General features: G+C 36.2%; 1 protein-coding gene and 1 pseudogene across 1 annotated transcript; one reads left to right on the top strand and one right to left on the bottom strand.

Moving 5' to 3' along the window:
* Positions 1-26,059: 26,059 nt before the first annotated feature.
* On the top strand, positions 26,060-26,882 carry LOC126762821 (cytochrome c oxidase assembly protein COX18, mitochondrial-like; annotated as a pseudogene).
* An 18,854-nt stretch (positions 26,883-45,736) lies between these two features.
* On the bottom strand, positions 45,737-54,740 carry LOC126761661 (uncharacterized). Its single transcript, XM_050478013.1, has 3 exons — positions 54,238-54,740; positions 50,101-51,355; positions 45,737-49,984 (listed from the first exon to the last, which is right to left on the bottom strand). The coding sequence occupies exons 1-3, from the start codon at positions 54,311-54,313 to the stop codon at positions 47,557-47,559; spliced, it is 3,759 nt and encodes a 1,252-aa protein (XP_050333970.1). The 5' UTR covers positions 54,314-54,740; the 3' UTR covers positions 45,737-47,556.
* Between the last annotated feature and the right edge of the window lie 17,349 nt (positions 54,741-72,089).

Genomic DNA, 72,089 nt, shown 5'->3' with positions numbered 1-72,089 from the left:
TAAGCCCATTTAAGCGACAGGAAATGACCAAAATTAAAATTTTTTAGTTGAAACGAATTGGGTGTGGGTGAGTCAATGACTGTTGGGTGGTGTGACGTTTTTTAATTTTTTCGCTTTAGTGATTCGAGTTGCAAAGAATTTGCTCTTGCGCAAACGTCTTTTGATAGCGTAGTAACAAAATGTAACCCCTTTTAATGCAATATGCTGACAATGTCCCTAAAATCACCGAAAATGGAGTTAGTGCGGTAGCAAGTGGGTGAACCCACAATCTTCGCCAAACGACGTAGGTTAGATTTCCTCAATACCGCATACAAGGACCCACCAACCGTAATATGTAAAAGCTTAAAGCCCGCTGTCAACAAACTGATTGGACTTTATCAGTGTCGCTTTCAACCTGGTGAATCAACCAATGACCAAATAGTCACCATGCTTGGAAAATGTCTGTGAAAAGATGAAGTACACCTACCACATCTTGGTCTACTCAAAGCTGCCTACGACAGCACAAAAAGGAGCTGCCACTATGCCAACATAAAACTCGGAAACGATCTGGAAAGATTTCTTGTGTCCACTTGATACTATCGTGGGACTTTTCAATATTTCGTATTTCTGTAGAGAATAACACGAGCTACAGGTCAAAATAGAAGATGTATAGGTGCATCGGCTGACACACGCCGAACTTATATCACTAGCTTCAACAATCGAGCGTTTAGTTATGCATAAGTAACCGTAGCATGAGTGTCTGGTTGTGCACAAAGAAAGACGAAATACCTGCTGTCATCAAACATACAACCATCGCATTAACGACTCGGCTCCCACGTCATTATCGGCAGAAATAAGTTGGAAGTTGTAGATAATTTTGTTTGGAACAAACACCAACAACAACAACATTGTCAGCTTTGAAGTCCAAGACGCAATCAATGTTGCCAACAGGTGCTACTTTGAACTGAGTAGGCAATTGAATAGTAAAGTCCACTCTCGCCGAAAAAAGACCAAGCTCTACAAGTTCCTCATCATTCTTATCCTGTTATATGGTACGGAGTCATGAATACACAAAACATCTGAAGAGCCGGTTTTAGGAGCTTTTGAAAGAAAAATGTTGAAGATATAAAGTTCTTTAAGCATTGGATGAATAAGAATACTCCAGCTTTAAAAATATTCGACTCAGCTTTCGCCGGTGGAAACATGCAATGAGGAGGACCTCCACTCTATTTGAAAGATCTAGTGTATAAGGCCTGTCTGCACTTGGTATCTCCAGTTGTGGCCAAACAGTTAAAAGAGAAACAACTGGACAACTATTCTTAACTCGACTATAAGGGTGTCTGCACAAGTAAATAGAAGAATGTAAAAGAAATTATGGGTGAATACAACTATATAAAAACCATTTTTCAAACTATGAGTAAATGTTTTGTAACCTAGATCTTAATCGTTAACGGATATGTTTATCTTGATAATGAAGTTAAATTTTGTCCTGTAACAATTACTTTAACAAACTCTGCCTTTCTATTATAACAGAATAATTACAGAGCATCCAGATAGCGTTCCAGATATCAAAACTAATTTTTACTCCCACAAATATTGCCAAAAAAAAGTCCGAAAATATATTGAGATAGAATTTGAGGTATTTTAAGCTTGCTAAGTTTTCTTAGAGTAATCGACCAAACGCCCGCTACTCAATGAGGCAGGTGGTAGTGTGGGTACGAGAGTACAAGAGTTCCAAGTCTTCCATAAAACAACGCTGTGCAAACTTCGCTGCTGAATTCTCTAACAATTATTCTATAGTATTCTTGGCAATTATGAATGAGTGCTTGCCTTGTGCGATAATATATGAGTATAGAAAGTATGGGGAATTTATAAATAAAACGAAAATTTTTCAATCATCATCCAAATTTATTTTATCGCCATCAAAGCAACCACCATTTGAAGCGATGCACATGTGCCAAAGCTTCTACCAATCGTCAAAACATTTTTTATAGGCACTTTCCTGGATGGTCTTCAGCTCTCGCGTCGAATTTGTTTTGATGCCTTCAATTGAGTCAAAACGGTGTCCTCGGAGTGGCCATGTGAGTTTGCTGAATAGCCAGAAGTTACACGAAGGTAAATCAGGTGAATACGGTGCTTGCTCAATGATATTTTGTGTGTTTGGCCAAAATTTAGCACAAATACGTTAAAAAATTTTATAAAATTCGACAAACACTACTGAGGTCGACTGACATAAATTGCTGCTGTAAACACACTGCTTGACAGATCGCCCTAATTTTTGGCATAATAATTAAGACACCAAACTAGGAAAAAAATTTACCTCTCTCCCTTATACGCGGGAGATGAGAGGTGGAAATGAAGAATTCCTGATACTTTCTTGACAGGGTGTATAGTCTTCAAATATATATTACTGTGATATATGACTAAGGCATTCTTATATTAATAGGTTTTTGCCCCAAACACATTATATATTGGTAAGTATGTAGATATGTCAGGAATAAACGCGCCTAATACATATTTATGTATTTTAAAACTAGACAAAACAAAAAAAAAATTGTTAAAAATTGAAAAAACCTTAAAATATTGAAAAATTTGTACAACAAACTCTAGAAATGGGGGATGGAGATTTCCATTCCATATTACATAACACGGTCTTCAAATGTTGTACAAATGATAAATTTTATGCTCTTGCAACATGTTGCTATAGAGTAGAATAGTTTTGTTCACCTAACGGTTGTACGTACCACCTAAAACTAATCGAGATAGATATAGGGTTATACCACTGACGGCAGAAAGTAGTAAGACTTTTTAGTTTAAATTCCGCACGAAAATTCATTCGACGAAATATTTTTTTTTCTAGTTCGGTATGACTGCCAGTGACAGCTGTGCCAAATGTCACATCAAAATAACGATTAATGTTCGGTATACGCTTGTCTTTCTGAAGTACGACGCGTGAAATTATTCAACAAAGAAGTTCCTTTAAACTATTAGTGTGGAATCAAATTTCTGATGCCAAAACGATCAGAATGTCGGAAGAGGCCTTCAATGATAATTGCTAATCGCGAGCAAGTATTTTTGATTTTTATAAATTATTTAAAGAGGCTCGAGAACGCGTTGAAAACGAACCATGTCCAGAACGGCCGACAACATCAACATGAACCAGACGTCAATAAAATAGAGAAAGTGGTGCTTGCGAATCGACAATTAACAGCCCGATTTCTTACAGGCATCGTTGGAAAGTCGGAAGAATTAGTAAAAACCATTTTGAAAGGAAAGAAAAGTTAAAGCTCAATTGGTTTCAAAATCGCTCGAGTTTATCGAGAAAGAGTGACGCTTTAACGTCTGTGAAATAATGCTTTCCGACTACCTGGACGTCAGGAAACGTATTATTACTGGCCATGAGTCTTCGATCTATGCTAACGACCAGAAAACAGTCGATCAGTAGGCCGAATATAGTGGAAAAGGTGAGCCAAGTCGAAAATAACACGTCAAAGCAGTTGAAGATTTTCTTCAATTATCGAGTTCTGGTGCACTCCGAATTTCGACCTGCCAATCTCTCAAAAAGGAGTACTATTTGGGTTATGCGTCGTTTGCGCGAAGCAATTCGTAAAAAGCGGCCATCATAATTGGTCAACAATTCTTGGTTTTTTCACCACGATTATGCATAGTCACATACTGAAATGATTATTCGTGAGTTTTTCGCCAAATTTTCAATCAATATCGTGCCGCAACCAACGTATTCGCCTGATTTAGCTCCGTGTGACTTCTAGCTATTCAGCAAACTCAAACGTTCGCTCCAGGGAAATCTCTTTGAGTCAATTGAAGAAATTTAACGTGAAGAAGTTGACATTAATAACTGTTTCGAGAGTGGAAGAGAACGTTGGTACAAGTATATTGGAGCCAAGACGCATCACTTTGAGAGGGACGATAGCCAATTTTGAAGAATGAACTAGAAATTTATAATTATGAACAAAATCTTACTACTTTTTGCTCACAGTAGTATACATATAGTAATATAATATATGTATTTATAAATTGCTTGCATTATTAACCTCTGGTTGACGTTTAACACCATAAGGTATTTCCCAGGCTTTGATTCCTGCAATTTGAAAGAGTATAAAATATTCTGTTGCACCCGAATTTAGCCATTCCTTGTTTATTCAACAAACTATTCTTGCGTATGTGTGATTATGCTTACATAATACAGCGAAACGTATGAGTTATGCTTGACACATTTCAAGATTGTAACCGCTGATTTCATTTGATTTGATTTGATTTGATTTTTGAATTAACAAACAACAATTGTAGCAGACGTTGATCCGAGCAGTCAACAGGTGAGCGAGATTTATATCAAAGCGGACAAAGTAATAAAACTAAAGGCAAAAGCGTAAAAAAGCAAATAAAATTATGTTAAGCATTAAGTGGCTTAGTATGACAACAACAGCAACACCAACAAATACGTAAACAACAATAACAACATTATCACAAACGTCATACGAGGGCACTGACTGACTGACTGCACTCATTTTAAAATTCCACTCACTGCTGCGGCATGCCATATAAAATACGCGCAACGTATAGCAACAACACGAACAACAAATACACATCTATGTACATAAATGACAACTGCCAAGCAATGAAGCATAAATGTTATAGAAGTAAGGGCGCTGTTGTTGTTGCGTAAATATAAATTATATTAGTAGTACGCACATAGACATGCGAGTATGTTTTGTTTGTTTGTGTAAATTTTTGTTTTTTTTATCTTCTTATTTTTTACTTTACTGCTCGACTGTCTGCCACATTTCCTTTGGGCTGTCGCAGCAAAAGGATTTTTTATGCTGCTTTTCATCGCATTTTTTATTGTCCACTCCAAAAAATTTAAATTTAAAAGCGTCAAAAAACTGCTTAACCGCCTTGAATGAGCAATAAATAAAATGAAATAAAATAATTCCACACGAAACTAAAGTAAATCATTTTTTAATTTATTGCCGCAGGCGAAGTAAAGAGTTGGCGTGGAGCGCTGTTGCTTGCCACATGGCTTAAATAGCATAGCAATTGAGTGCGCGCTCACATCTATGCATGTGTTTGTACGCGCTTCGGTATCTACCTTTATTATGTATGCAGAGCGCATTTAATTTTTAAGATCCATAATTGGTTCTACTGCGCTTACGCACTTTGCGCGCCCGAGAAAGGAAGCAGAGCGCGCGTTTGTTGGTTTAAAAACTTTTTTAGATTTTTCCTGATATATTTCTATGTAAAGTAAATTCTTAAACAGTTTTCTACCTACATAGATGTATATCTATTTTTTTTTAATTTTGATATATATCTATATTTTATTTTTTTTTGGAAAACTTGTTTGGTTATATTTTATTTTTAAATACTTTTCTTAGCTTTATAACTTTTTATAACTTATAACTTATGAAGTTTTATATTATTCTATTTGTGATGAATTTTATTTTTAAATAGTTTCCAATTCTGCGCCATTTGATTGCGAGGCACCAACGGCGGAGCACCAAAGGCTGGCGGCTACTTCCAGCAGAAGGAAGCAGGCGTTGATGCTAACGTCCATCATACAATTTGCGGCAGCCCCGACAAGAATCACCAAGGTGAGTTCCTACTCAATTATATTTTACAAAGTAGTCTAGTGGTAGCTATTCGAGGTGAGGAACATACCTATATAGGACCCACTTCCAGAAACGTTCTAGACATAACACTATACACAAGTAGAGATACATTGATGGAAAACTGGAGCACTAAGCACACCGTCGTTCTCCGACCATCTGCTATATCTAGCATATCTACTTCGCTATTAGATCCGAAGCAAAGACAAAAAAAGAGATTATGAGAATTTCCAGGAATACAAACTGGAATCTATATAGGCAGATACTATTAGGCAAGTGACTTAGACCATGCGTGTAGTATAACTGTCTCGAAGAGCTTGAAAAAGCGTGACTGTATTTACCCACGCTGCGACTCAGGCACAAATGAAGCCTCTTGATGGAGCAAGGAGCATTGGTCTTGCAGACGTAAACTATGGGAATGCTTCAACTGGGCCAAGCTGGCAGAAAACGATCACTGTTGGAACGAATATAAAGATATTCTAAGGGAAATTGGTGTGCAGGACAAAGAGAGAATCCGGGAACAACTTGTATAGCGGATTTGGCGAGACTTAGGAAACTATCATCTAAAAGCTTCGCCTCATGCGGTCTAATTCGCAAAAGTAGCAAAGAGTGGACTAATAACTGCCAAGACTCATTCAAAGACATAGTCACTGTGCACTTTCCAAGCAGTAAGGACGCGAAAGTCTTAGCTACGAAAGGAGTAGTGCAGTAAATGTTTCCGAACACATCTTTACGGAGAATAAAATATAAATTGCCAATTCGACCCATACAAATCTCCCGGTAAGTACGGAATCATTCCAGCAAAACTACAGAGTGCACCTACCTGACTCAAAAGAGTTTAGACCTATGGGCTTAACTTCCTTCTTGCTAAGAACGCTAGAGAAAATCTTGGACGTTGGGCCTTTTGACTACTAGATGGATAAGAGCAGAATAAAACGACTCTAAAATGACCAAAGAAATCTGTAGAGGAACTCCGCAAGAAGGAATGCTGTCTCCGTTTCTATACACACTAGTGGTGAGTAATTTTAATTATAAATAATTTACTTTAATTAACTTTAAGTTAATATCTTTTTTCATATAATTTTTTTTTATTTTTTCCAAAAAATTTGAATTTTTATACATATTTTCAGATGTGTTTAATTAAATTCTTGTTTTAAATATAGTTGAGCCTCCATAACTCGAACTCTTGAACTGGCAATAGAAGTCAAATTTCACGCAAATTTCCCTCGATAACTCGAAGTCTCTCTAACTTGAAGTTTTTTGGCGGATTATGATGATTCGAGTTAGTTCAACTGTATTTATAATTTTTTTTTTATTTCATAAATAAAATTAATTTATAAAATATTTATAAAATGAAAAGAAATTATAAAAAATACGGGAAAGATTGTTAAATAAAATATAGTCAAAATGAAAAAAAAAACATATTATTTAGTTTGTAAATTTTTTCAAATTTATTTTACTTACATTTCTTTATATATATAACATTAGTTATGTTCATTATTTTCATCTATCTAATTTTTTTTTTATTTAGTTAGAAATTGTTAATATTTTTTTAGTTATTAATTTTATAAGTTTTTTTACTTTATACTAGAATAGTGTACCTCGAGTTGCTTAGCAATTCTAGTGCTGGCAATAATCAGTCACCGTACAAAACTTCGAATTGCTCCGACAACCATTCGAAGACCATTATGGCTAACACTTTAAAGTATGGGCAGCAGACGGACAGGTAGGCTAAGCAGTCAGGTTGTCGCTGCATATTGAGGCAATGACCTGTTACACATCCAAATTTGTCTGCCACAATAAACTGTGCTTTATTGTTATTGCCACAACGACACACTTTAGCACCTCAGCGGCAAAGCAAATTGGCTGCTGCTACGCGCTCAGACATACACAAGCACTGCCATCACATTTAACACGCACCACACTTTACTTTGTGATTGAATTTGCTATTTTTCCTTTCTGTTTATTAATTTCTTGCGTTTAATTAAATTTATTTATTTCGTTCGCGCCCCATTTGTGCGCACACGTACTCCATTCACGCGGCATAAAAGTCTTGCGCACGCGCAAATTCCCACCAAAAATGGCGATTTGATTGACTCGAACGCGAAAACAAATATGCATATATTGCTATTAGTATTTCGTTTTTGTAGTTTAAAACTATTATAAATTATGATATTTACAAATCATTGTTTTCTGCCAGCCGCTACGTGCAGCGCTTACCGATTGGCCTAGTGCTGCGTTTTGGCTCGAATTAGCTATTGTAACTGATGTCCCTGACGTGGCGAAGCGTACTCATTTTAGACAATATATTTTTGCCCAATATCCATATGCTGTCAAATTCCCGGCAGCTGAGTTCATTTGCTTTAATTTAAAGTAAATCACGTCATATTTTGTAAGGAATGTTTGCGTTGAAATAGTTTGGGAATGTAGCACGGCGAGAGACGGTGGCCGCACAAAAACGGACAATGAGGTTACACTGGCATTATATTGGGTAGTCGAAAAAGTCGTTTTCATATTTCTAATCAAATTTTAACTATTTTTTTTTTGCTTTTATAATTATAATAATAAATAAATAAACAAATATGTACTATTTTGGGCAACCACTTTTTGCCATTTTCCGCTAGGGGCATTATTCCATCAGTAAAGCTTTCATCAGTGTAAATCGAAATTTCCAGAACAGTAGCGAGCGAACAATTGTTGAGCTACACGAACATATACACCATCGTCTCCGTAAACTTCACAAATTTCGTAGCTAGCTTGCGCGGCATTCTTCCCTTTTCTATACAAAATTTTCAAAATATTCATTATTTTCACTCCTTTTTGAACATTTTGTAAATTTTTTCAACTTTCCCGAATATAATTTCTTTTTGGTTAAATGAAGCTTTAAATCTCCCCTTCGCAGCACTATATGCTATGACACAATGTGATTGGTAGTGCTGGAGATATATAGTATGACTGGAACGACTTTTTCAACTACCGATATTTTCGATAAATATTTAAAAACAAGAAAAAATCGATAAAGTTTTAAATTACTTTGGTAAATTTTTGTAAAGCAATTCAATTAAAACTTTTATGTATGAAAATAAATTCTCTAATAATTAAAACTTAAATGTATAAAAATATAATTTCTGTAATCAATACTGTAATAATTTCCTAAAAGTATACTTCACACAACAACAACATCAAGTTTCCAATAATTTTTTAATATTTTCGATTTCCGATCGACTTTATGGTTAATAAAATAAATAAAATTTTTAACCTAATTTGTTTTAAAATTATATTTTAATTATAATCTCGAAATTAAGGAATTTTAAAATTTTTTTCGGAATTATTTATATAGATTTCGAATTTTTGTTAAAAAATCATACACATACACATATTCTTCATGGCATATGATGTCTGCAGTGTAATAATAAAATCGTACTAATTCCAAAGCAGTTTTACCTTAATTTTCGGGATTCGAAAATATAATTTTAAAGATACCGAAATTTTTGTTAAAAATGCATTTTTTAATTAATATGCAACAAGAACTGTTTCAAGTGTAATCCCGAAATTTCGGGATTCGAAAACATAAACTTTAGGATACCGAAATTTTTGTTAAAAGTGCGTATTTTAATTAATATGCAACAAAAACTGTTTCAAGTGTAATCCCGAAATTTCGGGATTTTAACAATATCTGAATTTTAGAACCTCATACATATGCATTGTTGGTCTAAAAATGCGTATTTTAATGGGAAAAGCGTTAAAAAACTGTCAGTTTCTCGTTAATTGTTAGAACCTCATAGACCAGGTCATATATGTAGGTAGTTTGCATACATTTAATATCCTTTCCTTCAACATAAGTGCACTAATTTATTAACACAAAATCCGAACATGTTTTAATTGTTTGAGTTCGGGATTTAAAAGTAGTAACGGTTTCAATAAATTATACTTAAAATTTGGTGTTTTTGAATTAATTTGCAACAAAAACGAGATCAAATGAAATCCCGAAAATTCGGGATCCGTAAAAAATGTATTTCGGGACAAATTAATATAAACATAAAATTTCAACACTCGTAAGAATGAACGGATTTGAACTCCAAAATCAATTTCAAAATTTAGCGTTTTCGGGATTTTAAAACAGTAACTCAAATATGCAATTATTTTTATTTTAAATTGAATATTGAAATGTTTTTTAATTGATTTGCGCCTAAAATCATTATAACCGAATACTGAAACTTCGGGATCAGTATAAATTTAAAATGTGGATTAAACAGTATAGACCTGGGAAAGTATAACAAATCTTACACTCGCATATGCTTAGACTTTTCAACTGAGTTAATAGTGTTTACAAAGGAATGCTCTAAGCAAGCAAAAGACTTAAGTTACAAACTTGAAAATGCAGGTCGCTTATATGAGTTAATTTCATCAAAAGAAATCGGTAAAACCAGTAAATCAATAGTGCAACCCATGATATTGAAGGTTTTTAGTTTAAAAAAAAAAGGAAAATACAAAGGTGATATGCATTTCGATAATTCTACTAAATCTTCTTCCATCATTTGTATAATATTTTTCACTTTGGCGTCCCAAATATTAAAAATTTTGGTATTCGAAGTAAATTTTTATTGCATGAACAAGCGAGATATGTTACCTAACCGTTGTATTGCCTACCTAACACATCAATTGTGTTAAAATCTTCTTCTTCTTTTCTCAGCGTGCCACTTTGGTTATACAGTAGCCGCACAAATTCAGGTTAATCACGACTTTATTGTAGCAAATTTTGTAAAATCCAAATCTGTGGGCTTTTCTTGAATGAACATACTTAAGCACTGGAAAAGCTATAGCCCAAAAGGTAAAAAAAGTTACAACAACATGTCCGAAAATTTAAAGTATGCAAAAATTATGCAAAGACAACTCAAAAATAGCAACATCAATCGCAGTGACGACAACTGTTGCTTTTGCTGCTGTCTTAAGGTCTCGCATTGTCGAGATTTTTTGCTGCAGCTTTCGTTGCTGCTTTGCTACCACTTTAAATGAGTCGCCAACAATAAAGCAGCAACAAAGCATTGATGGCACAAAAGCAGCGCATCCGTTTATGGGTGATGAGTGTTCAGCACTTGCAGGCGCACATACCAACAAACACACTCGAAGTATCAACAGCGAGTTGAGCTGGGTCAGAACGGGTTGCAGGGAGGTAGGATGCCGTTTTATGAAAAATCAGCGCGCTTTATGCAGCTACTGAAGACGACGACAGACAACTGTCTTCAAGAAACAGCAAATATATATTGGTGTATGTGTGTGTGTGTAATTTGTGCGGGTGCTCTCTAAGAGTCAACACAAAAGGCGTCGCGCACTTGCGCTGCAAACCGGCAAACAAAGACATTGAAGTGCTGCTCATTGCTGTATTTCTGAATTTTTTGTAGTTCTTTTTTATTTTTTTATACCCCTGTGCGCAATAATGTTGGCGAGTCATTGAGCAAATTTAACAATGATTAAGTTTATTGAATGGCATTGCTTATGAATTTCTGCGTCTGCGTCTGCTGCTATAAGTCATCTTTTATCGCCGTCGTGTTGGTTGTTACAATGTGGCAGCCTCATTTCTGTGTTGTAATTTAATTTCCATTTCATGCGATTACCGATTCATATTTGTTGTGCTGAGCTTTATTTTTTTCAGTGTTTATTTTCGAAAACATCTGCTTTTTATCTGCAGCTTTTTCTGTTGTTATTGGCTTTGATTGAAAATGTGTGCCATTGTGGAGGCGTGGGAACTTAGCAGCTAATGGTGCTTAGCGCGCACTTTTCGAGGACATCGCAAAGAGCTAAAAAAACGCAGTGGTGCTGAGAGTCTTCTGAACAAAACTAAAACAAAAAATTAAAAACAAATTTTAATAAAGGAAATAATTTAGCTAATTAAAAACACATGTAATGCATAATGAATTGGCAATTGTAAGAATTGAAATTATTGGTTTAAGCTAAAGAGATATAATGATAGTGGTTAGGTTAGGTTTTTTAAATTTTTTTATAAATAAGAAGGTTAAAATGTAAAAAATTAATTAATTTATTTTGACTATAAAAAATGTCAGATCACATCATCAAGTAATCTCATCACAGTTATGAACTGAATTGAAAATATGACAGTAGTCGGCTTTAAATTTGCAAACGGTACATCTACCCCGTTATCGTACGTATCGACGGTTTTTTTATATTTACATACATATATACTAATATCATATAGTACTATGATATGCATTAATCAACTTACAAGTATGACTCACAACTTCAACATCAAGCCATCACATCAAAAGTATGAGACTAACCGAAAATATGAAGTCAACGCTTTTCAAAACACAAATACTCAACATTAAAAAAAATGTTAGAATATATCACATTAACACATCTCAACATCATGTCATCATCTCTCATCTATCAGTTTACTGATGCAAATATGTAATTAATTAGTGTTTTTATATAACAAAGTCTCAAAACATAAAAAAATATTTAAGGTACATCACATCAATACATTATAACATCAAATCGGCATGTCACAGTTACGAACTCTTAAAATAAAAAAACTGCGAAAAAAATGAATTAACGTAATTCACCCAGAATACTAGAGATAGTCATGGATATTTAAGTCATATGTTAAATAATTGTTTATTTATGAACAACTTCACATAGGGAGGGGATTACCTTGAACAAGATGAAATGGACAAAATTGACCTTTCAATTTGATCACAGTAGAATAAATAAAAATCGGGCCTTGCCATAACAATAAAACGAAAATTGATCTAATACAAGTATACAAAATATATGACATCAGAACATCACATCACTTTACAACCACCAAATAAACTAGTTTTTAAAGTATGAAATCTTATGATATATCATAAGCACGATATCACATCACCACGTTGCAGCAAGACATTTCATCACAACATCCACAAAATTTATATAATACAAAATTTGCGTATCTCAATGAGAGTTACTAGGCTAGCCTGTCAATATTTCGTATCAACAAATCACATCATAAACTGAGCATCATATCAGCGCACATGGCAACATCATTACCTCAACAAAAATTGCATATTATTGTTATATGGCGAACAAAATGCAAGTTTTTAAGGGTTTGTGATGAAAGAACTGTTGACAGTGTTAACTTCGAAATTGTAGATAATTTCGACTATTTTAGAACCAGTATTAACACCAACAACAACATCAGTCTCGAAATCCAACCCAGAATAACTCTTGCCTACTTACCTCTTGCTACTTCGGACTAAGTAGGCAATAGAGAAGTCCTCGAGAGTCCTCTCTCGACCAACAAAACCAAAACTCTATAAGTCACTTATTATTCCCGTCCTACTATATGGCAGAGGCATGAACGATGAACACATCTGATGAGTCGACATTACGAGTTTTCGAAAGAAAGATTCTGCGAAAGATTTATGATCCTTTGCACATTGGCCACCGCGAATATGGCATTCGATGGAAGGATGAGATGATATACGGTAGTAGTTTCATCGATATCTGTCAAATAATTAAATTCTAACCCAAAATTTTATACATATGTGATTATTGCAACATCACATCAACTCATTAATTTAACTATTATGCAATGTCGATATTTGAAAATATGCAGCAGCAACCTAAATATGCATTTCATATGGAAAAACCGTCGAAACATTATTCCCGAAACATGATCGGATATTCTGTGCCAAGCGACAAAACTGTAGAGCCCCCCTTGTTAGTTATGGAAGAAGAGCTATTAGCCATAGCAAAGAAAATCAGAAACACCAAAGCTCCTGAATTAGATGTCAAACCAAACAGAGCTTTGGAAGGATGCTATAAGCACAAAATCTCAACTGTTCGCTAAAATGTAGAACACTTGGATAAGGGAAGAGCTGTTCTACGACTCATGGAAAGAACAGTGTTTGGTTCCCCTCCCAAAACCAAAGATACCACCTTAAGAACATCCATCGTATCGATGCCTTAGTGTGCTGGACACAATAGGTAAAATGTACAAAGATAGAGGAGAGACAATACGGCTTTATAATTAAGAGATCCGCTGCTGAACTATTAGCCATTATGACATCCAGGGAGATGAACTCGAGTGATTATATGAGCTTTCAGAGAAGAGAAACAAGAGCTGAACATGTATTATTATTTTACTGCCCTCCCTTTTCAAGTACAAGGGAAAAACTAAAAGCCACACTCGGTGATAGTTTTAAAGTCGATAACACTGGTAAACACTGTTTTAGTTACATGAACTTTGTTATGATTTTTATTTATGTTGGTGTATCCTCATTAAAAATATATAACAGTTTTGCTTCTATCACATCCAGTTTTCTTGTGACAGCTAAAAAGCTTGGCCTGATAAAAAATTTTGCAAAAGCTATGCCTAAAGATTGAGATGGATTTTTATTTCTAAAAGAGAAATTCCCTAAACTCAGCGAGGCGAAAATCAAAGAGGGAATATTTGTAGGCCCACAAATACGGCAATTGATGAAGGATAAGAGCTTTGAAGAAAAACTGAATAATCAGGAAGAACTCGCCTGGAAATATTTTGTGAAAGTTGTTCAAAATTTTCTAGGTAACCATAAAGCGGAAAATTACAAAGATGTAATAAATGAACTTATGATATAATTTAAAGCTTTGGGGTGTAATATGTCCTTGAAAATACATATGCTGGGCTCTCATCTGAACTTCTTTCCGGCAAATTTGGGTGCTGTGAGTGACGACCAAGGTGAGAGGTTCCAACAATACATTTCCTTAATGGGGAAGCGTTATCAAGGGAAATGGAGTCCAAGAATGCTAGCAGACTATTGTTGGAGACTTAAAAGTACCTACCGGAAACCAAATATTCAATAAAATCATGAGTATCTATTAAATATTAGGAAATAATTCCGTAAGTGTGGCTGAATTTTGTACTTTTTAAGAAAATATATGTTATTATGTCACAAGAAAACAAGGCGTGTACATTTTTTTTCATTGATACATTATTATTTGGTGGCCCTAGTATATTCAAAATTTGATATAAATTTTCATGTGACAAAAAAAAATTACAAATTTGTTGACCAGTGTAATTAAAAGACAATCTTGTATCAGTGGACTGACAAATGGAAAGCTGTTAGCGAAACGTTAGCATTCATAATGACAAAAGTAAAACTTTTTTTCGACATATTGGGCGTCATTCAGTCCGCGCAATAGAAGAGACTTAAATGTCCTGTCCATCCCACGAAGTAATACTTAACCTGTGGTTCCGTGAAAGTAGGAGTAGGTTATATGCCTGACGTATTTTCAAGTCTTCGTTTTCCAAACATATCCCGTTTGCGCTAAGTCACATCAAGAAGTGGTTTGTAGCTTAGAAGTTATTATTATAGAAAATTATAAAAATAGATCAAATATTATTAAAATTTAAACTTTTGTTAATAAGCTATTGAAATATATTATGCAACCATAAAAATTTTCTTCATAAAGTATAAAAAAATCAAAATTTTTTAGTTAAAAAATTGTCAAAAATAACATTATTTATAAAAAAGTTAAATTATAATAAAATTATCACAAATATTAAAAAAAAAAAACAAATTTCATAAAATCAATTTAACAATACTTTTGTTAATCACCATCACAAACACCGAAATTATGATGTCAATAAAGCACATTTCTGTGCAACTTAATAAACATAAGTTATACAAAAACTCAGAGCAAAAAATTCTTGCATTAATTTCTAATCAATTTTCTCCACAGCTTAACGCCTTAACACTTGCCATTGTCTGCCTTAATGCTGTAGCTGGTTTTCTATGTTTTTTTGGATTTCTTTCTTTTGTCTTTTTTTCTAACAAATAACTTATCAAATAGCTCATCGAACGAGAAAATTATAAAAGTCACCAACGTTTTTGATAAAAGACACAAAAATAAAGCGTAAATGTTGCTCAGTTCGGTTAGTCACTTAGCTGCTAGGTTATTGTTAAGCATTTCTAGTTTATTTATGGCTGAACAAAGGTAACTCGCTGCATTATAGGATTGTGTGTTACTGGTTTATTGAATATCACTTTGTATTTGCTTTGAATGCTTTATTTTTTAAGCGCGAAGATTTATGCCCACCGTTGAGCTCATTTATCATGCTTAATTAAAATTGAAATGTCGCGTTAGTTGTTGTTGATCGGCTAGCTGTATGATTTCATCTCTCCAGCTCCCTATTCGTATTATTGAACTACTATTTTTTCTTTGCTTACCTATTCAACTATGTGGGCTCACAATTTTTGTCACCTCGTTTGCTGTCGCTGCTCTGAATCTGCCTTTCAAATAGCTTTACAACTTGTTAGTCTGAGCATCTGTGGCTTGCTTTGCTCCAATGGCAATCTCAATGCTTCCATTGTCATTTACGGTCGCTTGTTGAAAGCGTTACCGTATTGTTGAGTATTTCAGTTTACACTTTTGGTTGCATTTTTAATTAGGTAATCTGAAAGAGTGAAAGAATTTCACCACTTAACTGCGCTTGGTGTGACTTACAATGCTCCTTTAAGACCATTACTTCCATGTGTTTGTATGTGTGCTTCGTTTGCTTATAAATGTTGCCAGCGCGTTTTATTCCGCCATAAATCAAGTTGGGTATCTTTGATTATATTATTAGATGTTTAAATTAACAAAACGACCGCATAAATCTTTAAGCAGTAGCCTAGATGATGTTGTTGTTTGCATTATTATATGTCCGCATGTCTGTGTATGTATATTTATACACCTATATACGCATCTTAGAACAAACTAGATTACATCTCTTTTATTATAAGCAGCATACACTATGTCTTAAAAGATACTCTGCATCTTAAAAATTGTTATATATGCCACCTTATATACACACAGAGCTGCATTCATTCATCTGTATTCAAATTGTCCACAATCTGATTTCTTTTAATCACAATTTATTACTTTTTTAAATCACATTTAACAACTCAATCGCTTAGTTGAGATAGTCTAACTGGATTAAGTGGCTACCTGTCCGGAATTTCTGCCTACTGAACCAATAACTGTTTTTTTTGTATAGAAATGAAAGAGTTTAGATATACTATTACACAGACAACATGTTCAGAGCCCGTATTTTTGTAAGAAAACTTTTGCTTTACAAAATTCTATTTTCGGAATGATCCATTTTGACTTATTTTAAATGGAAAGCTTGCTCAAGATATTCTAGTTAATCAGTTATTCCAATAAAGCTCTAAACCTGTATATAATCTTCCACTTTCTAGGAATTTTCTATTGAATTCTATGAATTTTGTAGGCAGAAATGCAATACTCGTTGCAAAAACAACAGTTCAACTAGCTCTTGCAGCTACTTGTGATTCCCAGAGAAAATAAGAGTGAAATAAAATTTTTATAGTTACACCGGGTGCACACTTATACGGTAGAAATCCAATAAATATTATAGCAAACAAATATCTATTTCTTAGTTTTAATAATAGTTTGGCTGGAGGTTTTAAATTTTATGATTATAAGTGGCTGGAGGTAAAACATACTTAGTAATAAAAAAATACAACACAAAGTTACATAAAGTTGTAAAAAGCTCTTTTAATTTCGAAATATTTTATCCTTGATATTTTTTTTTTGATCCTACTTTTAAATCGAGTTTAGCGCTAAAGCTTCGACTCTTCGAAGACTTCGACTTCGACTCTTTGATAAGTCGGCCTTACGAGTTTTAATCAGAAAGGTTCTGTGGAAGATTTATGGTCCTTTGCGCATTGGTAACGGCGAATATTTCTTCGATAGAATGATGAGTTGTACGAGTTGTACGAAATAAATTAACTTTGATACGCAGGATTCATGGAAGACATATGTATATTAAAAAGTAAGTGAGAAAAAGCAGACCCCTAATTTGCTGATTTTTATACCCTGAACAGGATATATTTTGGTATAGATTATTTTCTAAGGCAACAATGTAATCTCCGAAGAAATTATTCGGATCGGCTTACTATAGCATATAGCTTCCATACAAACTGAATGATCGGAATCAAATGCTTGTATGGAAAACTTTGGCATTTGACATGGATTACTGCTTAAGGTAATAATATAATCTCCGAAAAAATTGTTCAGATCGAGGATTACTAAAGCTTCCATATAAACTGTAATAAATGCACCTGTGAGGGGTATATTAGTTTCAGTGCAGCCGAAGTTAACGTTTTTTCTTGTTTAGAACTACTATTAGCACAAAAAGCTGGGTATTTTAATTTTTTTTTGATAACTTCATTGATTCAAAACAATCCAAGATTATTCCGATATCTGTGTTGCTCAGCTCACTCCTCCTAAATTTTGTTTACCTGCGTACTGCCGGCGAATGTGTGAATATGGCAGAATCGCAGAAGAATGGAAAACGTGCTTATTGCAGTTTGAATAGAAATATTGGCATGAATTTCAATCTGTTAAATTCTAGCTTAGAGGTCACTGTAGTAGTTACGAAGCAGATGTGTCATTAAGGAAACGGTAATTATAACATTTTTATGTTATGTTGACATTAAATCCTTAAGCAGATCAGTTTTGTTGATATTGAGCTCACAAATCATATTCTCAAAACTAGTTAGCGCTTTTCTGTTTCACTTCGTAATGTCATACAATATTTCTTAAAAAGCTCTTATCTGGGTATTTTGAAGACTTGAGGTTAAAAACTTCTGCGGAAAGCTGCGTCAAACTAATCTCATTCCTTGAGAAATCTGATAATGTATTTGATGTCAATATATGATTAGAATTAAACCTAAATGTTCAGAAACCTTGGCTGCATCTGATTTAAATCGAATAAGAATTCCTTACATAAGGCAATTGTATCTCATCAATATCTTGCTCTTAACTATCGCTATACTTTTTGACACTGTATATATAAGCAAAATAGTCTCTCTATATTCCTAAGGAGGTTCTCATTTCTCGGAACCATCTAAAGCATATTGTTGCCATACAAGTTGGTTGATCAAACTCAAGTCGCTGTGTGAAAAACGTCTTCTGTGACAAGGTATCTCCACGAAATGTGGCAAAAATTAAAAAAAATAAAACAATTTAATTTCGGAATATATTGTTGAAATCGGGCCTCTTTAACAAATAGTTTCCATTGAAACTAAACGATCAAACTGGAGCTCTAGTAAAGTCAAGTAAAGTAAAACTAGTAAAGGAGAACTTCAACATCTAAAGAGTATTACAACTTAGTTGCATCTACATGAAGTTAACTTGTTTTCATGCTTTTTTATTGTTCACTCTATTCCACCAACCAGATTTCCTGGCCGTCCGACGCCTACTGGTGAAACACTGCGACGTTTAGCCGCTCGTCTCGAAGATACTGGCATAACACGAGATGCTGCCAGGCGTGGCAGCAGATAATATTGCTGCTGTTGTCGAGGGTGACATGGAAGCGCCGTCGACATCGACCAGACGACGTGCCACGCAAATGGGTATCAGTCGACGGTGTTTACAGCGAATTTTGGTACAAGATGTGAAGATGTTTCCGTACAAAGTCCAGACTGTGCATCTGTTACTTGCTGACACACCAATCGCATCTAACATACGCTCAAGTCATCCTTAATCACCACCAAGGGGAAGATGATTTTTCATCAAAAATAATCATGAGTGATGAGGCCCATTTCCATCTTAGCGGGTACGTAAATAAACAAAATTTACACTTCTGGGGTACTGAAAATCCGCGTGTAACTCACGAAGAGCCATTACACCCGCTCAAAGTCACTGTATGGTGTGCTGTTTTCGTTGCAGGAGTCATCGGATTTTTTTTCTTCGAAGACGTCGCTGGCCAAACGGTTACTGTGAGTGGTGAGCGCTACAGAGCAATGATGAACGAGTTATTTTTGCCACAACTTAATGAATTGGGATTGGAAAACATGTGGTTCCAACAGGACGGTGCAACGGCACACACTGCACGAGCCACAACCGACATGCGGAAGAATGCATTTCCCGGGCGCCTAATCTCCCGTGTTGGCGTTTTGCACTGTCCAGGAAGATCGCCTGTTTTGACCGCTCCAGACTTCTTTTTGTGGGTTTTTTGAAGTTGCGGGGCTTATGTCAAGAATGTGAGGACCTATCGCCGGAAGTTCTGGCCAAAGTGATGGAAAATGCCTTTAAAAGAGCTTAAATGACAATCAACTGTTGCGGCGGCCAGTTACATATCATATTTTCGACTTGATGTAAAAAAATTTAAAAGACCAAATAAAAATAATCCACAAGCAGAATCAAAGTTTTTCATTTTTTTTTAAGTTACAGCCAAAAAACATCGGAATGTTATTTCTATATTTGTACAATAAACGAGGTGGGTAAAAAATTAGTTACTCTAATCGTGTTCTAGGGAATGTGGTCACAACAGCTCATTATATCTCTGCAACAATGATTAAACCATATGTTTTTGAAGGTTTGAAATTGTGCGCCTTTTAAATTCATTACTTAGCCTACTACATACATGAACACATTTCTACATAAAAAAATATTTATAAACAAAATTTCCCTTGGCACATATTAAAGGCAAACTACACATATAAAATTAAAGACCAGTCTATTATCTATTCTAGTAAAAAGCACTTAAGTCTACTTAACTGAAATCAATACAAAAATTCTAATAAAGTTTTTTAAATAACAAAACGATTTCCTTTGAATCACGCTATAATTTAATTCGCGCAACTCAATCATAATTAAATTGCTATTGTTTCGACCGCCTGTGGTGCCAGCTAGAGTGCATTTGCGGTTACTTATTTTGCAAAACAAATGATTCTCCATAGCAATGAAAAATAAAGTATCGATTTCTAACTAATGATGTGGAAATTTTATAAAAAATACAAATTCTAAACGCTTAAGTCTCTTGTCTGAGTGACATACGAAAGAAGAAGGCACAAATAATAAGATCTGAACGTTCAATTGCAATGATAAATGCTAAATTCTTATCGCGCTCATTTGAAATGTGCTAAATGCCAATAATGATGCCACCGACAGAAAAATAAACACAACAACAACAACCGCAATCATACAATCAACAACCTTGTTACTCATTAAGCAACAGCAGCAAAGACAGTTCGAGACTCACACTAACTAAAAATATAAAATAAAAAATACAGAAAATAGAAAAAAGCATAACAACGAGTAGACAGAACTGCCCTTGTGCCACAGCTTGCTTGTGCAGTTATCGAAAGAATATAGAAGTTTATGCGAAAAGCGAGTGGCAGCGGCAGCAGTAAATGTTTTTTCTAAGCATTTTTCAGTGATACGCCAGCGTTTTAAGTATCTTCTCGGCCACTTGGTGGTATCTCTGGTGGCTGTCGCAACACCTGATTGCTACCAGCTGACTCTGCGACCTCCAGCTGCATGAAAAGCCAAAGTAATTGACAATTAAAAGGTGCCAAAAATTGCAAAAACAACTACAAACGCGTTTTGGAAATTAAAAATACTTAAGAAGCAGTTTAGAATTTTCAACCAGGCATTCGAGTGTTTAATATTGCGTTACTAATGAAGTGGTTCAAAGCAGCTCTTATTTTTTTTTTACATTTAAAATGATTTTGATATCGATATCACATCTTCTTTGATAGTAAGAATAAAGTAATTCATAAATTTTCTTATATACTAATGCATATCCGCTGCGCTTCTAAAATTTTTAAGAATTATTAACAAATTATTTTGCTATTAAGTGAAACAACAAACGCGGTTCTACCTCTTTCTTCACATTTTATTCACAATATTTTATTTTCTTTCAAAATCAATGGAAAAATAAATTATTCAAATTAAGCACATACCACTTTTATTTTATACTCAATTTTTTTAAGCTTAAGGCGAATAATGAGACTATCCCGCCTTGTTAAGAAATATCTCATGATCCGATTGGGTCATAATATGTTCCACTATAATTCAAGGAAATTGATGACCAGGCAATTTGATACCTTTAACTCACTCCTCTTCTGTAAAATACTGGTTTGCCTCAGAAACACCCGTGGAGTGTGAATCGATGTTTCATCGTATCGTGCAAAGATCCAAACAAATTTTTAAAATGGGGAAAAGCAGTTTCAGGACGTTTTTATATGCCTTTGCATTCATATCGGTATTCAAAAAATGCAGTTCCAAAGTATCATATTAAAAGATGGCTCCTCATGGTGAGATCATTCCAAATGATGTTCTTCGATCATTCCAAAAAAATTCCATTTTATTCTGAAAAGGGAACACCGCAGCAATATGATTTTCAGGTCTTGTGCTTCGGCGGAAAATGTCAACGTGTTTCTTTTCGGTCATAGTTGAGTTGTTGTTTTTTCTTTAGTTTCAAAATTTTCATATAGAGAGCATTCTTTCCTGCCTCTATTATTTCAAGCATTTTCCGACATACTACGCAATAAATTGTAATTAATACGTATATATTTAGCATTATTTTTTATTCACTCGAAGAAAAAAATTCCAAGGAAACTGAGCTTTAGTTAATTTGTAATGTGTTAAACTGTCTCATAAACCTCTTTTAATACGCGCTAAGGCCTTGGGAGGCATTTAACCCCGTGTTATAAGACAGTACTTTAAACTACAATCAATCGTTTTGTTCTGTTAAACGGAATGGAATAATTTTTTATAGCTTGCGGTCTACCGGTACTCTAGACTACAACCTAAAGAGTATATATGTATATCGGCTACTAAAAATACGACCAATGCTTGACCCTCTGAACAAACGCTTTCAGCAGGTGTATCGCAGAAACAGAGAATTATCAGTTGACGCTTCCATGATTTTTTTTCAAGGGCAAAAGCTCCATCAAACAATATTGTTCAATGAAACCAAGTAAGAGCGGTTACAAATTATGACGCTTGTCGCATCAATATGGCTATATTAAAAAGTTCGAAATAAACCAAGAACAATTAGAGGCAATAGAAAGGAAGTCCTTTTCTCGAACTTTTTTCTTAGAACTTTTTTCTTCGAACTTTTTAATATAGCCATATTGATGCGACAAGCGTCATAATTTGTAATTCCTTTACACTTTGTTTGATGGAGCAAGACAAGCAAATGAAAAGAGGCAAGTTTAATTCACGATCAATAACGAAAGGAGTAATTGCTACCCAATATTATTGACATCTAGTTTTCATGGCACTGAGCAAACTACAGTCAAGAGAAGGGATCAACTGCCGTTAAAGATTACATCCCATCCATGGGTGAAGTAGACCATGCAGTTCAACTGCGAAGTACCTACGAGATTGGCAGGCGATCTAAAAAATGGTGTCAAAGATTGTTTTGGGGCTTTTGGAAATAATGTTCGTTAATTCATATGTCATCTACTGTCAAACACATAAAAAAATCACTCTGCTGGAATATAGACGGTCCGTTGTTCAAAGCCTAATGACGCAAAAACAAAAGGATATTGGTGCCAATAAACGAATCTTGAGTCAGACACCAACACAGTGAAGCAAAACACGTGGTGGTAAGAAAGCATCGGTTGCTATTGATATTTGATTAGGTAACTCGGGAATATATTGCCCAATATTTGTTGAAAGCTGTCAATCAACTCACGGTAACATTAAAAAAACGAGGAAGCCAAACCTGTGAGCGAGTGATTTTCTAATACCTTCTATGAAATAAACCAGTATACACTGACGCAGTTTATTGAGATGCCTGTGATTTTCTATGCAACGAGCATGACACTCACCATGATATTTTTAACTCATTCATTGTTATAAATAATTATTATAATTTATATATTGTATACTGTTTCCGTTTTTGATAGTCTTTAGAGTTCTGTATTACTTGCAAATTTAGAATATGTACCATTATATCTCGAATCTTAATGATCAAGCTCGAAACGATTATATATATATTCTGGCCTAGGGAAACACTAAGTGTTGCCAGGTGCAATCTGACATTTCCATTGGAAAGTTTGACATTTTTTAGCATAACATCACTCAGAACGTTTTGTCATTTAATCGTGAATTGTTTTATTTACAGGGAATTTAAAAATTCATCTCGAAAAACTGGAACTTTTCGTGAACATTTTCGTGCGATCATTTTTCACAACTTTCGACGTGGATTATCACGAGAAGAGTGAATCGATGAACTAAAATCCTTGTATGGCTATGAAGCACCATCCTATAGCACTGTGAAAAACTGGTACAACGAATTCAATCGTGACCGACGCTCGCTCAAAGACGAATTCCGTGAGGGTCGTCCAAAACCAGCCGTTGTGCCAGAAAACATCGATGCCGTACGTGAACTGATAATGCAAGACCGTCATGTAACATACCTTCAGATAGAGGCATATGCATTTCTCCCACCAGCATACATTCGATATTGCATGAACACCTGGCCGTAAAAAAGGTTTGTTCTCGTTGGATCCCGCACAATTTGACAATCGCTCAAAAAAAGGCTCGTGTGGATTGGTGTAAAGAAATGCTGAAAAAATACGATCGCGGTGCTTCAAAAGACGTTTATAAGATCGTCACAGGTGACGAATCATGGATCTATGCGTATAAGCCCGAAACAAAACAGCAATCGACAAAAAAAAAAAAAAAAAAAAAAAAAAAAAAAACCATTTTCGTTGATAAATATGCCTATTTACATTATTAGGCCAGAAATATATATAGCAACCTACGTAATATATTTCTTTACAGTACACGGAAAAGTTTTAAGTATATCAAATATAGTATCATATAACATTTCTTGACTTGAAGCTAGTTAAAATTTTAATATTTTCCAATAATAAAAGCTTTTATATTTTGGCAGCTTTTGTATTTTTGGCATCTTAGCATCTTTTCACCTAACTTTTCTTTCCTTTGTCTATCAAGTTAGCTTCAGATCTAATAATTAACTATTTATTTCCAGTACACAGCTGTGATTAAGAGTGGTTTGATATACTTCTAAAAATACTAGTAGAACTTTCCAAATTAATTTTAAGTCAAATATCAAAAGCTACTCCACAAAATAATAGTAAAATCTTCGCCAAATATTCAGTAAAAATAAAAATACCAATTAGAGCAACTCGCTTATAAGACTATAAACGCAAAAAAACCATAAAATATCAAGAAGCAGTTGCGCATTCTATCCAATAGCATCCATTTATTTAAATAGCTGACATAAGTTCCGGATTGAAAGCATATTATTAAACGATATTGTTAGGCAATCCCATAGCTTATGCTATTGCAGCAAGGCACCGCAATAAAAGTTTCACACTTGACGCAATATTTTTGTAAAATATATAAAAAGAATTGTTGAAACTTCTCACAATTCGCCAACAAGTCTGCGCCGACTAATTGCATGCGAAAAATATATTTAATATGCAGCAAGAATTATGCATAATTACACACACAGTGAACTGACATCACCGCCTTAATTTGAACGCCAGTTGATTTTTCCACCGCCAATGGGTGACTGCAAACTTAATTTATGCGCATGCGCTGTAAATATGCAAATATGAAACTATTCAACGCAGACTCATTTAAAACTTCAATTTAACAAGCGCATAGCAAACGCTATGAAAACAATTAACTCGACAACAAAAGCAAAATTTATTTAAATCAACGCGAATATTATAAACTCATAATTTGTTTAAGAAGGGAGTAGAGGCGCTTTGATGGTTAAAATGGTAGTAATTGCAAAAAAATTATGCAAAGTAAGTAAATACATATATACATGTATACTTATATATAATTATATGTACTTGACAGCACATTGCAAAAACATTGTTGCATCGCTTGCCGCTTCACTTCCTTATTGTTAGTTGGCGAGCACATTGTCTAGACAAACCGGCAGCCATACCAGACTGGAACTGCCCCGGCAACGGCAGCCACAGCCTCCAATATTTGTGGCAAACGAGCGTTTGAGCTAATGAGGAAATCATAACGCGACTAGTAATATACATATGCATGCATATACATATACAAGTATGTGCTGTGCTTGCTGCTGAAGAGTGGCTATAAAGCGTAGATTTGCGTTTATTAAAAATGCTTAGAAATGAAACATTTTCATTAGTTGGAACTTGACAGCGCCAGTTTTGTACGATGATCATATATACAATTTTCAAAATATATGTGCCGGCATTTTTTTGTTGTAGTAATTTTTATAACTACTCTTACAACGTGTTGCCATATGTAATTAGTTTTTAGTTTTGTTTATGTAACGGGTGTACATGTCACCTAAAACTAAGCGTGAAAAATATAGGGTTATATATATATATATATATAAATAAATAAATGATCAAGATCACAAGAAAAGTTGAAATCCCTTCTGTATGTCCGTCCGTCCGTCCGTACATACAAGCTGTAATTTGAGTAAAAATAGAGATATCTTTATTGCACAATATTGCCAGGCTATTTATAAAATAATGTTTCGTCTACACCATGATTCAGTTAAATGTTTGCAAAGGGAAATAATACCATGTCTTCGCCACAACCGTCAATATTCTATATGGGGGCGTACATTATTGTATTTTGGATCAAGCAGTAGCTTTTTAAAAATTTTGTTCAGGGAAAGAAATAGCATTTCACCAAGAACATGTTTGATGCTGCTACAATACCGCAGTCTCTCGGAAGTTACAAGTGCGCCTACTATAGCTGCGACACAAGTGCATTCACCGTTCCCAGGAATTTGGCATGCACTTTCACAAAGTACACCAGTAGCATATATACAGGATACACTGACAACGATCCATGATTACAGCGTATTGACCTGGTGGGCCTCCATTGTTGTATCCTCAATACTATTTCGCACCTCAATAACACTTCCATTGGCAATATATCAACATAAAATTATGGCGCGATTAGAGCGGTTGGCTTTGGAAATGCCGAACTAAAAAAAGAGGCGGCAGTAGCCATGAAAAAATTCAATTGGACTGAGAAACAAACCAGACTTGTTTATAACCGGTCGTTAAAAAAACAGTGGAATGCATTGGTAGTGGGGGACAATTGTCATCCAGCAAAAACATTTATCGTGCTATGGGGTCAAATACCGTTATGGATATGTCAATCCGTAGCATTAAGAAATCTTGTTCATATGATGCCTGATCCAACAACATTACAGGCACAAATTATTTTGGTTGGATACCGAATTTAACAGAAGTTCATATATTTTGCCCGTCACCTTGTCATGGTGTAATAAATTTGGCCATAATAGAAATGCAAACTGTTCTACGAAACTGTCCCACTACCCGGTTGCAAAAATATGCGACTAATGTTTTTCGAGTATTGACCGCAGCAATGGTTCCTGTGGCCTGTTCTGTACCATCGGCTCTTCGCCTATACTGGGTTGCTTCAAGTAGTTATAGCTTAGCACAAAATCTGCTGCATATGGGCAAAATTGGGCAAAAGTTTGACCTAGCCATATAACATATGAAAGTGAACTAAAATTTTTGAGACGAGTATAGTTCCACCAGCGATAGTTAAGAGATTTATGGATTACGCTCTTGAACCATAGGACCCCTTTCTCAATACTAGATTTCACTAGAAATACTTATAACAACCGGTTTTAGAATTATTCTGATATAATTTTTATTCAAATCTGGTAATATAGAATCCTTAAATGCAGACCCGCTATGCCCAACATGGCGAGAAACGGTCTGAGTCAACTCCGATAGCTTCGAAGGCTATGACTTGCCATTATCCTGCTCGCTGTCATTGCAGTTTGACCTCTCTTCCTTAAATTTGTAAGCGTCTTCGCTGTGCAGTTAAATTCATGTTAATATTATTTGAGAAAAAAGTTATTATTATAGTGGTAAAGCTTTGGAGTAATCTAGCGCTGTGTGACTTTGCCAATTAATAAGATTTGTACTAGTTCTTGGTTTGATTCGTTGTACTTAATATTTGCTGCTAAAGTTTACCTATAAATGACTCTGTTTGTCTCATTTGTCAACCTGCAGAAAGAGATCTCTAAAAACACTTAAGCAAGGTTTCGAGATGTATAGTTTCACGGGGTGAAAAAAAGAGAACTTAAGCGTTTTAGTTAAGCCAATGGATTAATCTAAAAATTTAAGGGATTTATTAAGATAATATATGTGAATTATCAAAGAAAATATAACTATTTATCTGACTAAGAAATTTTGTGGCTTTTGATGAATAAAGCAGTTCGCAGAGATACCTCGTAAGGCTCTTACTTATTCCTAACCAACAAAAAAAAAACATAAGAACGATAGTTTCTTGAACGATGAAGATATAGGTCTCAAACCTCCTTCACAACAGCGATGATACTTAAGACTTGTCAGCCCAAGGACTGGAACTAAACTCAGACTGTTCAAGTTGTCCTCAAATCCGTCTAACCAAATCTTTGAACATACGAGAGCGCGGAATTGATGGCTATCAGTAAAGTGTTTCGAGTTTCCAGGCCCACAGAAGTTGAACCTAAAGACAACAATAATAAAAACAGGACTTCCCTTCAACATATGAGTTCCTGCGCCACACAAACTGATCGCTCATTTAATGTGGCGTTTTTATGCCGCGTGTGGTCCAAGCTCCCCTAAGAGATGGAAGGCAGTGCAAAATAAAATAATTATTAAGCAATTAGAGCACAAATAACTAAACACATGAAGAAGTACGTCTACTGAGTGTCTACACACAAATGTCCTTACCACGTCGCCTAATTGATTCGCATAAGCGCGTTCGTAGCCACAAGCGCTTACGCATGCCGCGCTATTAATGAGACACATTCGCGCGCATATGTGTGCATGTATGAGTTGGGAGTTGAAGCCCGTCTGGTGACCAAGCTGCTACAGGCGTGAAACCTGGCTAAATTGAATGTGCTTTCTGACGCCTTGGGTAAGTGCGCGACGCATGCGCAAAAACACCACACACATACACATAAGTAACCGCATTAAGCGACAAACTGTAGCATCGGCAGTTTAGTGGACGCAGAAAGCAAAAAATTTAACAGCAACAACAACCACGTGTAACGCGACAACTTGTAAGTAAATCACTTAAATTGTGCCGCAAGTGGCAAATGACCGTCATCAGGTGGCGTAATGATGTCGCTCGTTTTGTTGCACTCGCACTTTTTATCTGCCGCTTAATTCATGCGTTTAATTTTGCTTGCTACGTAAGTTGTTATTGTTGTTGTTGGTAACATTCAATTTTGTGTTTTTGCACTGATTTTTCTACATTTGCGAGCATCACATTTAACTTACTTTTTATGCCACTTACATTTGACCTGCAGGTGGAGGCACGTTATAATAAATAATATACAAAAGCACTTTTTGTGTATTTTTCTCTATGAGACATCTCTGAGTGCGCTTATAACTGTCGTTTGGTGACGACGTTTGCAAAAATGTCTCGTCATGAAAACTAAATGCTAAAATCATTTCCTCTTCGCATTTGAATCGCTGAAAGCAAGTTTGTTAGTCGTTTGGCTCTAACAAGATATCGGATATCCAATCAAGAATAGTATAATATAATAAAAAAAAACTTATTTAATATATTATATTGAATCTTTCGTGAACTAAATTTTATAAATCGTATATTTATTTTTATTTAATAAATATAAAATAAAAAAATACAATTTCTTTGGGTTTGATTTTTGAGAATTTTTTTATTTTTTTTTATTTTATTAATACATTGCAACCAGTTCATATAAAAGGAAAGACTAACAAGCAACTTGAACATGATTTAAGGGGGTATTTTCATGTAATCACTTCGAAAAATCGATTTTTTTTATATTTTGACAGTAAAACCTATTAAAAACGTGCTGTGAAAAATTCAGACCGAAGTTCATAGTATTTTATAAGTTACAGCTCATAGTCGCCGACGTGTCGTAAGCGACTGGCGCCATGACAAGTCTGCAGCCTTTTGAAACTTTAAACGCATTTTTCTCGAATCATCATTTTCTGAAACTGTCATGGTCCTAAACCGATTGCTTTAAAATTTACATATGTTCCTCTACTCATTTATAGTTATCGTCCCTACCAGAATTTTCATATTTTTTTTAAACGATTTTTAACGAAAAAAAAAAATCGTGACTTTTTTTTGAAGTTCGACATTTTTTTTAATGAAATTGATTATATTTGGTAGGCACGATAGCCGCAGAACTACTGAATAATAATCCATTCGATTTTTTGATTTCAGACAACATGAACAGCCGCTATAACCATGACCAGTGAACTACTTTTTTTGTTGGGGACTACTTTGATAAAAAAAATATATTAAAAATGTAAAAAAAAGAAAAAAAAATTTTGTTTGTACATTTTAAAATACAAACAAAAATATATTAAAAAATTAAAAAGATTGAACTTTGTTGTCGCATAAAAAAAAATTCCTAAAAAGTGGTAAATTGTATGCGTTCGCATGAGAGTACCCCCTTAAGCGTATATTTATTATAAAATTACAAAACTACTCTGAGAGTATTGGCAAATTTGAAAGATCGTTGGGCTTGAGGCGTTTGAGCCGTCTTGGTGGTTCACCTCTAGGAATTAACATGATTGCATCTTCATTAAAATTCTGTAGCAATCTTGCGTTATGTGCTGCTGCAATTTTTAATATGTCTGCGTTAGCCGAGTTTACGTCTAGATCACGCACTATATCAGCACGTCTACAATAGCAAGGCGCTTAATCTTGGTCATGCGTTTAATTTGCGTGCTTGCTATTGTTTAATGGACAACACTGAGGGTTTTTTTGAGCCCTATCGGAAGACTAGCTCCTTTTTTTTTGTTTTTCGTGCACCGTCCTAGATAATTTTCAGTTTAATTTGCTCAATTTTGTCGTTTTTGCACTAATTATTTTACGGATGGACAGAATACTGATTTGTTACCATTTAAAAAAATCACATTTTCAAAATTATTCTATGTGTCAGGATTTTAAAATTCAAATTTTTCGAACTTACATCTGACCTAAAAAAGACTTAGAGTCAGGCGTCCTTTAACGATACATTTATACATTAAAACACTTATATAGGCGTTTGTGTATTTTAAGTGTGAAAATTGTGAGACATCTCTGAGTGCGCTTATAACTGTCGTTTTAGACGACGTTTTTTCAAAAATATCTCCTTATCGTCATGATCAGTTTCAATTTCGAATTTTTATCAAATAAACAAGGCTGAAATTTCAGTCATTTCCTCTTTGATGCAAGAATTTTCTCAAAAACGCTTCAATTTTCGGTAGCAATGTTGTAAATTTCCGCATGTCTGAAAAAAATCAAGTTTATAAAGACATTTGGCTCTATTACAAGAAATACGATAAATATTCAATAGAATAGTTTATAATAAAAAAAAAATCGCCTAGAATACTTATTTAATACATAATGATATTATATTTAAAAACAAGGGAACTTTCGTGAAAAAATAAGTTTTTTTAAAGTCCGCAGTAAATCATAAGTTTCTTCGACAGATACGAAAAATGCTGCTGTGATCCAGTCCGTAAGATGTAACTAGTGGGAATCTCATATGGTTTCTTCTAATGTACCCCTCACATTCAACCCGTATGGCATTTAATCAAGTTTCTTCGACCGATCACGTGCTGCTATGATCCAGGGGAAGTAACTAGTGGGAATCCAGTTTCTTCTAACTCCAAAAAAAAAGGTCTAAACACGCTGCCATGACAGTTCAGTAACAAAAAATATTATAAGGTTCAACATTGGGTTGTAATCACACCGCTAATGTTATATACGGTTATGAATTATCTATTTTTTTAACCAAGTTTAAGAGTTTTCAGTGTATTGCAAACGAGGCAGCTTAAAGAATTAAATAAAATATATTAGCTTTGACGCTTTTTCAATGTTGTCTAATAAGACCAAACCATTTTTTTGTAATCTGCGCAAATATCTTCAAAATGTATCCCGACCCATAAATTTTTTTACATAAAATATTTATTCGAATAAATCAATTTAGTGCCGAATGAGGCATTATGCGCAATAATTGCTTATATTTAAGGTAACAAAACGATATTATTACTCTGAGTGTAAGCTTCTCACAAGATTAAACTTAACGTACAAAAGACTTAAGCGACGAACTCGCTGCGAATTAGCAATTAGCTCTATATAAACGCCCACAAAACTACTTCGACTTATAGTTTATGCAATAATAAGCATAACAACAGCAATAACACACACGTCGATATGTTAACAAAGTTGCATTTGTGTTGGTGTGTTTGTTCTTGCGCTAATGCAGCAACTCAACGAGCCCAAAATTGTCGTTTGTCGGTTGGCCTAGAAAGGAGACGCATTAATTTCACATATTGTGACCGTAAATAAACATAATCGGCCCTTTCGCATCTTCGAGTGCAATTTGCTGCGTGCAACAGACACAAATACATATACATATAAGCCAGCCTAGCAAACATATAGAAACACATATATGTACATATTATCGGGCAGCAGATTTCGCATGCTGCACTCGTTGTTGACATAACAGGAACTGTTGCGCCCGACTAAATGATGCTCTGTAACGCTGGAACAATATTGTATGAGCTGAGGCGAATGCGCATGCGCGCGATTTTCGCGGAAAATTGACAAAACTAACGCGCCAACATTCATCAAAGTCAGCGAAACGGCATATGTGAACGAAAAAATAAAAACAATTACCATTGCTGTTGTTGTTATTGTAGACTTAACGATATGCTCATATGCAAATTGTCGCATTACAAGAGCCGACCGCAAAGGAGTGACAGCAGCGGCGGCGGCCGCGACGATAGCAGCAGCGATAGCATTGTCGGCGACAGCTGACTTAAGTGCCACACAATTTACTACACTTTTGGGCAATAACAGCAACAAAAACATGTGTGCAAGCGGCTATATTTATGGGCCACAAAGTGCTCGTAATAAAGCAAAGAGCGCAGCTAACAAGAGCATCACATGCAACAGCGCACCGCTAAGGTTGCTGGCGTCGGCGTTAAACCCACACATCACACGCACACACACACTTATATACGCATGCACAAACATAGGCAAATGAGGCAGTAAAATGTTTGCTGTGCCGATAAACGATAAAGAGCATGGGAAACTGGCTGTTGGCAATAAGCGCACGTTTGCACGCAGAACGCCCAAGCGTATGACGCTACTCGTATTTAGGGCAGCTAGTTGTGGTGGCAGCAATATTACAAAAACAGCAACAAAATTGCAAAAAAATTCACGCAGAAAAATTGCTGCAATTTTCTTCTTATTAAGGCATTGGCTGCTGTTGCCTGCTTGATTTCTTGCGTTGTTTTTGTTACTGTTTAAGCAAGCAGACACTGTTGCTTTTAGTTTGGCACTAACTGCGGCAGCGCTCTGCTTGTCACACAATTGTTAAGCGATGGACACATTTCGATCACTGTCACCATTGTTCTCGTCAATTCAAGATGTTGCCGTAGTTGTTGTTGTTTTGTTGAGAACATCGCTTTTTTCTGATCTGAGGTGTAGATTTTTTTCTTAACCGCTCTTTTCTGTGCTGCATATGTAATTGTAGTAAAATAATTCTTAGTAATTTGAGTTTTTGCCAGAACAAAAACTAGTTGGTCAAGAAAATTATCGGAAGTAACTGTAGTCTCAGTGATAGCTTGCGCTAAAAACAACAGGTACCGAACATGGATGGATTTAAGAATTAAGAGAATTAAGTTCTTTATAGTATTTTCGTATTGCAGTAAGCCGCAAACTTTTTTCAAGCTATTGAAAATGTTTCAATGTCTAATAATATCACTGACATCCCTTCAAGATTTTCTGTTATGAAAAAATATTGTTTAGATAGAACAACAAAACTAACCGATATTAAGTTTTAAAAGTATTACCCAAATATTTTGCAGTACACTGATTTCGAAGTAGCCTTTAATATGTATTTTCGTTCATACAACGGAGATAAGTCGACAGATGTGAACCATTTAGATTACTGCTATTTATATATACTATCTACCACTATTGTCTATTCTTTAAAGTTAGCTTTCGCACCACGACTATGCTTCTGCTAACCAATATTTTAACACATTGACAATAATTTTTGTTTTGTGTTCACTATATATATATTTAGCAAAATATATAAATTATTTGACCATTTTACCCGATCACACATTAAAGGGAACACTAAGTGTAAAATTCCTTAATAATAAATGTTTTTTCATATTTTAATAACTTGCCTCTTTATAAATAAGTTGCTAAAATATATGTATATATAATACTTAATCCATATCTTGAGTGTTCTTCTTCTTTTTTGGTGGCGTAGGCACCGCTTACCGAGTTAACAACAGCGCGCCAATCGTTTCTTCTTTTCGCTATTCAAGATATCAAGTGCAACCATGTCCTTCTCCGCCTGATCTCAAAAACCAGCAAAGTGGGTGCAGTGCAGCCACTGTCTCTTGATTCGCTGAACTATGTCAATGTCGTCGTATATCTCCTACAGCTCATCGATTCATTGACTGCGGTACTTGCCAATGCGCAAAGGACCAGAAGTCTTCAACGAAACCTTTCCCGCGAACACTTCCAAGGCCGACTCAACAGATGAGGCCATTGTATATGTCTCCGTATCATATACCAGGACGGGAATGGGCGGAACTTGAAGAGTTTGGTCTTTGTTCGTCGAGAGAGGATTTACTTCTCAATTGCCTACACAGTCCGAAGTTGCACCCATCGGCAAGAGTTATTTTGCGTTCCTATGACTATTTGTTTGTTGGCAGGAGATATTTCGTTTTATCCTTATACACAAACAGACCCATACATTTCACATCACTATCCAGTCTGGAAAAAGCGGAACTAGTGGCGCGGTTGTTGAGGCCAATGATATCAATATCATCGGCGTACGCCAGCAGCTGTACACTTTTATAAAAGACTGTATATTCTCTATTCAGCTCTGTAGCTCGTGTTAATTTCTCAAGCAATATATTGAAGAAGTCACATTGTAGAGATTATATCAAGCCTCGCTTGGTATTGAACGACTCGGAGATGTTCTTCCTCATCCTGACGTAGCTTTAATTATTGCTCTGCGTCAGCTTACACAACCGTGTTAACTTTGCGGAGATACCAAATTTAGGCATAGTAGCATACATACAGTTCTATTTCGTGCTGTATAAGTCGGCTTTAAAATCGACGAAGAGTTGATTTGTGTCTATTTTCATTTCATAGGTCTTTTTCAAAAATTGGCGCAGAGTGAAGGTTGGCGGATAGTAGATTTTCCAAGCCTAAAGCTACACTGATAAAGTCCAGTCAGTTAGTTAACAGTGGGCCTCTTTCAGTCGCTCCATAAGACTTCAGCGATATTACGCTCCCATGGTAACTGGCGAATGTTGTGGAGTCCCCTTTTTTGTGCATTGGGCAAAATATATTTGGGTGCCAATCATCGGGCATGCTTTCATCCGACCATATCTTTTTAGCGCCATCAGAGATCATTTGTTACTAATAATAATAATGTAAATATTCAACATTTTCTTCATTAAATTTAATGGAGATTTTTGTGTTTATAAATGAAGATGATTTAAAATAATTGCCTCAGTAGTATTATTTTTTTAGTTTTTTGCATCTTAAAGGAGTTTAGTCATACAGAGTTTCAATTCATAGACTAAATTTGCACCTACAGTAATTTGAGTCAGCAACTCATTTATTTTGGCGCTTTGAAACTTGGTATTCCATAGATTTCATTTCTTCTGGACTTATCTACCATTGAACTAGGATTTATACAAACACTGAGAACTGAGCTCCATATATACCGTTGAAAGGTCAATTAAGGCGTTTTTCAAGAATTTTTTTCTCATACAAAAAATAAAATATTTGATTAGAATTTTTTTGTTGTTACAAACATACACTATTAACAAAGAAATTCTGAAATTAAAAAAAAAACTATTTTAAGCTCGGCCATTTCCGGTGACATCTTGGGAAAAAGGAGCGTTGGCAGGATAACTCCTTATACAGGATCATCTAAAGTGAAAAATACGTGTTTTAGTTAAAACCTTAACTTAGAACTTGGACGAATGAAAAAAATATGAAAATTGAATTTTAGGCAGACATTTCTACAAAACCATGACTAACAACGGTAAGTTAAGTATATATTACAAGAACAATAAACCTATATTCACTGTCATAGCGCCACAAACTTGGATTCTTCTCACTTGCGTGCTTATGTACTACATACAAGCCATATAGGTAAATTTGGACAGATATGCATTCCTGTTTTGTTTGGAATAGACATTCGATTAAATGCTTATAAGAAGTGCAATTAAGCGGCAGCTAGCTTCAGATCAATAACTAGCTTTTCAATTACATAGATATCTGAAGTAAAGATATAATGAACCTTACAAAAAGCTGTAAGATCCACTCAGAATTAATAATTAAATATTCTTCTCAGCATAGATTTCATGAATAATCTGTATAAGTATTTTGTGTAATATCATTTTTTATTCACTTGAAAAGTTTTCAAAGTAGCTTTCCTTTGTAAGGAGCTTTCTTTTGTTATTGTTATTCTTTCAATTATATTATTTATTGGACACTATGGAGTGATTTTAAAATGATAAAGTGTGATATTAAAGTTATACATGACAATTTATTAGCCCTGTTCAGCATCTCAAAAATCTAGAAACAATTAAAAAACTTCATATGAGGATCTTATTTTTAAAAGAAATATTTCTAGAAGCATGAAATTTCAATAACTAACCTCTGTCAGAGAAAGCTCTGAAAACCGCGGAAAGCTTTGGTTGGAACTCTGATGAAAGCTCCGGTAATAGCTTTGGCGAAAGCTCTGACGAAAGCTTTGCTGCTACAACAAACTTTTTGTCATCTGAGTTTATTTTCTCCCGAAATCGGACTTTCACAAAATAATTTTAAAATCCGGGCGGCAAAAGCCTTTCCAAATGGACGTTTAGGTGGCCGTAAGATGGTCATGATAACTCTCAGATCTCTTACGGAGCTGTTAAAATGCGAAATTGCTTATTGATGGAGCTACTATGGTGCTCAGTTTCCACTATAAATTTTGTTAACTGTGACCTTGCTATTTATAAACTTCTTCCTGGTTCGGAAAAGTATGATTTCAGAATACAATCGAAACAATTGTGAGGCGATAGTGTCTCCAAAAAATCAGCTTAAACGGCTAACCTAAAGAGTGTTTGCTACATATGTATGCGTCGTTGTCGCAATATCAATAGAATGGTGGCATTCGTACACTCCAATTAAGGCATCACCGATTGACATAAAAGCGAACTAGATGTCATGCAATTATTACTATTAAACAAATATACCTAAAAGAATAGAAGCACCCAAAATACTAACAGCAAATTGACAAAAAACACCGGCTGCACCGAAGATAATATACCCTTCATAGGTGTATTTCTTTAGTAACTATGTGTTCAGTTTTCTGAACAATTTCTTCGGAGATTACATTATTATCTTAGAAAATAGCCTGCGCCAACTTTTGGGAAGATACATTGTCAACTGTGAAAGTTTTCCATACAAGAACTTGACTCCGATCGTTCAGTTTGTATGGCAGCTATATGTTATAGTGGTCCGATATCGGCAGTTCCGAAAATTGAGCAACTTCTTGAAGAGAAAATGACGATGGCAAAATATCAGAACGATATCTTAAAAACTGAAGGACTAGTTCGTATATACACAGACAGACGGACGGACGGACAGACAGACAGACGGACATGACTAAATCGACTCAGCTCAACATACTAATAATTTAAATATATACTTTATAGGGTCTCCGACGCTGCCTTCTGGGTGTTACAGACTTCGTGGCAAACTTAATATACCCCGTTCAGGGTATAAAAAGAAAGCACTCTACTTGTGGTAACTTTTGAAGCATATGCCGCCAAAGGTCAGTGCAACGAATTTTGCATATCTACGCCACAGAAGCTGACGCTAATCCAATATACCAATTCTACGATTTGGGAGGTCTCACCGCTTACACGCGTGGAATAATGTAGCGAAACCTGGACGCCGAGCCGCGGAAGCTGCAGTTCCTGCCACAAATACAACAGCGAGCGGCAAATGCTGCAACCGCAAACCACAAAGTGCCATAAAATGCAAGTAGCAGCAGCAATGAGATGTTCACACACACACGTTCACATAGAGATACAAATATTCAAGGTAATGCGGAATAAAGCATAAATGCCGCATAAATTGTTTGCGCCGCAATTCGGTGCAGTTTCGTACGCCGGCCACCCAGTTAGCTCTTTGGCTGCACCGTAAAAGCCGCACAACGGTAGCAGGAAGTTGTTGCGCGTAATTCGTGCACCGTAAATGGCCCGTATAAGTGTGTGAATTTGCCACAAAATCGGGTTTCTTCATTTCATGCCATATGATGGTGTTCTTATAGACTCAACAGTTGATTGTATGCGCGTTGTGTTGGCAAGCGGTACATTTGGGTGCCACTGCGAAGCAATAGTCGAGTTTTGGCGACATGCAAATTCTTAGTTTGGCGCATTCGTGGCATGAACACCACACGCCAATAGGCGACAAGCGGACGAATTGCTCATGACGCCAAATGTTCAGTATGCTGAATTTGAGCGTTGTTGCAAATATTGTTATTGCCATTGTTGTAAATATGTTTACTGTTGTTGTTGTTAATGTTGTTGTGATTTCTATCGCCTTAGCGCAAACAAATATGTACTGCTACTGTTATTTCCACCGATATTGTGCGCACGATAAGCGCCACATGATAACAATCTCAAGTCACACATAAGCACACGCACACATACACCTACAATGTGAGTGTACCTGCATTTATTAGAATATTATGGACAAAACTCTATTGCGACGCATAAATTTGTACCCATCGCTTATGTCTTTGAATAGGTGCTCATAACATGTGCCTCCGAAAATAGGTATGCGTCCTAACTGGCATGGTAGTGGATTGGTGCTCTATGAGTTATGAGTTCCAGACCTCTACAAGTAAGTGAAAACAAAAAAAAATGTTTAAGAACCATCTCTTACAAGTACTACTTAACGCCTTCTTTAGTGTGAATGGGTTTTGAGAGATCATTTAAGAATCTTTGTTTAAACATAATACACTTAAGATCGACCTAACTTCTCGATTTAAACCAACATATGAATACTAACTCCTCTAATTGGTTTAGGCTTTTCAAATACCAGTCTTTCGACCAATACCTTGAACCCACATTTTGTTGCAATAAAGGTTTTGGTGTAAATAAATTTTCAGCTTCGGCCGTCACGAACCCTGCTGTCATAATATTTTGCTCATCAAAGTATTCCGAGTTATCTTGTAGAAGGAAGACTAAAATGATAAAGAAAGAATTAAGCAACAACCGTTTGTAGAGTAGGCATCTGGATTCGGATCGGATCCGGGTGCATACAAGTATAATGAGTCGACATACGTTGACTCCAGGACCTGATCTAGATTTTATATAATATGGTGATCATCTGCAACAGTAAACGCTATTATCGTCGCTTGGTGAAATTTTCAAAAAAATTTGAGAAATATTTTCCTTTCTGAATTCGAAAGAGTGCGAGACTACCGATCACTTTCACGGAATGATTAAATGAATATGAGACTGCCGTTTACAACGTGGAATGGAATATTGATATAACGACTCAATATTCCATTCCGCGGGCGGTTTACTAAAATTTAAAGTTAAGCCAAAACGTTTATAAATAAGGAAACAGAACTTCCTTTCAGTCCATTCTTGGGCCAGAACCAAATTATCATTCTTAATATATAGCTCAGTCGTGATTAAGTGGATGTGGATCTGTAAGAAAACTTTTCAAAAGTTCCCCAAAAAACTTATCTACGAATAAGATGCTACGATAAAGGCTACACAAATACCTTTTCTCCTTACTTAGTTGGGTATAATAGGCGAAACACCAGCAGCATAATGGGCAGCAAGCGGATAATCGCAAGGAGCCACCGAAAAAATATTGAAAATATACCTATACACACACACACATATGTATATGTACATACAACGGTCATATAGACAATAGTGTCAGAACATTTTGAGTCGCTATTGGTGTTGTTGTTGTTGCAGGCGGTATACAAAATTTATATGCTGATTGGCATTAATAATGGATTATCACGAAATCGACTGGTCACACAAAAACAGACATACATATACACGCGCAGCCAACAACATAAAGGCCCTGCTTTGTTGTAGTATGCCATATTCATGGACAATACACCATGGAAAGCGTGCAACATGCAGCGTGTAATATTTGTGGCAGCCCAACGCAACAGTGGCAGCTACTGTCTCCACATGCCTGCGACGAATGGCGAGAAGCTCGCGCACAAGCGTGTGTCGTATGGAAATTATTTTCCTGCAGCGCAACGCAGCGCATGTAAAGGCTAAGGCCATGTTCTGCTGCTTTTATGATAACCATGTCTATATTGCTGTTGTGTTGTTGTTGCTGTGCGGCATACACATTTGTAGCTGCATCATTTTCGTTGATAGCGATCGTTCAGCTTTGCATACTGATCGTTGCCGCCGATGCTGTTGGTGGTGATTTCGTTGATGATCGTGTGATCAGTTTGGCCTGGTCAGGCGCCTGTTGGCAACAAAGCCACCACACACTCGCACACCTACTACGTTCGCTTGCATGCCACAATTGTGGGGCACTTTATGGCTATTTGCTAGGCGGGCATATTCATACATACATACTAGACACCGTGTGTGACTTATTAATGCGCGAAAAATCATTCTTTCCAGCGAAATCGTGTGAATTATGCGAACGGCATGCAAATATGATGCAGTCTTTATATGACACTAACCTGTATGTGCCTTTGAGGGGGTGTGTGTTAAGACGCTCTTCCGCCTTCTGCGCGACGTGATCTCCTTTTTGCGCCTCAAGATCACGAATTATGCTGAATTTTTAGTGACTTGCATGCTAGTATTTTAGTAGAGGTTGTATATTTTTAAGTTGGTTGCGAAGGTGCGCATGCTCAGACATATTGGTGTATGTATGATAATGGCTTATGAGTCATAGCTTGTGAGGCAAACTGATAGAAAAAAGTAAAATACTTTTTACAGTTGCATTTCTAAAAAATAAAAGCGGGTTTTGCACTGCTACTTATAATCTATTTTGTCCTCTCCAGCACTGTACAATTGCAAATTGCTGGATAAGCTAGAATCAGGTGATATTTTTCTCCTCTCTCCTTTGTGCAGATAAACTCTTTTGTGGTGTAGGGCCACACCGGAATGCATGCTTCTGGCCCCATCATTCGTCGGCCAGCTCATTGCCGACTATCCCTTTATACGCCGGCACAAAGACCAAGTGTACATAGTTGCAAACTGATAGACGGTTTAGCCTTCCTATACACTCGTCCACTAATAGCGATTTGACCTCATAAGCTGAGATCCCTTTTAATGCTGATTGGCTATCGCTGAGTATAGTGATAAGTTGCGTTGGAGATTGATTTATGCACACTGACTTTAGTCCTGTTTCTGTCTCACTGTTTTTGAGCCGTTTCCCTTATTCTGAATATACCACTGGATAGAGATATCCCTCAGTTGTAGGTTGAGCGTGGAATCACTCCACTCCGCCTTACTGCCAAGAGTAACTCTAAACTTCTTTGTAAAGTTTACCCTATTCGTAACGCCGTCCCTTGGAAGGAGGGCAAGTGGTGTACCTTCCCCTGAGGCCTTCATTTGTTGAGATGGCATTATCTTCTCTTTGCCAAAATTCTCTGCTGCACTGAGAAGCATGGTATGTTTCGCTGCCTGATTGATCACTGCTGCGGTTGGGTAAGAACAGCTTCGATAGTTGAAGGCCTACCGAAGGCTGCGTTGCCTTCGATGCTCAAACAACCTCTACATAAGTTACAATAGACCTTACGGTCATGGTATACATCAACATGATGATACCAAGTGTTCCCAAATTTAACTCGTGCCATTATGATAATGTCATCGGCATACCCTTGGCACCGATTTCCATTGTTTGTGAGTAACTCAAGGAGCTCATCTACTACTAGAGTCCGCAGTAGTGGGGATAGACCTCCATCCTGTGGGCAACCCCTCTTAGTAAAAGACGAACATTGCTTTTTCCCACAATGGTTTAAGCTATACTAATACGCAGTACAGCCTCTATCCATCTGCAAATTAAAGCCGCCACATTTCTTTTCATCAGTGCCAGGGCACTCATTATCAAAAGCACCTTCAATGTCAAGAAAGGCATATATCGCAACCTCGCCTTTTTCAGCGAATTCTGAAGTTCGGCCCTGCTTGCTTTTTACGCGTGCCTTCGATCTTTTATAATTGTTTACACTCTTTTCCATCCCTTTTCGCATGAAGGAAGTAAACCTAAATGGCCTAAACGATTTGGCCAGCGAGTAGTCCTTTCTTTCTACCATGGGGAAGAAGATTAATTTCGCCATTATCCACGGGTTCTGTGATATACGCCATCGCAAAACTATCCCTCATCAGCCCAGCAAGATGTGGTAATAGCTCTTGCACAACTTGTTGCAAAAGTGCCGTTCGCCCCTGGTGACTTACAGTTCGAGAAGGAGGACAGAGCCCACTTGATTGAGTCTGCAGTGAATATGAGGCAGCCCATTCTGAAAAAATTATTGAGATATGTTATTATCCGTGTGAAATTGTGTAAAAATGCTTTGTCAAATAAAAACTCTTTTCCGTACATGAGCTTGATTCTAACTGTTCAGTTTGTACTGAGCTTCGATCGACCAGTTTGTATTACAATCTTTGTGGTAAACTTAATATACCTTATTTATGATACAAAAACGACAAAACTAAGTTTATAGGGAATATATAACTAGATGAATTATAATCAATTCTGTTATTTAGGTATAATCCTAAGCGAATTACCAGCACACTGGCTTTTCTTTAAAGATCAAGATAAGACAATCAATTGTGTAGAGTGAGTCTCAGAATGAGACAGATTGCTAAAATTTCACGAGCATTAAAGATATACTTCACCGCCTCCTCCTCGACCTACAATCAGTAGCTTAACTCAGAATATATGTACAAAAATTTGTTTTGCATCATTTGCACTGCTTTTTTCGCAAAGCCCCTGTAATTAGTTAAGTCATGTTGCACAGTCTTAATTCCCACCTCAGCACTGCGTAACGAATGTGATATTTTAGAAAATTGTTTGTCATATAAATACAGTTTTATGCATCCAGTTAATGGCAGTAAAGTCAAGTGTAGACCGATGATTGGCTCCCATTATTGTCATATGTAATTCAAGCTGCCGTTTAGTTGCCGTTTTAGTTGCTGCTAATATCCCACTGTTTTTGCTTGCATTAACCACAAAATCACTGCAAGAACATGTGTGTATACCACGATCATTTAGCCGTACTGAATGCTAAAATTCTGCAAAATCACGTGTGCAGTCATAAAGCTGCAATAAAAATAGTTTCATCATCATCATCAAATAACATATAAGACAAAAAACATTCAATAATTAAGGTGGTGGAAAAAAACAATGGTAATCAAGCGAATGACGAGCAAATGCTAAATGATAAGCGACACTTGCGTTGCGCTGTCCTCCAGAGTTTAAAGCGCTTATGAAGGTTTATATGTTTGTGTTTATGTGTGTAGTTAGGGATTTGAGCTCTATATATATAGATTACGCTAGTCTAAAATATATATGCACCACATTTTATACTAATAAAGTATGTATGTTAAAATTATATTCTCGAATATTTTTTCTAGGCATTTTGCGAGAGCTGTACTACTACTCTAAATACTATGAACTTGTATTCACTTTAAGTTACTTTTCATACACTTGCAACGTGTTTCTATAGAGTGTATCAGTTTTTTTGACCTAATCGTTTTATATATCACCTAAAAATAATTAAGTAAGTACAGAGTTGTATATATAAAAATGATCAGAACGACGAGACGAGTTATCTGCCTGTTCATCCGTCAGTTAACATATGGGATAAGCAATTGAAATTCAGACTGAATCCTTTCCTGATAATAGTATTTCTGTGTATTCAAAATAGATTAAATCAGGTTAATACTTCCTTGAAACACCATATACCTAATATAAAGATTTTCGAACTCACTGGTGACTTTGTACCGTATATATCGGCCAACAAGTGAGTTATCTCATTGAAATGAAAGAACATGTTTTGCTGGTAACAGTGTATCTTTGTGCCTAAAATAGATAAAATTGACGAAAATCTTCTGCTGCCAACACGACGATTTTCAACTTTTAACTTTTTCGATGTTATCGCAGTTTCTATACGTATAAATATAGTTAGTATATTATATCGCTGATTCACAAGCATTATAGTCCGTAAAAAAATGTACTACAAAGTTCGGATGAGTATCCAGAAGTATTAGGTGTGGTGGTCGAATAGTGATGTCTGTAGTTGAATAATATTGGATACAGCGTTTAGCGTAAAGTTGGACTACTCGATGTGGCGGAACTGATACCCGTGAAAGTACTTTTTTTTTCCGAGTACCGAAAATCGAAAAAAAAAAATTTTTTTTTGAATCACTCTACTCTGCACCATATAAGTACGGATACGTAGAGTTGGGTGTTTGTTGGTCTGAAGAAAACTTTCAGAGAAAATATTAGGATTTGTCTTAATATGATTATTGGCTTGCAATCAAGCAATCTTGGCACATCTCAATGTGTTCTTTTTATATTCTTGTATTTTTGTCGTCCGAAAAAAAGTTTTCAATATACACACATATGTTACAATACCATATGACTAAAACAAAAAAAACGTTAACTTCGGCTGCACCGAAGCTAATATACCCTTCACAGTTGCTTTTCTTTTAGTAACTATGTGTTTAAGTAAATCTAAAGACCTAACCGGCTACTGATTTTCATCCAAAGGAAAACATTTTACTTATTCTTTTTAGCCAGGTTGTTTGTTAGAAACCTTAAGGTTATTTAATAAAGAAAATTGATCTTTCGACGTTTATAGTTATATAAAATTTTACGAAGATTTATTATTAACATAAACTTAATGGACAATAAGAATTTAATTTTGATTTTTGAGTTGGTATGGCAGGCTTTGTTATCCGACCTGCAAAATTTCTGCAACTATTGTAGCGTTGCCTTAGGGAATAAGCCACGACGAATTCACAGAATATATCTCGAAAAGTTCTCATGCAAGCATTTGTTCATTCATTCGTTCATTCAGTTTTTATGGCAGCTATGTATATGCTAATAGTTAACCGCTCTGAATACTTTCTTCGGAGATCATATTATTCTCTTAAGCCGTAATCCATGTAGAATTTCGTAAAGATACCACGTCAAAACGAAAGTTTTCTATATAAGAACTTGATTCCGATCATTCAGTTTGTATATCAGCTATATGTTATAGTGATCCGATATCGACAGTTCCGACAAATGAGCTTCTTGGAGAGAAAATGACGTTTGCAAAATTTAAAAACTATTTCTTAAAAACTGAGGGACGGACAGAAGGACATACAGACAGACAGACAGACGGAAATGGCTAAATCGACTCAGCTCAACATACTGATCATTTAAATAAATACTTTATAGGATATCCGACGCTTCCTTCAGGGTGTTACAAACATCGTGGCAAACTTAATATACCCTATTCAGGGTATAATTATAACTTAGCCTCGAATACTAATTTCGTAATCTGCAACATTTGCGCAATTTCAGAAATAAAGCTCAGTAGTCAGTCATAATGGCGAGTGGTCTTTCGCAACTGCAATTATTAAGAGAATTATGCAGAATTCAACGTCAAATCAGTGCTGAAAATCGCGACAAACAATTCAAATTTACGCCATTAAAGGCAATGAGGCTCTAGCAGCAGGGTGTTGTGCATTATACGAGCATGCCACATTGCCATACATAAAATATTGCGCAACTGTGGCGTTGGCAAGTTCAATGCAATATAATAATGTTGACCTTAGGCATTGGTTCGTGGTAAATTAAATACGAAACTCACTTAACAATTGAAAAATAAAGTCACATGACTGTTCTAGTTTTGGGGTTGCAACACACATAACCTGCCACACATCAAATTGTTATATATACCATTTACATATAGTCGTAAGCACACACATGTTGCACGTAAGCGTAGTTATTTGCTGCACATGTAATAGTTGTGCTATGACAAAGGTTGCATGCCACATAAAATAAATTAAAAGTTTGTGTTCGTATAGTTTTTTTTCGATTTTACTTACCACTAAATTCTGAAAGCCAATGTCATGCGAATCGGGGTGCGAAAATTATGTGAGTATGCATGCGCCCGAACAATGGCGTGCTCACCACCCGCTCGCTGGCCACCTGTCGCTATTGTTGCGCTGTTGGCCTTCAGGCGTGTGGCGGTACTTACAGACACACCAACAAAAGTAATACACTTTTAGTTTTGTAAGAACGTCAAAAAATAAGCTACATTGTTTGTGATGTGTGAGTATATTTTATGACTTTATTATATTTCGGGGTATGTAAGTATGTGTGTGTGAATATAAGTATGCAAGAGCGCTTAAATGCGAGTATTCAAATACAAAGTTATTATTTTTGCTTTCCTTAAATGCTAAGAACATGAATTAATGTGTTCTAAAGTAGGTAATGATAACTTTAATTTTATTCACTACTAGAGCTCGATGTCTTAGAATAGAAAGAATGGCGCATATCCAGGCTTATGGTTACTATGTGTTTTTTCTTTCTTGCTAAAAGTTTTCAAGAATTAATTGTATAATGTTGAAAGACTCCCAAAATCAGTCCAAAAGACAAAATTATTTCAAAATATCTGCATAGTAGTAGTCTACAGGTGGCTGTCAGTAATTATCCGTCTTGGGAACGAAAATTCTTCTAGATAATTGGAATTTTTAGTTGAGAGACTGTATAAATCTTACGAAGTCGAAATAAATGGTGAACGAAAAAATTGTTGTTGGTTCAGCATTATCATCAAATATCTAACAGAAAGTATCCAGTTAGAAACTACAGATAGCATATCCTTGAGAGACCCTTCACCAAAGCAAAAAATCAAATTTGAGTATTTCTAGTTTGAGGTCATCTTTAAAAAGGATTGGTTAAAGCAATGGCGTAGCTAGGGGGGAGGGGTACGAAGGGGGCCGTCGCCCCGGGCGCAACTTCTTGGGGGCGGCAAAATGGTGTTTAAAAACTCCAATTCGGGCAAAAATTCCTGCAAATTGTGTCAAAAGTGTACAAGATATAGGGCGAAAATGGGTTTTTTCTATGGCTTTTAATAAGATGTCTTGTAAATTTACTATCAATTTCCTGAAAAACCGTATTGTGAGAATTTTGGAACTTCAGAATTTGCGTGCGTACCTAAATTTTATATATTTAATATCGGAGGTATTTTGTAAACATTCACTTTTGTTCAAACCACCTCATAGAGGGGGGCGGCAGAACATCCTTGGCCCCGGGCGCCCGAAGTTGTAGCTACGCCACTGGGTTAAAGTTTAGTTAAACCTAAGAAGCTTACCTAAAAATATGAAGGATATATCAATTATATAAGTTGGCGATTAACAGAAATCTTCTGTCAATTCCTGTAAGCAGAGTTTCCGTTAAATAAATATTTTTGAGACTTTGTTTGATGGAATATTGGAATAAGCAGAACCCTTGATAGACTTACAAACACTGATGATAGAAGTTCTCCAAATTTATACTAGAAAAATTGCTTGGTTTCGGAGGTAGACAGATATTAAAAAATAGTGTGAATTATTATATATAGACATAAACTGATTAGATACACTTTTTTTGAACAGAAGTTGACAAAAGGTCACTTCATCAACAACCTAAAGGAGCCAAAAATGTTCACTGAACCAAGTATTTTCAAGTATACATCGAAAGTCCTAGAAAACTTGTCCTTTTTTTCCAGAAGATACGTTAGAAATTCTAAGAACAAATGTGCATTTTCCAGAAAGAAAGTTAGAGCTGGATAACTACCACGAGATAAAATCACCAGAAACATCGTAAACAGCGTAAAGTCTATTTGAATATTAACAGACTAAAACAATTAGGTCAACTATAAAAAACAACCCAAGTATAGGCGAGCCCTTCGACTCTCATGAGGTGAATAAAAAGTTCTGCTGTAGCTCGATTTTCAATTTCGCCTAAGCTCTTCCACCTATATTTCCTCTTCTACAAACAAATAATAAGGAAAAAATCATAACGTATCGTAGTTAATTCCAATTTTCTATGCCCAGACTTCAGCCAACCACCTTTCTGTATTATAATATCTTTTAGATACAGTTGTCACCTAATCATCAGCTAAATGCGCTGTGGGTTGAGCCGCAATCGCTGTCGCAGCCATTGCTCTGAACTGCAAACCCTGCTGTGTGGCCGAAGCCCAACTGCGACGCGGCAGTATACGACCGAAATTAAAGTAACGCTGCCTTAACTTATCTTTGATCTCATCCTCATTCATAATGGCGCTTGCTTCGCGAAAATTCAGAAATATGCGTCCCTTCTCATCCGTTTTGATGGGCAAAATTTCCGTGCAGACATTGCGTGCCTTCAATAAAAAGCCTTCTTCCACATTCGACGAGCCCTCGTGCTCACCGGCGCTATCGACATCACGGTCCGTCTCACCATCTTCGGCGTCAGCGGCGGCACTATCGAGCCGCGCATCAACCGACTGAGAACGAGGCGCTTTGACGTGATGATTACTATTGTGCTTCTTCTTGTTACGCAAATAGAATGGGTCGCGTTCGCTGGCCTTGACATATTGCACGACAGGCCGATTGACTCCCCACTTAGGGCGGTCGTCTACTTTGTGGTTGTGATTGTGGTTACTATGTGTGCTTACGGTGAGACTTGCGTTGTGTGACACGCCGTCCTTCTGATTACGTTTATTACGTTCGCGTTCTTTCTCTTTCTCTTTTTCCTTCTCCTTTTCTTTATCCTTGTCCTTGTCCTTTTCCCTCTCCTTATCTTTGTCTTTGGCCTTTGCCTTAAAGGTCGTGGTCGTTGTGGTTGTGGTAGTAGTTGTTGTCTCTTGATCCTTATCCGCCTCCTTAGCTGGTTTATCTTTAGTCTTAGATGTCTGCGTTGTTGTTGTGGTAGAAACTTCGCGCTTCAGCAGCACTTTGTAGAAATTGTCATGAAATAGGCAGAGATCACAATTGAGTGGCAACTCTGTTTGTGTCTCCACATCCTGATGCGCTTGTGGTTCGATTAAGTGCTGCTCACCCGCAACTGCTGGCTTAGCTTCTAGTGGTATGAGCGCCAGCTCTTCGGGTTTGGGAATTCCACTAATATTCTTAGTTAACTTCTCCTCTATCTTTTCACCCACCTTCTCCTCTTCAACCTCCACAACACTTTTTTGCTCGTCTTCAACCGCACTCTCCATCTGATAGCCGTCTTCCGTGGAGATCGAAGTTGCCGTTCGTTGTGTGACATCGCCGGTTGTTTTCGAAAAGTCCATTGTCGAAGCAGCGGTATTCGGTTTCAGCTGCTGTTGCATCCAATATGTAGCGATCTGTAGATTCCCAATGGCATTCTGTAATCCAAATATGTCGGACGTCACGGGTAGCGGTATAAGCGTGGCTGGCTGCATGATAACAGCAACATTCTCGGCCGGAACGTCGACTTTGGCTTGCACCTTCTTCGGCTCTTTCGTACCCTCTGCGGCATTTACAGTTTTCTTCTTAATATTTCGTCGCAAGTTTATAGGCGTGCCTATGAGCACCTTCTCCTCTTCCTCCTCCTCTTCAAGGCGCTCCACATGTTTGGTCTCCATAGTGAGTGCTTGTGATTTGGTTCGCATGCCTGGATTCTCAATTAACCCAGCTTCCTCCTCTTTTGGCGGTGGTGTTGTGGATGGCTCCACAGGCTCCTCAACACTCTGCAGACGCAGGATCTGTACTTCGTGTGGCCGTTCAGTTTTCTCTCTTTTATCAGGCTGCCTTTCATACTCGGCTTTGTCATCGCGTTGTTGAACTGTTACACTTCTTTTCGGCCGGTTGCGAGTATTAACTTTCGCTTTTGTCATCTTAACATCCCCCGTCTCTGCAGTCTCAACCGTCAATTCAGCCTCTTGCTGTTTCTGCTCCTTCTCCATCGGCGGCACACGTTGCTTACGCTTGCGTTGTTTGTCCTGCTTAGCTGCCTCTTCTGCCTTCGCAATCGCATCCAACATTGCTTGTTGTTTCTTCTTTTGCACAGTTTCACGTTCCATTTGCTGCCGCCGTTCATATTCCAAACGTTCCTGCTCCAGTTGTTTCTGCCTACGCAAACGTTCCTCTTCCAACATTTCCTCTTGCTTGTGTCGCTCCATCTCCCACTTGCGCAACATTTCGCGCTCATGCAGCTGCTGTTTGATCGCATTGTGATACTCGGCTGCCTTGCGTCGTTTATCAATGCGTTCGGCCATAGTGACGGGATCAACGGGCGCGTTCTGACCGCGTAAGTAAGACGAGTGCATCGATTGCGTGTCGTCTTCGCTATCCTTCAGCTCATGTAGGCCACGATTCAGCCAGTTCGGACCGTTAATAGGTTTCCCTGTGTACTCACTGTTGTTATTGTAATTAGACCACTTAGCACGTTCGCGTTCGTCATGTGTCTGTTGAGCTGTTGTTGTGTTGGCATAGTACTCGTGCTGATCGCCGGGATGTATGGGATATGTGTTGGAGGTGGAAATATCGCGTGTGCTGAGGTTAGAGGGACTCAGCGGCGTCATGTAGTAGCTGCAAGAAAAGAAGAAAACATTTTGCATATTAAATGGTTATATAAGAGTTGCACAGGAGAACCTAGAAACCGTCGTCTTGACAGACACTTCGATAAAACAAACGCGCCCGCTCACCTGCCCTGGCAACTGTCGTCCATGCCGCTGTTATATGAACGTGCCACAACGTAGGTGGAGTTCATAATTTGTTGTTGCTGCTGCTGTTGTTGCACCTCATCGCATGCATACTGTTGCATTTGTTGTTGCTTCTGACATTTCGCAAGTTGTTGACCTGTTATTGAACGCTTAGCGCGTCCTGCCACCTCGTTGGGTCCCTCAATGACGCCGCCCACACCTACAGCAGTGGGCACCGCACCCAGCTCCACACCACTGCCATCAGCGCCCAGCAAACCGCTATTCGTTGTGCTGCTGCCGCTACGTTGCAAACTGGCAGCATCGTTATACCAGATTTCCGGCGTGTGTGGGTTCTTCGGCGAATCGCTGCGGTAGCCTGAGGTGTCTTCCTCCTGGCAACCAGGATTAACTGGATTGTTTGGATTGTTAGATCGATGGGGCGCGTTGCTAGGTGCACCCACAGGAATGCCATCGCCACATACCGCCGCTGTCGCAAGTTGTGTTGCTTGTGGTGGCATTTTCTGTTGCGGTATGCCACCAGGCATTCGCTGCTGCTGCGGCGCCTGTCTTTTCACATAGTCCTGGTGGCGTATTATCGGCAAACTTGGGCTGCGTATGCGCATTTGTGGCGCAAGCGGAGGTTGCTGCTGCTGCTGTGGCATTGCTGGTGCATGTTGCATGCGTGCTTTAGCCGTCTGTAGACCTGCACCGGGCAGCGTCAGCTCATCGTATGCATATTTTCGTTGTCCTGGTATTTGCGACATCATGCTGGTCGTGTGATTTCGACGTCCTGGTCCATGTGACATAAAGGTAGCACGTCGTGCCGGCGGACGCATGCGTTGGTAGCCACCATCATCATCTTCATAATCACCATCAATGCCCAGCTCATCGTCGACCACATCTACGTAGCGCTCGAGTTCATAGTCATAGCTATTGCCACCGCGTACATGTTGTTGTTGCTGCCGTGCAGCATGTTGCACTGGCATATTGCTTTGTGTCAGCGGCACGGCGTAGGGATTGACGTTGTGTTGCGCATAGCGTGGCAGCAATTCTGGTGCGTACGGTTGTAGTGGCTGCTGCTGTTGCTGTTGTTGGAATAATTGCTGACGTGAGCTGCGCTGTTGACTCACATCCATATTCGAATAGTAGGTGCGTATGGAGGTGCGTTCGATTTTGTGCGAATGATGCGATGATGCCATGGTTGAGTGCTGATGATGATGCGAAGAGGAGATGAGTTCGTCCATGCGCGCTATTTCCTCTGAGATAACAAAACAGATTTAACTATTAGGCAACATAATCAACCAAAAAAAAAAAAAACAAAATATAAAATGTATCAATTTTTTTTTAAGTTTTTTATAATTTTATATGTACATAAGTACATACGAGTATTGAGTATTCCAAACAATCAATTTCATCTAAATCGCGTCGAAACCCTTTCACTCATTTAAGACCTCTTATTAATTGCTTTGAAATACTAGCATAACCTTTACTGGCGGCCTAACGTTTTCTTCATTAAATAATCGAATGAGATATTACTGGACTGATTCCAACAGTTAGTATCTAAAGAAGCGATTTGTTTGCTCTCAAAAATCTCTTACAAAGCAGAATGTGAGACAAGTAGTGCTTGACTTTTCTATTGTTAAAATACTGATAACCTTTGATGCCAGAAACTATTAGGTACGGTTAAAAGGTCCTCTTACAGGGGATGCGCTTTGAGCCTAGCACCAGTATCAAACCATTCGCCAGACCACCGAATTTATGAGTTTCAAAAGGTATTGATGTCACTGTAGCAAAAATTTATACTTTAGGCGATAACGTCGAGATGTCTAGAGCTCATCGCTTTTCAAACAGTTTTCACTAGAATTGTCGTTACAACCTTTAGGGCTGAATGAAAATCTTATGATAGTTATTATGCTTGCAAAGTATAGAGAAAATAGTTATAATCTGGAGCGGCAGGCGTTAAAGGAAATAGTTTACATTAGCACATTCATTTATCAGACACCCTTAAATGCTGTAAAAAACTTTACAAAAGGGTAATGGCTACATAAAAAGGTAAAAATCGAGCTGGGAGGTGGCCAGTGATGGTTATTTTCATCTCCTTTCAATGCCGGTTTTGCAAAATACTTTCACCATATCTTTAAAAGTATAGTATGAGCTTTGACTAAAATGTTTAGAATTGTTTAGCGTTAAAGCAAAGATGTTTGTAAAATGTCTCAGTCTAACTACCGATTAAAAAATAAGAATAATTTTGGACCGTAATGCAGAAAATTAGCAATAAAACTATGTTAATAATAGTAGAGAGGGTGATGACTATTGCTTCAATACTTCACTGGAAAATAAAAATTAGGTAAACCGGTACTTCTCACTGTCACTCCGCCTGCTCTGACTTCGATAAATAATTATTAAATTTCTAATAGTGTTATCTCTTCTGTTAGTAATATTTCCGACAGTACTCTTTTCAATTGGCATTAGAGTGGTGCTTAAACCTACATTTTTTGCACGAAAGGAAAAGTTTGACAAAACATTCCAGAAGTGAACAAGAGACAATGAAATATGTATATATGTTCATATGTGACATAATTATGATGCTTAAGGGGTTATATACAGTTAGAACTTTCAAAAATGCGATTTTATTTATTTGATTTTCTTAATGTACATATATTTAAGAATACACACAGAAAATTTAATTTCATTACGGTGTATATTGCCGAAGTTACATGCAAATATGAAAAGGCGTTTTTCTCAAAATGGCATTTTCAAAGTCGGTGATCAACATTACGATAATTAAGGCGAAATTTTGGTCAAAAATCAATTTTTTTTTATGAGAAACCGCCAAATTGTCAAACAATTTTATTTTACTTATTCCTTCGATTTGTTTTATTAGCTCCAATATTACTTTAACGAAATCTGTTTGGCTTTTCTTCGCAGAGGATCCAGTTCAGAGATATAGTGATCACCGCAAAACATCTTTTTCGAGAAAAGCTTCCGGAGTTCAGCTATAGTTCCTCTCCAAATAAATATTTCTTCTAATTCGCTTTTTTGGCCTCCTAACTGTATATAACCCCTTAATGAGTAGTATAAAATTATTGTTTATGAAATTCCATGATGATCAAACAATTTTTCATAACCAACGCGGAATACTCAGTTGCTGTAAAAAGCACCAAAATGGCAGAAGTCGTAACAGAAATTCCTAAAAATCTAACCGAAAGTCTCCCAAGGGTCTCTGCATCAATTGAGGAACATTTCACAATCTGTGACCTCTTCACTCAAACTCGCAGAGAAAATCTGAACATAAATTCACTGAAATTCAACAACGTTTAAAAAAACATAAAAATGAAGTATTATCCGTGTCAATTTGCCAAACAATAAATTCATTTAGGTTCTGCTCAGCAAACAAAGCTATGACAAACTACGAAACCTTTCACAGAAAAGAAAACGTTCTAGAACTTTAAGAGTTTTAAAACTCTTAATAATTACGACAAAGAAAACTCATAAAAGTATCAACAAGTACATATATTAGCTAAAACATATATTTGACGAGGAGGTGCATATCTAAACCTAGATATTGGCTGGAAGACACACTATTTTAATACCAGTGTTCAAAATTTCACTTTTTAACCTCATATTTGGCTCCTTTGTTCACCTAAATAGAAAATTCGGAATTCTTATACCAATTCGAAGTATAGACCTGAAAAACACCAAACAGGCACTAGGGTTTTACTCAAGGTCATTATTCACATATATTTTTTTTTTTTTTTTTTTTTTGTGATTTATTGAAACGTAACAAGATATGGTTTTACATTTCATTCGAATTGCAACTAGTGACAAATGTACTAACAAGCAATATTTTTCATAACATATACGGTGAAACAATAAAAGCTCACTCAGAAGTTATGTCTAATAGCCCTCAATTCGAATAGCAAAGTCTTTATTACAATTATTTAACTAAAATTTTGAATTTTTAGAGGTGCTCTAATCACCTCATTTTTTTAAATATTATTTAATTAAAACTCAACAGCAGATATCAAAATAATTCGTAACAAAAAAAATTTAAAACGTTATTATTTAGTTAGTTCTATTTTTGGTGCAAAGTTTATTTTAAAGTAGAGTCTTTTCTTATAAATTATTTATGATACCAACCACGCTCCTTCGCCCATTGCTGCTTTTTTAAGTCCAACAGAGTGTGCGTTTGCCTACCCTCGGCGCCAGTTATCATAACGATGAAGAATTACACGCAATCAGACGATTAAACAGCTGGCTCAATTTAGCTTTATAACGCAAAATTTTATAAATAAATTAAACCTGCACACATAGCTCCGCACAATGCCGGATCGTTTGGCAATTTCTCCACAAAACAAAAATTAGCAATATTTTTTTATTTAGTGCACAGTTTACCAGGAACTCTTTTTGATAGTTTCATTATGCATTTCTTTTTCAAACACACACTTCTCAACACTTTACTATACTCTTCCCTACTAAATGTAGCGCTTCCTGTAATTTTTCCATAATTCACTGGGAATTCCTAATCACCACCAAAAATATTAGCTGCCGCGTGCCAACGCTTACACATTGAACTAACAAAGTTGCCCGTGTTTCGTGCGAATTCCGTCAGTGCCATGTCAACCCAACAACAAACTAAACAAGCGGCCGCAATCAATCGACCGCGCCATGTGTTCGATAACAAGCGCTCGGCAAGCGACAGGAGCTTTCGTGTCACACTTTTTATTTTGGCTTGTTCCATAGCTTTCGCCATAGCCTTCGTTGGCGCGTCGGCATAGTTTCCTGTTATTGCTTCACCTCGTTTTCTGTTTTGTGTTGGAATGTTTGCGTTGCCACCGGCGACCGGGGCAATCAACCGGCTAATGGGGGTGGTAAACAATTTGTGGTATTTGTGGATTGAGTTAGGAGTATGAGGTTATTAGGTATGCAATTTTTACTTGTGTACTATTACGTACAAACATCTACTGTTATATATATGAATAAGTAATTATTACTTGTTTACCTATAAATGCAAGTTAAAGGAGTTGTAGAGGATAATTGATGTGCCTTTGAACAAGAAGCTTGCAGTTCTAAAGAAGTATTGTATTTAAGTCAAACTTCAATTATACTTGATTGAATGTGTCAGAAAATTACTTCGAAAGGAATTGACAAGCTTTTAGAACTTAAGGTCTACTTAAAATAACCTCAGTGACTTATGTATGAACTCTAGTCAGATTACGAGGCTTCGTGAATCTAACTTGTTCTATTTGTTTAAAGAACTTAGCCTTATCTTTGTAAATCTTAGTCTGCGAAGAAACTGCTGAAATAAATATGTATATCTAAATTCTAGTATTTCCTAAAAAAAACTTACCTGGATATCTCTTAAGGTCGTATGAGCTGTCTCTTCTACCAAGCATGCCATTCCACTCTGCACATAGCTTTAGCTTCATGATCCCTCTAAACGTTAACTTGCTTCTAGCTAAACACAAATATCTGTCTATTGCTTATAACGACTAAAAAAACGGTAATAACGCTGCATAAATTTTATTAGTCTACCTCAAGCTAACGGCTTAACTCCCTGTGGAAGTATTTCATTCATAAATTGCGTGTCCTTTTCAATTTATACATTATGTCTGTACATGTAATGCTATTTGCATTTCTTTTCTTTTTTTTGGTGATTGTTTGTTACAATTTGTTGGCTTAGAAATATACGCCAATAGTCGAAGCATTGTTTTAGAAGATTTTGGGACTGGTTAGCTTAAGTTGTTTAGCATGTTTTATTTATAGATATGGATTTTGATTCACTTTCGCCTCAAATTTTGTTTATATACCTGCATGAATGTAGTGTGTAAGAGCAAATTTTCTTCAAAAAATAGGTGGTTTCTTACAGAGGCATTAGTTCATATTCATATATTCATTCAAGATCCCGGCATATGCCAGAGAAACACATTTTTTTGGCAAATTTTTTATTTTTTTTTTTCATCAATATAGTTCCTTCCAAAGGTAATACACTGATTATAACGACCCTCCAACTTTTCAATACCATTAGGACTCAGGTTTGGCCTTCACCTCTTCATTTCGCGATAATTTGTTTCCAGCGACCATTTTTTTTGAGATCAGAAAACAGCAAATAATCGCTGAGGTCCAGATATGGAGAACAAGGTGAATGTGGAAGCCTTTCGAGGCCCAATTCACGCATTTTTCGAAAATTTGGCCCCTCACATCCTCTTCTTCTTTATTGGCGTAGGCACCGTTATAGCCGAGTTTATACATAGCAGCACGCTAGTCGTTCTTCTTTTTCGCTGCTTAGCGCCAATTAAAGATTCCAAGTCAAGCCAGGTCTTCTCCACCTGGTCTTTCCGACGGAGTGGAGGTCTTCCTCTGCTTCCGCCCGCGGGCACTACGTCGAATACTTTCAGTGCTGAAGTGTCATTCATTCGGACGACATGACCTAGCAACCGTAGCCGCTGTCTCTTAATTCGCTAAACTACAGGCATTGTCCGGAAAGTAATAGGACTGATTTTTTTGTATTCGAATTTGGTAGAGGGCGTTCTTAGCTAACGAACGGCTGGTCAGTTGTCTCCCGAGCACCTGGACACTCATGACTAACATTTTCGCGCACCGTCTGTCTGTGAGTGGTGCTAGCCGAAAATGCAGCGTTCGTTAGAGCAGAGGTACGCGATTAAATTCTGTGTGAAACTCGGTAAATCTGGGACAGAGAATTTTGATATGATCAAACAGGTTTACCTAGATATTGCTTTAAAAAGGAGTGATGTGCTTCGGTGACACCAGGCTTTTTTGGAGGGCCGGGAAGAGGTCGCTGATAAAGACCATGCTGGGAGACCTGTGACTTCGACAAACACCGCCAATCTGACTCGTGTGAGCAAAGTTTTGAACTCAGACCTTCAACTAAGTATTCGTTTAACTGTCCAGATGTTAAATTTATCAAAATCTGTGGTTCATAATATTGTGACGGAGCACTTGAACCTGCGCAACCTAACCAACCAAGGCCGGCATAGCAACGCTTAGACAGCCGCCCTACAGCCAAGATGTGGCCCCCAGGACTTTTTTGTTTCCTTGCCTGAAAAGGCCCATGAAAGGCAAGCATTTTGAGATGACAGACCTGCACCTCGGCTCTTAAGGCTATTCCCGAGAATGCCTTCCGTGACGCGTTCAGTGCTTGGAAATCGCGTTGACAGCTTAAAGATTTGTAACGATTGGTTTAATAAAAATTTTTAAATCGACTCAGTCCTATTATCTTCCGGACAAACCCTGTATGTCAATGTCATCGTACATATATGTCATACAGCACATCTTTCCATTGAATGCGATATTCGCCGCAAATCTTCCGCAGAACCTTTCTCTCGGAAACACAGATGTTGTTGCTGCTGGTAATGCTGGTTCCAAGATAGACGAAATTATCTACGACTTCGAAGTTATGACTGTTAACAGTGACGCGGGAGCCAAGTCGCAAGTTCGATATCTCTTTATTTGATGACAACAAATATTTTGTCTTGCTCTCGTTCACTACCAGCAAATAATAATAAAAAGCGAAGCAAATTTTTCCAACCTGGTGAAAGCATAGCTAACGGCGAGGCAATGAATATAGGCATGGAATATTCTCTGCGGTAATAGGGCATTGTTTAGGTCGAGTTACTTTTGCATATGGTAGCTGCCATACGAATTGATCCAATAAAAACAAGTTCTTGTAAGGAATTTTTGTTTCGGCGCAACCGAAGGTAATTGTTCTTCTTGCCAATTTTTGGCTTTCTCATGTTATTAATGATATGTTATTGAAGTTCTTTTGCCCCGGGTGAGCGTTGCTACAGAAGTTTAATTTGTATCATGTTATTTTGAAACGCATACAAACTCCATATATAATGATGGTTTTTTTGGTCCATATTTACAGGAGTTTTTGATATTCCAAAGCACCTGCCTTTACAGCTGTAGAGACATCTTTTGTGAACTTAGTAAGTGAATCAACACCATTACCTAACCCACACTAGCTTCTTATAGGCAAAACTTTCCACTCTGAATATAAAAAAGTTATATCTCTGTTAACTTGATCTGCAAATTTGGCTTATGATAATCGGCGATATACCAGTCTTACTTATTATTGCCTAAAAAAGGCTTCAGTTTCACTTTTGGAATTCATTACAAGCTGACGTTGCGAAAAATTTATAGGAAATATTTATATAAAACTCATTCAAGGTTACGCCTTCCAATAGGCCTGACTCAATTGAGGGCGTACTTTGCTTTGATTTGTTTAACAAGCTGCGTTCATAATTATTTTAGCGAAAAACTGCGATATAAGCAATCATTTCCATAATAATTTCGCTCCATTACCGAAACGAAACTTTTCTAAAAATTAATTGCTACAACCACCTTCTTCTTCGAAATCTTCCGCTAAAAGGCCATAAATCCAGTTTGCATACAAAATTATTTGATTGATTGCTGCAATCAGTTTCCACTAAAGATGTTTGAAACTCAAGACGCACACACGAAAAAACAGCAGATGGTTAATAAATAAAACATGGAAATAAAATCAAACTACGACGAAATTAGCAACACCCAAAAATAGTAAAATATGCGAAAAATTGAAATCTGGCAAGCGCAAAAAAAAAGCGTACGAACTAGCCAAACTAGATAACGGGTACACAACACGCGAAAAAATTAAACACACTTTGATAGACAGCAGAGCTAAACATAGTGAATTGCAGTACAAGTATACACATATGTATTAGGGTGGTACTCAAATTTTTTTTATTACATTTTTTTAAATTATAATTTAAAGTTTTTCAGTTCCTCTATCAAAATACAAAAATGCGTTCAATATTACAACACATTAGGGTGACACTAAAAAACATAATAATATATTAAAAAAAAAAATTTAATTTTTCTCTCTTTTTTGTAATTGGTTCAAAATGTGAAATTAATTAAAAAAAACACATTAGTGTGCACTTGAAAATATTTTTTATAAACGAATTTTAAAATTAAAACTTTTCTGTACCTGTTACTTATTCGAACGATAAAATTTCGATATATAAAGCATAAAACGGTGGTTCTCAAAATATAAAATTGTTAGTATTTCAGCCTCTTTTTGTTAATTTTACAAATTGTAAGATTAGTTTGAAAAATTTAGTAAATAACGGGGGTTATCTCTTAATATCAGCTCAAGTTGTTCAATCCTTTCATATAAGACACTTTCCATCTGTAATTCCAGGTTATAATTATAGCAAAATAGTTTAGCATAATTGGGGCAAGGTCAGTTGTGACACAATTATAAATGTCAAAATATATTCAGTTGAAAATCCGCTCTCTTTTAGATAACTTAAATGCAGTGAGTTAAAAAAAAAAATATCTAAAAAATTTAAGTGTCAATTAAAGAGCCAACCTAATGTACAAACGAGTCATTTAGACATTTGTGTTATGCACGCAAAAATAGGTGTATCTCATGCCATTAGTTCAGTTGGCGTTCGGTTGGTGGGACAGCAGGTGATTGGTGAAATTAATCAAAATCAAATGTTGTCAGAAATTGATGCTGTACATAGCATGCATGTGTTGTGTTATATATGTATGTGAGTGTGTTTATGCACATTGCAAATATTTGTTTTGTCTAGCATATATTTATATATCTATGTATATTCGTGTGTATTTGCATTATCACGCTTGTTCAACTAGCTCTAATCACTCGATTTCACCGCATTTGACGTCGCTTGCGGTATTTCCTCCTTCCATTGTGTGCACACATGTTTGCCAAAATGTTAACAGCGGATTATTTTGTTGTTTAGTTGGAAATCAGCTTACAATTTATCATATGCAAAAGATTTCTGCATGTGAAAATGTTGTATGTGTATGTACATACGTCCAGCAAGTGCAATTTGTAGCGCGCGAAAGCCAGCGAACAAACATCACGCATGCGCAAATGAATCGCGACCACACGCATGGAAAAGGACGATACCCTTTTCTACATATTTATTTGTTGCTATCTTAAAAGAAATTATGAAGTTTTGTCGAACATATACATATCTTTAAAAAAAAGTCAATATATAAAAAACCAACTATTTTGTTAAAATTTCTAACTCAAGAACGGTTCAGGAACGTTTTAGCTAAAATTTCTTTATATAAAACTTGTCAATACAATTCATAAATACCAAAATTATATTTCAAATCATAAGCATATGTCTAAACTTTATGCAACAATCGTTTGAACATTTTATTACTGTCGATTGGACTCCAGTGTGACAAGATGGAGCCATGTTTCTATTGCCACACACCGACGCAAAAATTCGGTTTTATTACGATTAAAGAACACTCAAACACTCCTCAAAATCAGCAATTTTTTTTTTTGGATTATAAACATGCGCGGCACCCACTTTGCACAGAGCTTTTTAGGCGTCCACTGCCTTCATTGTCCTCGGTGCTCATTTCGCCTCTTTCCAACTAAGATAAACTCTATTCAACGCTGTCACCCAAACGGCCATATCCAATTAACTAATAGTTCCTCAGTTACCAAATTTGTATACGCATTACTCAAAGGTAGGGCCTGACTAGAAATCATATAGATGGTAATAGTAGCATCAACTATCAGCCACAGTAAAGCGTGGACGAGTCCTCTAGCATATAAATATATTGAGTTTAATCTAATTATTCAGAAATTTCTATAATAATTATGATTATTTATTATCTTAAGAACCTTTGTTCAAGTAAATTATTTGATAAAAAGCTTAAGAGAAGAGATCATGGACTTAGTAGCACCCTCTGCTTTCAAGAGTTTATTTTGGAATATAGACTTGGGTCCAGCTGATGAACTGCTTATATTTGGAACATAATACACTGAGAAATTTGGACTTTCATCGAGAACTCTTTGTTATCACTATAAACACTTTCCTTTTCTAAAACCATATAAACTGTCTTTTCATCTCTTTCTACGAAAAAGAGAGGGTATTGATCTCCTTTTTACAGAGGGGATGGAGAAAATACAAGTCTGGGGACTTGTAAAATTTTGCAGATACAGCTTTAGTGGTATGTAGATTAAATTTAGTTGGGGGTGGTGCTACGCCACTTTTTAAACAATGTTCAAACCACATGCGTCCTTCATTACCGCGACTCACTGTGCCAAATTAAAGTTTAGTATACAAGTATTAACTTGAGACTTTGTTTTAAATTTTCAGTTAACGGAATTTTATGAGCGTGGAAGTAGTATTATTCCGTCTAACTGCAATGACGAACTTTTTACGGTGCTAGTGTATATGAGTACAAAGACATATCGAGTTTTCCTCAAGTTATAGCCTCTACGGACAGTCAACCGGATTGTAACACGTTTCGGCAATCTGATCCTTTGTACATATATATACATACATATATGTTTGTTTATCTCAAATAAGTTTAAATGCTACACACAAACGTTAAGTGAACAAAACTATTGTCCTACTAGAATATAACTGGGATGAAGCTGGTTAGTCGCTCTGTTATTGGATAATCTTCTTACAAAGAAGATTGCTTTTATTAATAATACTTCTAATTGTCTTGTCATAGGTGGGCTGGAATTCCATTAAACAATTTCACTGACTCGGTAAATCTTTCACTGGTCTTAGGCAAAGTTTTACACAACAACATAGTCAAGACTTATTGTGCGCTACTAATGGTTGGAAGCGAAAAATTTGTAATAAACTCAAGATTATGCCAAATAAATAACTGGTTGAAATTCATTTTAAAATAGTACTAGTGAGATTATGTTGAATTGAGCTTTTGCCACAACTCCCACAGCCTTTTAGGCAGATTAGTGAAGTAAACAACAGGAACATGCAAAAAGTTTCAAACGCTTTTTGGCTTTCTCTCATAGTTGCAGACAAAATAGGACTAATATCTATAAGAATTCATTCAGCTTTTTAGAGAAACAAAAATGAGTTTCGTCTGACCTAATAATTCTAACGATTTCAGTAAGTAAAATAAGGGTTCTCTATGCATTTTTGACAATATTTTCAAAGACTACGGTGCTAAGTGTCCAATTTCGTGAGCTTGTTTAGCCTAACCATTTGAAAAGGTGTTATCAATTTTGTCCAAATTTTTTACGCCAACACACTTGTCAAATATTTAGAGCTATAGATGAGTATTTGGTCTTTTATTCTAGGCATGTACGGGACAGGGTAATTAAAGTTTTTCACGAAGCTTGCAACAACCAAAAGGAAACGTCAAAGACCCTATATGAAGTATATATTAGGGATCACCGTGACCCACCAATATTACCTATTCGTATATCCGTCTTTCTAGTCTCTCTGTTTTTGACATGTCGATCTCAAATTTTTTACGCGTCCATTTCCTAACCAAAAAACTTCTTATTTAACTACTATAGCATATAGCTGACATAGAAACTGAACGATCGAATTTAAGACAAGACGATGCTTCAAACATTGAAAAACTTATACATGTCGAACCATATAGCTTGTTTTAAGTAATTAAATTAGTAAACTATCAATTTATTATGTTAAAGGTAATATACTTAAATACTTAAATCTAAGTTTGTGAAACTTTAAGAGCTTATCAGGATATGAAAACTGTCGTGTGAGTTTATTATTTATTTCGAGCTAAACCAAATTTTCTTATTATACATTTAATTTTTTTGATATTACTGTTTAGATATATCCTTAGACTAGCTCTTACTTATTACCGCATCTTCTAAAACCTCTATAGTGCCGCTCTTTCTTTAGTAAGTTTTAAAAATTCTCCCGATAGGACTTCATTTATCGCCAAGTTCACTGTCATCCAATAATCAATATTTCTAGATATGAAAGCAATTTCCAATTGGGTCTCCTGTGACCCGCTCGTACGAGCATATCATAGCCCACAACATTGTATGTAGTCTATACTACATTGCAGGCATTAGTGCGGTGCAAACTCTAAAGCCACGCACTCACACACGCACACAACTTGTCTAATAAAAGCTGTCAAATTTTTTGAGCGATACCAGCAACAACAGCACTTCGGCAGACAAGCAGTAACAACAAGAAATCATAAATTATAATAGCGGCTGTAATGGAAAACAACAAAAGCAATATGCACAACAACAACAGCAGGAACTACGCGCTTGCTTTTAAGCAACAAACACGCTTTGAACTAGTCCACGCACAGATTGGAGGCTAATAAACGGCACTGCTGTTGTTGTTGCTGTTATTGGTGATGATGGTGTTATTGTTGTTGATCTTGCTGTTGTTGGTGTTGATGGTATTGCTCTTGCCGGCATCTACAACGGCGGCATTGACAGCAGCAGTAACGGCAACACGGCCACGTGTGTGGTCCAAGTTGCGCTGATTTAATTAACATGTTCATAATAAAATCACGAAAATATGACAAGAAACAATACACGAAAGCGGACGAAAATGTGTTGGCATTGTTTTTACGTATAAATTACTGTTTTTTCTTTTACTTATTATTAAAGTAAATTTTTTTGGTTTATTTATTTTCTTCTATTATGAAAGCTGCGCCGCCTCTTTGTGTTCAGCTGTTTTAGATTGCTAAGATGAAAAAAACTTCAAGTTGTTTGCTCTATTATCTCGATTTGCATTGCTCTTATTAACATAATTTAGAAAAAATCCCATTAAGCTTGGCAAAGCGGCAACTTTCAAGCGTCAACTTGTGCGTGGAAAAATAAAAACCAAAGAACTCTCCGATTTGACTAATTTTTATGTGTTGAGTGTGTGGCAAGCCAGTGTTATTTACACACACAAACACTCAAGAATAAAAGAAAAAATCACTTTCGGCTCGAATGTGACAAATGTTTTAATGATTATTGTTATTATTAGCCATTTAACATGCTTTGCTGTGGGAAAAAATGTGGCTTTCAACTTGCTGCCTTTCAAGCCTGCTAGACCTACAGCGGTGTGAAGTGTAAACAAGTATTTTGTGTTAGCTTTTCTGATATGCGCTAATGTAGTGAAATTGCACAGAAATGTCATAATCAATAATTCCTGAGTATTTGTTGTAATTTCTGGAGTTGAAGACCATTTTAAGTCACTTTATGGTAATATTTTGTGATTAACACCAAACAATTAGGAGTCGAATGAGAATAAGTTTTCCCAAATTTGTTGTATTATATCTCACTTATCGGCTGCACCGAAACTATAATACCCTTCATAGGTCCAATTTTTATTACATAAAAGGGTATAAAGAGATCCTATTACTGCTTTAGCGAGGGGAGTTTAAGTGGTAGTTATATGCTATGCTATACCGATTAGAACAATATATTCGAAGATTTTAGCAATGCCTTGAATAATAACACCGGTCAACACGATTTTTGGGTCTGACATCTACATGTTAAATTTTAGTTTCTCCTATGACAAAAATAAGGAAAAAATTTTTTTTTTCGGTTAAAGTTTGCTTTCGTAGAAATTAGAGCAATTTTTCGATGATTTTTATATTTTTTTTACAATTACATATACATAATAATTATTATTATTAGATATAATTAGAAAGCTTTTTTAGATACAAGAGTCGTTTTTATTCAAGATGTGTGATAAACAATAATATATGAATGTAAAATAACAAAAAATTACTGTCTAAAAGTGAATATTTTTTGTATTTCTTTTATGCTCATATGAGCTCTCTCGTATTAAACCCCAAATTTACTTATCGATGTTGATCAGCCCAAAGCAAACTTAAAGAACTAAAAGTTAATATTTAAGTGTTTTTCAATGTCGAGAATCAGAATTCAAGCATGAGAACAGAAACCACAAAAAAAATATTTTTTCTGTTGACCGGTGTAATCTATGCCGAATTTCGGAATAAAACTTTGTCAAGATAAAAGAAACTTATTATTAAATGGTACCACATTAGTAATAGAAGAAAAGGCAAGCTACTTAGGACTAATTTTATTTAACTTTATTTTACACTTACTATCAACATACCTGTTCTATAAGCAAATGACAGCGATGCCAGCTCTTAGACTGAGGGAATCCTTCCTTTTTGTCGCCAGCAACAAGCTGCATTCTAAGATACCTAAAAAGTTTCCGGTTTTTCGCAATACCAGAAATTTCCGAAATCCTATCCAGTTGAAACTAAATACAATCTCCAATATTGCCTTCCAGAGAAGAGTTGGAAAGGGGCGAGGTAGACAAGGGCGTAAAGTTAAGTAACTCTACGCATGGCTCTAAACTTGGTAACTGAGAGGGAGGTGGTATCTTCTCTGCTAAACTAGTTACCAAAATCGCCTTCCGCCTATTAGAGCATTGAAGAGGAGATCACAGCAATTAAAGAAAGTCTTCTCTTTCTGAGAAGAAGTGTGTTCACTGCAAGGAATATATCTATATATAAAGATAGCCAAGCGGCTTTGAGATCAGTAAAGTTTCTTAGAGTTTCGTATAAGTACTAACTTGAAGATATCAAGAATGCCTTGATATCTTGGTGGATCTTATTTCACGATAAACCAGCAATGGGTTCTAGAAAATGGTGATATGCCATAACCGGCATTACCCTACAGTTAAACTCCGATAAAGTGTAATTATATATATTTCTACGTTTTGTAGATATTTAATTGGTGTTATGAATATAACTGAATCTCGGTGGAGCCAATTCCCAAAGCTCTCAACAAACAGACAAACGTGGAATGAATGGAATATGGGCCGCACATGAAGCTGACGATTAAAATTTAAAAGGAATGACATGAGAACTCTAGTAGGAGTGCTAACAGGTCTCTGTCTAAAAAGCAGGCATGCCAGTACGTTAGGAACGCCTTATAACGAGTATTGTGGAAGCTGTCAGGAGGTAGAAGAAGAGGAGTCTATCAAACATCTTCTATACGATTGTAAAGCTGTATATTGGAACATAATCACAACTTTCAGTAGAGATTTTGTTGACGACGTCTCGCAAGTTGTTCAGATAAAACATTTCGTACTGATGAACTTCATCAGAAGCACGGGGTGGTTCAGAGAGGAGTCAATAAAGTGAGGGTACTTTAGTTCCAGTGGTATCACAATGGCTTTGGTGCGTCGTCAGACAGCCAATCAGAGCCATGATTATGAGTTTTGTTAAAAATTTCATATTTAATCCATGTAGTATGAATTTCCATGATAGCTGTCGTAGAATTGAATAAATTCATTCATCTAATATATAAATATACTTCACTTTAATTCTGCTTTTGACTTTAATTTGATTAAGAATACGCTCCGTGTCCCAAAACTAGATTATATATTACTATATAAGCACCAGTATTAGTTTTTGTAACTAAAATGGAATTCGAAATGTGAAAACTTATTGATATAAAAATGTATGTTTAGTTACAATTTTTTCCGAAAGTCTTGCCAGACTTCATCTACTGGTATTGCCTTCAATTGCAGTTCCTGGTCCAGCAATTTTGGACTGCTCTCAATACCGCCGGTGTTAGTTTGCATGAAATTCATAATGGATTTACAAAAATAGTTAAGCAAAACGATGGAAACAATAAATATATCGCCATAGACTCGCAATTCGCAACAATTGAAACTGACAAGCAACCTTTATTTTATGCCTGCAGTCGTAAATATTGGCTCAGGGCGCTTTGCTGCGCTCATAAAATGCGCTGAGTTATTTTGGTCAGCAGTGGTGAACGGAGCGCAGAGTGAATATTTTACTGCTTCACCAAACGCGCATTTCATATAGAAGGTTGTTGCTCATTCCGAGATTGGAGGTATGGTTTCAGAGAAGTTTGAGATAAGAAACATTTCGTTGGACCAGAGAGACAGTCTATAAGATGACAAAAAATCTGGAGTAACTATCTTAGTTTCAGACACTCTTAACACTTAACACATTTATGCCAAATATCCGATTTTATAATAACTAATTTACTTAAAAATAATGGTTTCAGAGAATTATAATGATAAAGTGAGAAAATTTTTTGGTCCAGAGAGACATAAAGATCAAAGTAAAATCTGAGTAACTAGCTTTTTTGCGTCGAAAGCTTGATTAATCTTAACAACTTAAACGATTCATTTATGCCAAATATCCGATTTTATTCATAAAAGCTATTTTTGGATTAAAAACATACATATATTCTGGCCTAGGGCAACACCATGTTGCCAGGTGCAATCTGACTTTTTGGAAAGTTTGACATCTTTTAGCAAAGAACGTTTTGTCATTTAATCGTGAATTGTTTTATTTACAAATAAAAATTCATCTCGGCCAAAAATGGAATTAACTCGTGAACATTTTCGTGCGATCATTTTTCACAACTTTCGAGGTGGATTATCACGACAATGTGCATCGATGAAAAAATCTTTGTATGGCTAAAGCACCATCCTATAGCACTATGAAAAACTGGTACAAAGAATTCAATCGTGGCCGACGCTCGCTCAAAGACGAATTCCGTTAAGGTTGTCCAAAAACAGCCGTTGTGCCAGAAAACATCGATGCTATGTGAACAGAAATGCAAGACCGTCATTTTTTCAGATAGAGGCATGATGACATTTCTCCCATCAGAAATTTATATTGCAAACACCTGGCCGTAGAAAAATTTGTTCTCGTTGGATACAATTTGACAATCGCAAAAAAAAGGCTCATGTTAGATTAGTTAGTAAAGAAATGCTGCATCATCGCGATGCTTACAAAAGACGTTTTTATAGATCGTTACAGGTGGCTCATGGATCTATGCGTATGAGCCCGAAACAAAACAGTAGTCGACAAAAAAAAAACAAAAACAAAAAGAAAACCATTTTCGTTGATAAATATGCTTATTTACGTTATTAGGCCAGAAATATATAAGCAACCTACGTAAGATGACATTTATGGAGACAGAAAATTTATTCTTTACAAATTAGTCAGAAACTTATACTTTAACGCAAAATTTCTATCTTAGATTAGAATTATTAATAAGGGAAGCTATATATTTTCACAGAAAGCTTATTTATAACAGTAGCTCGGTGGTCAGTCCTAAGAGTGTCCAAATTGTAAAAAAAAATTTTCTAATACGATTTGCCCGAAATCAATGGCTAAGAATATAAGTTCCTTTATTTTTACAAATTGTTTCCCATAAACAGTTTTTCTACTTTGATTTTTTTTTTTTATGAATATACAGTTTTTTGTATTCCATCATACTATAACAAAAATTATTTAATTTTCGGCTCCAACCGCTTTTAGTGCGGTCTTACTTGTAATATCTACATATTTTCTCCGAACTTTTTGTTTTGTGGCACATACATCAACATTTCACCGCTGCTGCCCACATTTCTAGCAAAAGTGTAACACTACAACAACAGCAAAAGCCAACAAAATGATTTATAGATTTGCCAATAAAATTTGTAGTTTCGCAACAATGTTGCTTGACTCACTAGCTGCACTAAAGTCTGACTGCAACATTAAGTTACTAGATTTTTAGCGGAAAAAATTAATTGTTGGCGTATGTTTTTGCCTCAAATGAGCTGCTGTAACACAATGCTGTGATTGCTGCGCCCTCTTATGTCTCATTTTGTGCTCTACTGTGCGCTCTTCGGATATTTATGCTTCTACAAATATTTTGACATTTGCTGAGCGGAGTAGTTACAACAAAGTTAATTTCTTACAATTTTTTTCCGGACGCTGTTCGTAAGAGACTCTGCACGCCCTGCTTCAGTTTCAGTTGCAATTTTAATTTATGACTCACAGCCGGGGCAACACCCCGAAAATGTACAACAACAAAATCGCATGATTAATGATTTTTCATTAAAAATTCATAAACATAAATCATTTGGATTGCCTACGCGTCAAATGTGATCCGAACACTTCAATAGTTCAATAGTCGAGCAGTGCGGATTTCTACAACGGTACATACTATATGTAGTATATATTCATGCTCACAAAAACCAGAACCCAAAGCAGCGCTGCCCCAATTGTTTAAACTTCTTTATGCCTCGAGGGTTGTCCCAGTTCCTTTTTGCGTTGTTTCTCCTCTAACCCGCTGGGGTTGCTTTTCTTATTGGTAAACTATTTGGGTCGTTTGTCATTATTTCTTGTTTGCTTTTGTAATAAACAGCATATTGCCTGTCCTTGCCCAGTTATCCTTTATTCGAGTGTGGTGTGAAAATGCATAAACAAACAATTAAAGGAAGAAACATAACTAGAAATGGTAGCAAGAATGATTCTCGTATCATTGTATTACCTTGTCTGTGCAACAATGGTGCAACAAAATGCCACCAAATGGTACACCGTTGGAATTTGTAATAAATGATGAGCTGAGTAGCATGAGTAGCGGGAATTTGATATATTTTGAGTCACTGGAGGGGTGTGGTAGCAAGAGGCGTTTTTTCAATTAAGGAGAACTGATATTTTATTTGAAAAGAGGGAAAGAGATACAAACAAAGTTTCAAACGTACTTACAAAAGAGGGAAAACTTTGTTTTATAACTGTATATAAATACAATCCTTTGAGCTTACTTTTAAGTTTAATTTTTACAAACATATATGGATGAAATAAGGACCAGCATTCTGCGACACAATTACATTACATGAGCAAACATTACTCCCAGAGAAAGGTTTTAGCTATTCACTAAAACACACTTCCACGGTATTCGTCTTCTTTTTCTCAAGTACTCGATACTTACTCGTGTTCCAGATTCAATCATTTTGGAGTTATAATTTCCATTTTTAAATGAATGTCATTTTAAATAAATGCAACGGTCAAGAGATTTTGACAAGATTTGTAGAATACTGAAGAAAACTTGTATAATCATAGATCAATCTATTAGTACCTAACCTGACCTGATTGTTCGTCTACCATTAGTAGTCTTGCTGTCATTTTTGCACAGAAACCGACTGCACAGAAACCGATAGCCTTTACAGATGAAGTTCTTAAAAAGAGTGATCCAAGTAAAGGTACTAGTAATAGTCTTTTTTTGACAGATCACTTGTGAGGCGTGTCCAGCTGTCACGTTATATTTTTTCAGTTTTATTTGGCATTTTCCCAACACCATCACCCATTTTGAGACCCAGCATTCATTATTGAATAATATTCGGCCGAATAGACCACTTCCAGCAAGCAGTGAAAATATAGCAGCCGTAGCTGCGTGGAGAGCCGGAACGAGTTGGCGCATTTTAAGTCGAGATCTTCAACTGAAAGCGTACAAAATACAGACTGTGCAAGGACTGAAGCCGTTCGACCTTTCCAAGCGATATCGCTGCGATAACAAGCAAAATTGCCATACTTGGGATGAGCAACCTGAAGCGATTCAAGAGCTGTCATTTCATCCAGAAAACCAGAGGAATCATCAGTCCATATTTCTTCAAAAATGGTGCCGGTGAGAACGTAATTTCACGTTTTGTGCCAGTCGATTGGCCATTAAGTTCATGTGATATCACAAGGTTCTGCTTTTTCCTTTACTGATATGTAAAGTCTGAAGTCTACGCAGACAATCTCGCTTCAATTCAAGCCTACGAGCAAAGCATTACGTATGTTATTCGCCAGTGACCAGTCGAAATGCTTGAACGAGTCATTGAAAATTTGGCTAAACGGATGGGCCATCTGATACGTAGCCGCAGCCAACATGTGATGGAGATAATCTTCATAATCCCCATTAAATTTGAAGTTCTTGTGTTTATTTAAAAAAGTAGGGAACCTCGGACCATACTTCAACATAAATGAATATAAAAGCACTTTATATCGCAAAGCATGACTTGTGCAGTAACCTCTGCCTTATTTCGCGAAGACAATTTATCATATAACGAAGATTTCCAAACAAGGACTAGATTTTGATCGATGTATGGTCGAGTTTGAATGACAAGTTACTAGCAAAAATGTGAAAATTCGGGAATAAAATATCTCTACGTCCTTCCCACATAACACTGATAACCTCTTTCGGATGACGGAGTTAAGCTCTGTGGTATGCTAACGCCTGTCGAGAAGGAAACTGTTCAAAATAAAAATATTTTGCTGGTAATCGGTGGCTTCTTAGTATTGAACCCATACCTTGAGAGGTGCTAGCAGACCTCTAATAAAAATTACAGATGAAATTCATTGCGCAAAATACATACCATGCACAAAAGGTCATTTTCAACAATCTTAACAGCATCGTCACTGTCATTGATTACGATTGTCAGTGCAGCAGTTATCAAATGTGGCAACGATGCGCATATTGCAAGAATCAAATAATCTTCCAAGGTGTCATGCAAGCTGAACATGTGTCAATATTAATCTTTTAGCTGTTACACGTGATCATACTCGTAGTTGTGTTACTTCATTATTGATGTGTCATATATTTCTTGCAACACCTATATTCTTTGACCAATCTGCTGGAGGTCGTTTTGTAAGTTTTTCAATATTTTAATATTTTGTAAAATCATAATTTTTTGGTTGACATTCGGTTGTTGTTAACTTGATAAACATTTTCGTTGTTTTGATGAAAATATGTTGCAAGTTTTTGGCATTGATTGGCATTAAATTACAGTTTTTACATTAGTATTGACTTGCTAAGTTTGATTTCGTCAATAGCATTAATTTTCGGTGGGTTTTTTTACAAAAATTGTGATATTTATAATTCACATACTAACGAGTTAGTGCATCTAAGGCCTTGTGTGATATCTTCTGTTCTCTTTTCAAGGGCTTGTTACTTTTCAGACTTTTATGTTCCAAAAATTTTTTATAAAGTACTTTATTTTTATGTGCTGACATTTCCTCGTTATAAGTTAAAGGATCTCTTCGCTGTTCTCGGAAACAAACTAACATTTAATACAACAAAAAGCGTAAAAACTGCAGTCTAGAACTCGATTTGGATGGAGCTATCTGAAGTAAGAAAAGTTTTCTACAACTTGTTATCAATTTTGACGAATTTATTCCTCCAAATCCTCGAGGTTGCTTCCAACTTATCTGATATTGCATTAGCTATCTGTTGGATCTCTTATAAATTACTGAATGCTTTTGATGAGTCAATGGTCATTTGTAATTAGATGACCTTATATATAATAAAATTTATTATCAAAATTCTTTATTGTGATTAGTTTAATGTCAAAATAATTCTTTACTCTGTAATTATATACATTTCACCACCCTTTTCTGCTCATAGAAGTGGATATAAATAA

The sequence above is a fragment of the Bactrocera neohumeralis genome, chromosome 6, assembly GCF_024586455.1.
Source record: "Bactrocera neohumeralis isolate Rockhampton chromosome 6, APGP_CSIRO_Bneo_wtdbg2-racon-allhic-juicebox.fasta_v2, whole genome shotgun sequence".
Taxonomy (NCBI): domain Eukaryota; kingdom Metazoa; phylum Arthropoda; class Insecta; order Diptera; family Tephritidae; genus Bactrocera; species Bactrocera neohumeralis.
This window is presented reverse-complemented; position numbering and strand designations above follow the sequence as displayed.

Bases quoted from the DNA above. Each gene is read 5' to 3' on its own strand.
- LOC126761661 (XM_050478013.1), bottom strand. From the start codon at position 54,313: ATGATAACTGGCGCCGAGGGTAGGCAAACGCACACTCTGTTGGACTTA. The intron at 51,356-54,237 runs GTTGGTATCATA...TTGTTATCTCAG, and splicing joins GCAATGGGCGAAGGAGCGTG to AGGAAATAGCGCGCATGGAC. The intron at 49,985-50,100 runs GTGAGCGGGCGC...CTTTTCTTGCAG, and splicing joins GACGACAGTTGCCAGGGCAG to CTACTACATGACGCCGCTGA.